This window comes from Salmo salar, chromosome ssa13 (genome assembly GCF_905237065.1).
Source record: "Salmo salar chromosome ssa13, Ssal_v3.1, whole genome shotgun sequence".
NCBI lineage: Eukaryota > Metazoa > Chordata > Actinopteri > Salmoniformes > Salmonidae > Salmo > Salmo salar.
The window spans coordinates 9,052,539-9,124,627 of record NC_059454.1 but is presented as its reverse complement, the minus strand read 5'-3'; the positions used below and the strand labels follow the sequence as shown (position 1 = coordinate 9,124,627).

The 72,089-nt window shown below is 44.0% G+C and overlaps 3 protein-coding genes across 5 annotated transcripts in view; 2 read left to right on the top strand and 1 right to left on the bottom strand.

Moving 5' to 3' along the window:
* The window catches only part of ngrn (neugrin, neurite outgrowth associated), a 2,913-nt gene extending 930 nt beyond the window's left edge, over positions 1 to 1,983 (top strand). For 2 of the 3 annotated variants that reach the window (XM_014134311.2, XM_014134312.2), the window contains exons 2-4: positions 1 to 239; positions 520 to 630; positions 1,015 to 1,983. The exon at positions 1 to 239 is cut by the window's left edge. In XM_014134311.2, the coding sequence (XP_013989786.1) occupies positions 4 to 239; positions 520 to 630; positions 1,015 to 1,756 (1,089 nt within the window). In that variant the 5' untranslated portion in view covers positions 1 to 3 and the 3' untranslated portion in view covers positions 1,757 to 1,983. The remainder of the gene's footprint in view (positions 240 to 519; positions 631 to 1,014) is intronic. The other variant, XM_014134313.2, reaches the window with a different exon arrangement.
* A 120-nt stretch (positions 1,984 to 2,103) lies between these two features.
* Positions 2,104 to 34,030, bottom strand: LOC106566365 (sortilin). The gene is made up of 19 exons (XM_014134309.2): positions 33,373 to 34,030; positions 25,271 to 25,330; positions 24,742 to 24,815; positions 24,473 to 24,575; positions 24,104 to 24,265; positions 22,069 to 22,142; positions 19,911 to 19,960; positions 19,381 to 19,508; positions 18,933 to 19,077; positions 15,022 to 15,177; positions 14,491 to 14,700; positions 10,534 to 10,702; positions 10,134 to 10,324; positions 9,100 to 9,289; positions 6,821 to 6,937; positions 6,279 to 6,390; positions 5,070 to 5,182; positions 4,704 to 4,830; positions 2,104 to 4,508 (listed from the first exon to the last, which is right to left on the bottom strand). The coding sequence occupies exons 1-19, from the start codon at positions 33,622 to 33,624 to the stop codon at positions 4,494 to 4,496; spliced, it is 2,448 nt and encodes an 815-aa protein (XP_013989784.1). The 5' UTR covers positions 33,625 to 34,030; the 3' UTR covers positions 2,104 to 4,493.
* A 17,977-nt stretch (positions 34,031 to 52,007) lies between these two features.
* On the top strand, positions 52,008 to 64,112 carry LOC106566367 (synaptophysin-like protein 1). Its single transcript, XM_014134314.2, has 6 exons — positions 52,008 to 52,199; positions 52,370 to 52,447; positions 54,557 to 54,675; positions 57,557 to 57,758; positions 62,360 to 62,551; positions 62,818 to 64,112. The coding sequence occupies exons 1-6, from the start codon at positions 52,182 to 52,184 to the stop codon at positions 62,947 to 62,949; spliced, it is 741 nt and encodes a 246-aa protein (XP_013989789.1). The 5' UTR covers positions 52,008 to 52,181; the 3' UTR covers positions 62,950 to 64,112.
* Positions 64,113 to 72,089: the final 7,977 nt, after the last annotated feature.

Sequence of the window (72,089 nt, the reverse complement as noted above, 5' to 3'; positions counted from 1 at the left end):
GCCATGATGTCTTTCAGGATGGTCTCCTTGATAGCCTCCAGGCTTGTCAAACTGTCAGTGATGCCCACATGGAGCTGTAGTCGACATGTCAGCAGCGATGCCAGCAAGGCCTGGATGGATCAGAGGCAGACACACGGGACCTCGGCCCACAGACACAGAGGGAAGGAGGAGAGGTTTGAAGATGAAGATCCAGATCCAGATATGGACGATGTAGACGACAAGGTCCAGGCTGTGTTCAGGTGAGAAACATTTATCCTAAACTGAACCCTAGGCTTAGTCTGGTCCCAGATCTGTTTGAGCGGTCTTTCTGACAAGAACTGTTGGCGATGCATACAGCACAAACAGACCTGGGACCACCAGGCCTATTGAAGGGTGCCTGTCTACATACTTGCCACTTTCACCAAATCAGTGATAGGCCTACATAGTATCTTAAGATAATATCATATATTTATCAAGTCATCACTCCACACTCGTGATGCAGCAAGGCCTAATGCCGGCAGTCTCACCTTCCCTGTCTAGTGAAGAGAGAAGACGACAGAGGACGGTGAAGTACCATATAGTCAAGAGACAGCTGACAGAGTCTGGAGCTCCAGAGAGGAGGCTGAGCTGGGACGCCATGGAACAGATCAGGTGAGGAAGGCTGCAATGTTACTAAATATTCAGAAATATATTATATATACACAGGATATGTCTAAAGTTTGGACACACCTACTCATTCCAGGGTTTGTCTTTATTTTTACTATTTTATACATTATAGAATAATAGTGAAGACAAACTATGAAATAACACATATGGAATCATGTAGTAAGCAAAAAAGTGTTAAATCAAAATATATTTTAGATGAGATTCATCAAAGTAGCCACCCGTTGCCTGACAGCTTTGCTGTACTGTATGAATGACATGTTTTGATTGTCTGTCAGGTAGACTAGGGAGTCGTGTCAGCTTTATCTGCAACATTGTCAACGTTTTTCCTCAATGACTAAACCAATGACTCAATTACTGACTACACCCCAGGTATCTGAAGCAGGAGCTACCAGAGGAATGGACCATTGACCGTCTGGCAGAGGGATTCTCTGTCCATCGTGACGTCATCCTACGAGTCCTGAGGAGCAAGTTCGCCCCCACCCCAGAGAGGAAAGCTAAACAGGACGCCAGCGTGTGGGCCAGGCTGAGACAGCAGGCCTTACCTGGGGGTGGAGCAGGGGGACAGGGCAGGCAGCAAGCCCTACCTGGGGGTGGAGCAGGGGGACAGGATAGGCAGGTGGCCCTACCTGGTGGTGGAGGGGCAGTGGGACCACAGCTGCCTGCCTCTGGACATAGAAGTAGCAAACCAGCCATGCTGCCCACAGGAAGTGACACTGGTGCCATGGTCACCCTGGCTAGCCACAGTAGCCAGAGGCTGATAGCCAGGGACTTGGAGGATGGCCCAGGCCCAAGAGCCATGATGACTACTGCTAATAGTCCTGCTGCTCCTCTCACCTCACTACCCACCCAGCTCTCATCCTCCCCAACCCTGCACAGCAGGCACACCTCAGGACAAGATTACTCTAGAGAGGAGTGGGAGGAAGAGGAGAATGTTCCAGAGGACAATGTGTTGAAGGTTGAGGAGAAAGGCGACCTTGAGGAGAGATGGGATGGAAGGGTGTTTTCAGAGGAAGAACTGGAGGAACTAATGCTGTCGTCAAAGCATTCGCCAGTGGTACAGAATGGGATAGAGTTCTTTGACCGCGAAGGAAACTTCCTGTACAGAATCTGAGATAGCAAAATTGCACCCTATTCCCTACATAGCCCTGGTCAAAAGTAGTGCACTAATGGCACCCTATTCCCTATATAGTGCACTACTTTTGACCAGGGCCCCATGGGTGCCATTTTAGAAGTAGCCTGAGATGTTAATGTGTTGGTTTCCTAAATGCAATAGACTTCTGTTGGAAGATGCCAGAGACTGATTATGCTGCAAACCAATAAAGCACTATTTCAAATGTATGGGTTAGTCACAAGTTGATTGTAATTCTATAATTGAATTGGTTTTCTTGAATGTTGCACATATTGACATTGGAATGAAATGTAATTTTACATGCAATGTTAGTCCAGAGGAGACAAAACTTTCAAAGGGACGAGTTAATTTATTGGTTGTCAACCCAAAGCAAAATTGTCTCAAATATACAGAACAAGAGATACACAGCCAACACCAAGATTCAACAATTATTTCTTTATACAGCCATTTTAAAATGTCTCACCTCTCAAATCAAAGACATAAAACCAGCATGATTAAATAGGTATGAATAATTCAGAACACGTGTCTTTCCAGTGTTAACTACAGTACAGGTGTTGGCTCTAATGCCAATCTACATTTATTTTAGTCCTGTGCCAGTGCAGAGATGTTTTTGTACAAACCAAACACCAAGTATAGGTTGGATTATAAATCAGATGAAACATTGCATTTGTCTATTTCACAGTGGACAAATCAAGTTGTATTGCATGACAAGGGAATCAAATTGGTTCATGTTTCCATTTCCTATTGCTTTATAGATGGGAGAGTATTCAGAGAACAGTTGTACTGAACAGAAGGGTAGTCGGTATTGAAGGGAGTTTCATTTCAGGTGAAATCCTTATTCACATAAATTACAGTAAGTCCAATCTACGGGGTGTCAATGACAAAGTGGATGCAACTGTGGTTACACAGACATCTGATATCTAGGGTGCATCCTATGGGCCCTGGTCAATAGTAGTCCCCTATATAGAGAATAAGGTGCTATTTGGGATGCACACTTTGAAGCTATTATAGACAGTACGTACACTTACCACTCATTGGGAAGGCACAGACCCCCCATACTAGACAGACATTTCCCCCAAATGGGCTTCCGAGGCTAGAATGATCCTGTCTCTGTGAAACTAAGTCAATGACCTTCTCGGGTAATGTGGTGACCATAATAAAATGTGATTCAGTAGAATTAGCTCATGTCATATGAGCTACAGTACATAGGAGGTCGGTTCTACACATACTGAAAACAGGCACGCCAGTGTAAAACTGCTACACATCCATACAACATTGTTATGCAAACTGCTCCATCAAAAAATGTCCAGATCCATGTACTTACATTTACAAATGTGCTCTTAGTTCCTGTGTTTACGTTGTTGCCCTGTGTAGTCCAGTGATTAATTCCTACTGTCCTTCCTTCACTTTTGGATCTACTTTCACGTGTGTAAAAACAGCTTAACATATTAAAACAGAAGTATCATTTTTATTGAGAAATGAGGAGGCGTAAGGCCAATAGCTATTTGTACACTAGATTTTCTCCCAAGTACTAACTAAAACAGTTTTCAGATACAAAAAGGACATTGTTCAAATACAGCCAAATCATAATTTGAGATACATGCACGCAACACATTTCTATTACCCCATTGATATCAATGCATGATTTAGGAGGTGAAAATTCGAGTCAGGTAGACATTTCTCGGGTTAGGATACATCGCTTTAGTTCAGTCTAGTTTAGAGGACGTTCACGCCTGCTATGAAAGCTTAGTGTTGATACAGTGGATCTAAACATGTTATTGCTATCCAACTTTAAATGCTTATAAATATTTCCACTTGCATCTTATTAGTTAGGCAAAAATACTTACAAATAATATTTCCAAGCCACAGTACCCAACAGCAACCTATTTACCATGTTCCCGACTCTGTCACATCAATGAAAAAGGAAAGCTCTTTATGTACAGTGCAGGGGAGGGGAGGGGAGGGAGAAACAGGAAAAGTCTTCATTAGAAGTGTATACGTAATATTCCCAAGAGCCCCAGTCCCAAGCATGTATAACCTGTAATGTCATGTTGTTTATGTTCACTTGGTCGAAAAAGATAGCTTTATGTTGTTAAGAGAAGATGATGCTGATAAAACAGCTTCTACACAGCAATTCCAGAGGTCCATTATTTAAATGTTCACCAGCGGTCCAGAACCACCACATTCCATCACTCAATTGTTCCCAACGGAAAAGGAACATGGAGAAGAAATTCTAAATCAACCACAACACTACTAGCCCCCTTTGCTCTCCTGCTGAACTCTATGTGTGTCTCACTCAGAACAGAAAGCCTCATTGGATACCTCACTGATGAGAGCTGCATTACAAGGACTCTCCACCAGGCAATGTAAGGTCAGGGGTTAGAGTTAAAAGGGTCATGGTGGAGGGGAGAAGGAGGAAGTAACAGGAAGCGAAGGAGAGAGAGCAGCAGCGAGCCTCGTTGTACACATAGGACAAACTTGTTCTTCAATATAGAGCAGTGAGCCTAAGGACAGACAGGAGACTAGATTCCCCTGGTAGCTGCAGGAGCTTCTGGTTTGTGAAGGATAGACTGGTAGTTCCTCCTGGTAGCTGCAGGAGCTTCTGGTTTGTGAAGGATAGACAGGAGACTAGATTCCCCTGGCAGCTGCAGGAGCTTCTAGGTTGTAAAGGATAGACAGGAGGCTAGTAGGTCCTCCTGGTAGCTGAAAATGCCACCTGTTACTCCAGAAGATCCTAGAGACACACAGAGAACAAACAACATTCCTATGTAAGCGGACTTTTAAAAGAAAGGACTAGAGAAAACACTGAGGCGAAGAAAAGTCACAACCAATCCTTCACCAAGGGATTGAGGTAAATTGTATATTTATAATAAGTGCGGAGGCCATACAAAAACTAAAAAATGTGATGTTTGTGTGTTTGTACCATTACCTCGTCTGAATCGTGTAAGCCGTTCTTGTTGCTTGCCCGAGTGTGGTTGCTGTCTAATGGCTCATCTACTCCGTCTCCCTGGGCCTCAGCATGCTGCTGTAGGACAGAGTACCTGTGTACCAGGAACCTGGAGGAGCCAACCAAAACACACCGAGCCACTTATAACCTTTTCACACATCATTGTGCCAACCAGAACCAAATGGTACTGGCTCAGATATTTAAAATGTTTCACTGTGCTTGAGTAACCAGCTCTGATCTTAAAACAACAGCAGTATAGCTCGGTTTGCTATGTACTGATCTTAAAACAACAGCAGTATAGCTCGGTTTGCTATGTACTGATCTTAAAACAACAGTTGCTGTACTGACCTTCCACCGCAGACGTACTTCTTGACAAAGAGGACCCCAGCTACGATACTGAGCAGGATAATGATTAGAACCGTCACTACGATGGGTGCTGAGCTGGACAGATGGCCGTCCGTCTTTAGGAGGGGAGAGATACAGAGAGAGAGTATAAGGACAACTCTTCCATCGTTGTCATGCAGTATACATAGAGAGAGAGACTTCCAGAAACGAGAAAGCATGTGCTACCATGACTACTGACAGTTGTGCAGCACGATTAAGGTCATGTAACCAATGGTTACTGAGGTTTACACTGTTTTGAAGATGAAATCCCTATCAATCTTTCTGTCAGTCTCTTGGGTTAAAATGTTTACGTGATTCCACGTTCAAACTGCCCATGTTATACGCAAGTTGTCAAATTCAATAAATGTTACGCAAGGATTCCTTCCATTGTTTTTTGACATTCTGGACCAGTGAGAACCAGTGAAAACCAGTGAGAACCAGTGAGAACCACTGAAGACCAGTGAGAACCACTGAGAACCAGTGTGGACCACTGAGAACCAGTGTGGACCACTGAAGACCACTGAGAACCAGTGAGAACCACTGAAGACCAGTGAGAACCACTGAAGACCAGTGAGAACCACTGAAGACCAGTGAGAACCAGTGTGGACCACTGAAGACCAGTGAGAACCAGTGTGGACCACTGAAGACCAGTGAGAACCAGTGTGGACCACTGAAGACCAGTGAGAACCAGTGTGGACCACTGAAGACCAGTGAGAACCAGTGTGGACCACTGAAGACCAGTGAGAACCAGTGTGGACCAGTGAGAACCAGTGTGGACCAGTGAGAACCACTGAGGACCAGTGAGAACCACTGAGGACCAGTGAGAACCACTGAGGACCAGTGAGAACCACTGAAGACCAGTGAGAACCACTGAAGACCAGTGAGAACCACTGAAGACCAGTGAGAACCACTGAAGACCAGTGAGAACCACTGAAGACCAGTGAGAACCAGTGTGGACCACTGAAGACCAGTGAGAACCAGTGTGGAACACTGAAGACCAGTGAGAACCAGTGTGGACCAGTGAGAACCACTGAGGACCAGTGAGAACCACTGAAGACCAGTGAGAACCACTGAAGACCAGTGAGAACCACTGAAGACCAGTGAGAACCACTGAAGACCAGTGAGAACCACTGAAGACCAGTGAGAACCAGTGGCGTAGTCATCTCTACTCACCAGTAGTTCCTGAGGTCCCAGTAGGTCATTGACACACCTCTTACTGAGGTCTATCTCTTTTCTCTCTGGCTGTGTTCCTCCCTCACACTTATCCCCAGGGATCTTTCTATAGCTGTGGACCAAGAGGACATGGTTAGTGGTCAGTCATGGTTATAAAGAAAGTAACTTAATCAAATCAAATTTTATTGGTCACATACACATAGTTAGCAGATGTTATTGCGAGTGTAGCGAAATGCTTGTGCTTAAATATATATATTTTTTTTAAATATGGAAAAAATAAACTCTTCCATCGTTGTCATGCCATATACACAGAGAGAAACTTCCAGAAATAGGAACCTATGTGCTACCATGACTACTGACAGTTGTACAGCACGATCAGGTGGTTCGGTGATCCACACTCTGATAAGTTACCTTGTCTGAGACCTGTAGACTTGTGTTACCTCCTCAAGCTAATTCCTAGACTTTAGCACAGTGGGCTAACATGGTCTTGTGATACACAGCGCAGGAGATCCAGGTTGGAACACAGATGACTAAAGCCTTACCCTCTGGTCTGCAGCAGCTCCTTCTTGCCTTGCAGACAGAACTCCAGAACGTGGCCCTTCAGGTCCGGCTGTTCCACACACTCTGAGCTGTTCTCTTTACGATAGTACCCAAAGTCACTGCAGGAGGGCAGCGTGGAGCAGGTTAGACAGGGACAGCAGGTAGTGGTGTTGAGAACAATTACTATTCTTCTGCCACTGGTAAACTGTCTGGAGCTAGGGTGACCACCACAGTGTACTAGAGCTAGGGTGACCACCACAGTGTGCTGGAGCTAGGGTGACCACCACCGTGTACTGTAGCTAGGGTAATCCACCACCGTGTACTGTAGCTAGGGTAATCCACCACCGTGTACTGGAGCTAGGTTAACCACCACATTATAATGGAGCTAGGGTAATCCACCACAGTGTACTGTAGCTAGGGTGACCACCACCGTGTACTGGAGCTAGGGTGACCACCACAGTGTACTGGAGCTAGGGTGACCACCACAGTGTACTGGAGCTAGGGTGACCACCACAATGTACTGTAGCTAGGGTAACCACCACAGTGTACTGGAGCTAGGGTGACCACCACAATGTACTGTAGCTAGGGTAACCACCACAGTGTACTGGAGCTAGGGTGACCACCACAGTGTACTGTAGCTAGGGTAATCCACCACAGTGTACTGTAGCTAGGGTAATCCACCACAGTGTACTGTAGCTAGGGTGACTACCACAGTGTACTAGAGCTAGGGTGACTACCACAGTGTACTGGAGCTAGGGTGACCACCACAATGTACTGTAGCTAGGGTGACCACCACAGTGTACTGGAGCTAGGGTGACCACCACATTATAATGTAGCTAGGGTAATCCACCACAGTGTATTGTAGCTAGGGTGACCACCACCGTGTACTGGAGCTAGGGTAACCACCACAGTGTACTGGAGCTAGGGTGACCACCACAGTGTACTGGAGCTAGGGTGACCACCACAGTGTACTGGAGCTAGGGTGACCACCACAGTGTACTGGAGCTAGGGTGACCACCACAGTGTACTGGAGCTAGGGTAACCACCACAGTGTACTGGAGCTAGGGTAACCACCACAGTGTGCTGGAGCTAGGGTGACCACCACAGTGTACTGGAGCTAGGGTGACCACCACAGTGTACTGGAGCTAGGGTGACCACCACAGTGTACTGGAGCTAGGTTAACCACCACATTATAATGTAGCTAGGGTAATCCACCACAGTGTACTGGAGCTAGGGTGACCACCACCGTGTACTGGAGCTAGGGTGACCACCACAATGTACTGGAGCTAGGGTAACCACCACAGTGTACTGGAGCTAGGGTAACCACCACAGTGTACTGGAGCTAGGGTGACCACCACATTATAATGTAGCTAGGGTAATCCACCACCGTGTACTGTAGCTAGGGTGACCACCACCGTGTACTGTAGCTAGGGTGACTACCACAGTGTACTGGAGCTAGGGTGACCACCACAGTGTACTGGAGCTAGGGTGACCACCACAGTGTACTGGAGCTAGGGTGACCACCACAGTGTACTGGAGCTAGGGTGACCACCACAGTGTACTGGAGCTAGGGTGACCACCACATTATAATGTAGCTAGGGTAATCCACCACAGTGTACTGGAGCTAGGGTGACCACCACCGTGTACTGGAGCTAGGGTGACCACCACAATGTACTGGAGCTAGGGTAACCACCACAGTGTACTGGAGCTAGGGTGACCACCACATTATAATGTAGCTAGGGTAATCCACCACAGTGTACTGTAGCTAGGGTGACCACCACCGTGTACTGTAGCTAGGGTGACTACCACAGTGTACTGGAGCTAGGGTGACCACCACAGTGTACTGGAGCTAGGGTGACCACCACAGTGTACTGGAGCTAGGGTGACCACCACAGTGTACTGGAGCTAGGGTGACCACCACAGTGTACTGGAGCTAGGGTGACCACCACAGTGTACTGGAGCTAGGGTGACCACCACAGTGTACTGGAGCTAGGGTGACCACCACAGTGTACTGGAGCTAGGGTGACCACCACAGTGTACTGGAGCTAGGGTGACCACCACATTATAATGTAGCTAGGGTAATCCACCACAGTGTACTGTAGCTAGGGTGACCACCACCGTGTACTGTAGCTAGGGTGACCACCACCGTGTACTGGAGCTGACTGAAACATATGCAGCAAACATAAGGGCATACCAGAATGCATGCCCAATACAAGGCTTTATCTTAGGTAGTATACTAGTGTGGATATTGGAACAGATTCATGATGACTAGACTTCTCACCATTGGAAGTCATCCAGGGTGCAGGGGCAAGGGGTGGGTTGCTTGTTGACCTCATAGTCCCGTCCTTTCAAGCAGACAGAGGCCTTCCTCAGACGCAGGAACTTCTCCTTATAACCCAACATACAGCCGTCGTTAGGGTCGCTGATGTCATCAGAGTGCGCCAGCCACTGCACGTAGTCTTGGTCCTCACCTGAGAAACAGACATGAGTTTGAAAGAGGCTTTAGTTCAGTGGGCTAACACAGACCTGTGATGTGCTGGAGACCCAGGAGCCATCTAATACAGCAGCTTTATTCCCTGGTAGTAGGTACTCAGTGTTATAACTCATGTCTAGGTACTGGGTACTCAGTGTTGTAACGCATGTCTAGGTACTGGGTACTCAGTGTTGTAACGCATGTCTAGGTACTCAGTGTTGTAACGCATGTCTAGGTACTCAGTGTTGTAACGCATGTCTAGGTACTCAGTGTTGTAACGCATGTCTAGGTACTCAGTGTTGTAACGCATGTCTAGGTACTCAGTGTTGTAACGCATGTCTAGGTACTCAGTGTTGTAACGCATGTCTAGGTACTGGGTACTCTGTTGTAACGCATATCTAGGTACTGGGTACTCTGTTGTAACACATGTCTAGGTACTGGGTACTCAGTGTTGTAACACATGTCTAGGTACTCAGTGTTGTAACACATGTCTAGGTACTCAGTGTTGTAACGCATGTCTAGGTACTGGGTATTCAGTGTTGTAACGCATGTCTAGGTACTGGGTACTCAGTGTTATAACGCATGTCTAGGTACTCAGTGTTATAACACATGTCTAGGTACTCAGTGTTATAACGCATGTCTAGGTACTCAGTGTTATAACGCATGTCTAGGTACTCAGTGTTGTAACACATGTCTAGGTACTCAGTGTTGTAACACATGTCTAGGTACTGGGTACTCAGTGTTATAACTCATGTCTAGGTACTGGGTACTCAGTGTTATAATGCATGTCTGTATCACATCAGCCTACAGTAGCTGTATCCCATGGTATTACTAGTACTCACAGTCTCTAGTGAGCAGCTCTCTGAAGTCGATGGTGACTGATACCCAGTACTGACTGAGCAGAGAGTCTCTGTAGCCCCAGACACTGACGTTCATAGACCTCGCCCCCGGCTCTGACGCTAGCCCTGTGAAGTGGATTGGATCGCTAGTGAACTGGTGAACGTGCCAGCACTGGCCCTCGTCTGTGGAAAACCTGACAGGAAAGAACACATTACTGTACATCAGCACAATTGCCATGACGTGTTTTATTGTACGTTTAAGTGGTTTCTTTATTTCTTGGCCTCTGCATTCTAGCCTGGGTACCAGGCTTCCTGCGTCGCCTGTCTGAAACGACACCCTGATCTATTCCCTATACAGTACACAACTTTTGACCAGAGCCCTTCTTTTGACACACAGACGTACTTGATGTCTTTGATGGGCTGAGCAGAGTGCTCCACGGCCACCAGCAGTCCACCAGAGTCCAGGATGGCATAGTGGTGAGGTCCCTCCAGGGCCTGCAGCCAGGTGTAACCCCCATCATCTGACACGAATACGTCAGGCTTCATCACAGAGATGGCATCGCCCACACTCCCTGAGGGGTTAAGGGGGTCAGAGGGGAGAGGTTAAAGGTCAAAATTAAATAGACAGCGAGGTGTAGCCTCTGTCATCTGATAGTTTAACTGTTTATTAAGTTACTGTATATTCTTCAAGAATCCATTTTCTATTCAGTATATCATTCATTTAAAAAAAGTTTAAAAAAAATAAAATGAATGTACCAATCCGTTTAGATAACAGATGGTATACCTTCTGAATCATTTGACCTGTCAGGAAAAAAGCCCTATCCATAACACACTGCACAGCATATCCTCTTCAATCATAATCACAGTCACTTAGTGCGATATTGATTACATTTTGCACGTCACCATTTGCATGCCAGCCAGGTGTGGTCCATCAAGGTGATGGAGTGACACAGGTGTGTGTGTGTGTGTGTGTGTATGTATATATGTGTGTTTGCAGCACACAATCAGCTTCAACTTGTCAACGTAACATCAGCTCTACACTTTCCAGACCAGCAGGAGATCTCCGTTCATTCAGGTGTGTTCCTTTTATCTCAGAATGTGTCTAATGCAGACCTGGGTTCAAATACTATTAAAGGGTATTTCAATTACTTTCCAAGACATTTGTTAGTAAATAATTGGAAGAATATATTTTTTTAAACACAATTAGTTGAATATTTGATATGTTTGGAATTACACTTGGAAAGTATTGGCATGTATTTGAAAATACAAAAATATACAGTATTTATACATACTGTGCTGCATTTAAAATGATGTATATGGACATATTTTGAAAAAGTTGGTTATTTATAGGACATTATTTGAAAATACTTTCAAATAGTTCCAGAGGTAGGTGATTCAGTCCAAATTAATTTAAAATACTCAAATATTTATATTACTATCAAACAAACACACGTGTATTTAAACCCAGTTCTAATCTAATGTATGAAACAAATGGGGGAAATGCTAGTTTTGCAGAACTTTCATAATTTCATCAGATGTGTTGAATAAGACATTAAGTGTCATATCATTTTCTGATATTGAGTCCATAAATTGACTGAGTAGAAACGGAATTCACCCCAAAATCTTGATTCCTTTGATTGATACATGCTTTACCGTACCATTTCAACAGGTATAAACTCTTTATCATTGTCAAAGCATACTAAAGCCCACACACCAATCTAGAAGGTGAAGACATGAACATCTCAGAGACAAACAGAATCTCAGTAGCTGGCCCCCATGCACAAGGCACATCCATCAACACGGCTTCCTGCGCACTCAATCTCATTCTGAGTTTCCCCACCAATGGCTACGTCCTGTGGCTGATCATGACTGGAGCGGGAGGGAACAATGGCCTCAAGAGTTATTCTCTCTCAACCCAGCCATGTCTGAGGTCCTCTTCTGCCTGAATTCTGTCTTCTTTGGTTGTCAGCATACACATCAAATCAACTTCCGTCTCAAGTCTTGCAGCATTTGGTATGGGTCTCTTGTACACTGGTCGACCCTTGTTTCAAAGCTGGACCTGTGTGGAGCGCTACCTGGCGGTGGTCGCAGCCTGTAACCTTCCTGAAGTACAAACCCCTGAGATACAGGGGAACATGGTCCTCTGTAGTTCAGTTGGTAGAGCGTGGTCCTCTGTAGCTCAGTTGGTAGAGCGTGGTCCTCTGTAGTTGGTAGAGCGTGGTCCTCTGTAGCTCAGTTGGTAGAGCGTGGTCCTCTGTAGCTCAGTTGGTAGAGCGTGGTCCTCTGTAGCTCAGTTGGTAGAGCGTGGTCCTCTGTAGCTCAGTTGGTAGAGCGTGGTCCTCTGTAGCTCAGTTGGTAGAGCGTGGTCCTCTGTAGCTCAGTTGGTAGAGCGTGGTCCTCTGTAGCTCAGTTGGTAGAGCGTGGTCCTCTGTAGCTCAGTTGGTAGAGCGTGGTCCTCTGTAGCTCAGTTGGTAGAGCGTGGTCCTCTGTAGCTCAGTTGGTAGAGCGTGGTCCTCTGTAGCTCAGTTGGTAGAGCGTGGTCCTCTGTAGCTCAGTTGGTAGAGCGTGGTCCTCTGTAGCTCAGTTGGTAGAGCGTGGTCCTCTGTAGCTCAGTTGGTAGAGCGTGGTCCTCTGTAGCTCAGTTGGTAGAGCGCGGTCCTCTGTAGCTCAGTTGGTAGAGCGTGGTCCTCTGTAGCTCAGTTGGTAGAGCGTGGTCCTCTGTAGCTCAGTTGGTAGAGCGTGGTCCTCTGTAGCTCAGCTGGTAGAACGTGGTCCTCTGTAGCTCAGCTGGTAGAACGCGGTCCTCTGTAGTTCAGTTGGTAGAACGCGGTCCTCTGTAATTCAGTTGGTAGAACACGGTCCAGGATAGTTGGTTTGATACCCGGGACCACCAGTAAATGTATGCAGCATGAATAAGCTGCTTTGGATAAAACTGTCTGCTAAAAAGCATATATTATTACAGTGGTGTCACTAATTTATTAATAATAATATACAGTGCCTTCGGAAAGTATTCAGACCCCTTGACTTTTTCCACATTTTGTTAGTTTAGGTTCTAAAATGGATAAAATTGTCCCCCCCATCATTTCTACACACAATACCCCATAATGACAAAGCAAAAACAGTTTTTTAGAAACTGAAATATAGCATTAGCATAAGTATTCGAACCCTTTACTCAGTTCTTTGTTGAAGCACCTTTGGCAGCGATTACAACATTGAGTCTTCTTGGGTATGGCGCTACAAGCTTTGCACACCTGTATTTGGGGAGTTTCTCCCATTCTTCTCTGCAGATCCTCTCAAGCTCTGTCATTTTGAATGGGGATTGTTGCTGCACAGCTATTTTTCAGGTTTCTCCAGAGATGGTCGATTGGGTTTAAGTCCGGGCTCTGGCTGGGCCACAAGAACATTCAGAGACTTGTCCCGAAGCCACTTCTAAGTTGTCTTGGCTGTGTGCTTTGGGTCGTTGTCCTGTTGGAAGGTGAACCTTCACCCCAGTCTGAGGTCCTGAGCAGGTTTTCATCAAGGATCTCTTTGCTCCGTTCATTTTTGCCTCGATGCTGACTAGTCTCCCAGTTCTTGCCGCTGAAAAACATCCCCGCAGCATGATGCTGCCACCACCATGCTTCACCGTAGGGATAGTGCCAGGTTTCCTCCAGACGTGACACTTGGCATTCAGGCCAAAGAGTTCAATCTTGGTTTCATCAGACCACAGAATCTTGTTTCTCATGGTCTGAGAATCCTTTAGGTGCCTTCTGGCAAACTCCAAGCAGGCTGTCATGTGCCTTTTTACTGAGGAGTGGCTTCCGTCTCGCCACTCTACCATAATGACCTGATTGGTGGAGTGCTGCAGACATGGTTATCCTTCTTCGAAGGTTCTCCCATCTTCACAGAGAAACTCTAGAGCTCTGTTAGAGTGACCATTGGGGTCTTTTTTATTTGTAATAAATTTGCAAACATGTCTAAAAACCTGTTTTCGCTTTGTCATTATGGGGTATTGTGATGTCATTATGGGGTATTGTGTGTAGATTGCTGAGGATTTGTATTCATTTAATCAATTTTAGAATACGGCTGTAACCTAACAAAATGTGGAAAAAGTCAAGGGGTCTGAATACTTTCCGAAGGCACTGTATGTCTTTTAGATTACGGGAGAAGGCCACAGATCAGTGGCTGAGTCTAGACTTGAACCACAAGTGTTAACGCTGGACCAGACTCCGGCACAACACAACGGCCTGGCCTTTTTACTTAGTCAAATTGAAAACAGTCATGGACAGGTTAATGATGATGAGATGTGTGTGTGTGTGTGTGTGTGTGTGTGTGTGTGTGTGTGTGTGTGTGTGCATGCATGCCTGCATGTGTGATTTACCGTGAGCCATGATGAGTCCTACAGCGTTTGGTTCACTGAGAGGCAGCATGGGGACGTTCAGCTTCATAGCCGTGCTGTAGGCTGCGTGGATGTGGAGACTGCACTTGTCGGGGTCTTTGGCTGTGGAGTCACACTTGGTGTTGGCAGGCTTCTGCAGCGGTACCCATTCCCCTCCTTGGTCGAAGGACACCACAGACTGCACCGAGCCATCTGGAAAAACAATCCAACAACGAGACAGAGGTTATTCTAAGAGACATATAGATATAATCCAGCGTTTCTCCATCTATGGCTCTGCTGTAGACACGCAGCTGAATTCACACTGAACAGCTAATGAAAGTCATTCATCCTAGGCCTCATAACTGTTATGGTGGAACACACCGTAGTCTGACAAACAGGGGTCTGGGACACAGTCACGTGGCCTTTTTCCTGCCACACACCATGCCTTTGGAACTCCCTTTCTTTACCATCTCAGGCCTGCTCTAACTGTTGGGGGATTTAAAGCAGGTGTGTGTGTGTGTGTGTAGTCCCTACCCTCTGCCAGTATACTGGTGATGAAGACCCCTCGTAGAGAGGTAACGTTGGTGAAGTCAGTGTCTCCCCCTGTGGTGGTGTAGAGGTGACGATCCAGAGACTTAGAGTACACTGTACCCCTGTCGTCTGACACGTAGATGCTGCCATAGCCTGTGTCTGGGGACATATAGGAGAAGAACTGTATTTGGGTACTGTAGATAAGAAATGGAGAAAAGTGAAGGAGAGTATAAGAGGAGGGGAGGAGGAGAGAAGAGTATGAGAGGAGGGGAGGAGGAGAGGAACAGGGGAGGAAGAAAGGAACAGGGGAGGGGTGTATGAGAGGAGGGGAGGAGGAGAGGAACAGGGGAGGAGAGTATGAGAGGAGGGGAGGAGGAGAGGAACAGGGGAGGAGAGTATGAGAGGAGGGGAGGAGTGTATGAGAGGAGGGGGGAGTGTATGAGAGGAGGGGGAGTGTAGGAGAGGAGGGGGAGAGTATGAGAGGAGGGGAGGAGGAGAGGAACAGGGGAGGAGAGATGAGAGGAAGAAAGGAACAGGGGAGGAGAGTATGAGAGGAGGGGAGGAGTGTATGAGAGGAGGGGGAGTGTATGAGAGGAAGGGGGGAGTGTATGAGAGGAGGGGAGGAGGAGAGGAACAGGGGAGGAGAGTATGAGAGGAAGAAAGGAACAGGGGAGGAGAGTATGAGAGGAAGAAAGGAACAGGGGAGGAGAGTATGAGAGGAGAGAAAGGGGAGGAGAGTATGAGAGGAAGAAGGAAAGGGGAGGAGAGTATGAGAGGAGAGGAACAGGGGAGGAGAGATGAGAGGAAGAAAGGAACAGGGGAGGAGAGTATGAGAGGAAGAAAGGAACAGGGGAGGAGAGTATGAGAGGAGAGGAACAGGGGAGGAGTGTATGAGAGGAGGGGAGGAAGAAAGGAACAGGGGAGGAGAGTATGAGAGGAGAGGAACAGGGGAGGAGTGTATGAGAGGAGGGGAGGAAGAAAGGAATAGGGGAGGAGAGTATGAGAGGAGGGGAGGAGAGAGAGAGGAGGAGAGAGGAACAGGGGAGGAGTGTATGAGAGGAGGGGAGGAGAGAATGAGAGGAGGGGAGGAGTGTATGAGAGGAGGGGAGGAGTGTATGAGAGGAGGGGAGGAGGAGAGGAACAGGGGAGGAGAGTATGAGAGGAGAGGAACAGGGGAGGAGAGTATGAGAGGAGGGGAGGAAGGAACAGGGGAGGAGAGTATGAGAGGGGAGGAGAGAATGAGAGGAGGAGGAGAGGAACAGGGGAGGAGAGAATGAGAGGAGGGGAGGAGTGTATGAGAGGAGGGGAGGAGGAGAGGAACAGGGGAGGAGAGATGAGAGGAGGGGAGGAGTGTATGAGAGGAGGGGAGGAGGAGAGGAATAGGGGAGGAGAGTATGAGAGGAGGGGAGGAGGAGAGGAAGAAAGGAACAGGGGAGGAGTGTATGAGAGGGGAGGAGAGAATGAGAGGAGGAGGAGAGGAACAGGGGAGGAGAGAATGAGAGGAGGGGAGGAGAGAATGAGAGGAGGAGGAGAGGAACAGGGGAGGAGAGAATGAGAGGAGGGGAGGAGAGAATGAGAGGAGGGGAGGAAGAAAGGAACAGGGGAGGAGTGTATGAGAGGGGAGGAGAGAATGAGAGGAGGAGGAGAGAATGAGAGGAGGGGAGGAGAGAATGAGAGGAGGGGAGGAGAGAATGAGAGGAGGGGAGGAGTGTAGGAGAGGAGGGGAGGAGTGTATGAGAGGAGGGGAGGAGTGTATGAGAGGAGGGGAGGAGTGTATGAGAGGAGGGGAGGAGGAGAGGAACAGGGGAGGAGAGAATGAGAGGAGAGGAGGGGAAGAGAGTATGAGAGGAGGGGAGGAGAGTATGAGAGGAGGGGAGGAGAGAGAGGAGGGGAGGAGAGAATGAGAGGAGGGGAGGAGTGTATGAGAGGAGGGGAGGAGGAGAGGAACAGGGGAGGAGAGTATGAGAGGAGGGGAGGAGAGTATGAGAGGAGGGGAGGAGAGTATGAGAGGAGGGGAGGAGGAGAGGAACAGGGGAGGAGTGTATGAGAGGAGGGGAGGAGGAGAGGAACCGGGGAGGAGAGGAACGGAACGGAGACTTAAACAGTGGCTCTGTCATCTGACACATAGATGGTGCCAAAGCCAGTGTCATAAAGGATTAGGTCACTGTATTCGGTCACTGCGACAACTGTATTAGAATAGATAAACAATGGAGAAAAGTGAAGAAGAGGAAGAGAGGAGACATGGCAAGTGTCTGGAGACAATGAAACCAAGTTATGATACATTTAGAAACTAAAGGAGAACTTTTTAAGAGAAAGTTGTTCCATGTAGTGAATCTGTTATTCAATGCATTTGTATGGGCTAATGGCAATAAGGCCCTCCAACATTTTGTTTATGAATAAATATACACAGTACCAGTCAAAAGTTTGAACACACCTACTCATTAAAGGGTTTTCCTTAATTTGTACTATTTTCCACATTGTAGAATAATAGTGAAGACATCAAAACTATGAATTAACACATATAGAATCACGTAGTAATTAAAAAAAGTGTTAAATCAATATATATTTTATATTTGAGATTCTTCAAAGTAGCCACCCATTGCCTTGACAGCTTTGCACACTCTTGGCATTCTCTCAACCAGCTTCATGAGGTATTCACCTGGAATGCATTTCAATTAACAGGTGTGCCTTGTTAAAAGTTAATTTGTGGAATTTCTTTCCTTCTTAATACATTTGAGCCAATCAGTTGTGTTCTGACAAGGTAGGGGGGTATACAAAAGATAGGCCTATTTGGTAAAAAACAAGTCCATATTATGGCAAGAACAGCTCAAATAAGCAAAGAGGTCAGTCAATGTGGAAAATGTCTTGAACTTTAAAAGTTTCTTCAAGTGCAGTCGCAAAAACCATCAAGCACTATGATGAAACTGGCTCTCATGAGAACCACCACAGGAAAGGAAGACACAGAGTTACCTCTGATGCAGAGGATAAATTCATTAGTTACCAGCCTCAGAAATTGCAAGGGTTTTTCTTTATTTTTACTATTTTCTACATTGTAGAATAATAGTGAAGACATCAACTATGAAATAACACATATGGAATCATGCAGTAACAAAAAAAAGTTAAACAAATCAAAATATATTTTATAGAAACACAAGCAATGGACATTAGACCAGTGGAAATTTGTCCTTTGGTCTGATGAGTCCAGATTTTTGGTTCCAACCGCCGTGTCTTTGTGAGACGCAGAGTAGGTGAATAGATGATCTCCGCATGTGTGGATCCCACCGTGAAGCATGGAGGAGTAGGTTTGATGGTGTTGGGGTGCTTTGCTGGTGACACGGTCTGTGATTTATTTAGAATTCAAGGCATACTTAACCAGCATGGCTACCACAGCATTCTGCAGTGATACACCATCCCATCTGGTTTGCACTTAGTGGGACTATCATTTGTTTTTCAACTGGACAATGACCCAAAACACACCTCCAGGCTGTATAAGAGCTATTTGACCAAAAAGGAGAGTGATGGAGTGCTGCATCAGATGACCTGGCCTCCACAATCACCCGACCTCAACCCAATTGAGATTGTTTGGGATGAGAAAATAGCAAAAAAATATTAAAAAAATTAAAACGAGTAGGTGTGTCCAAACTTTTGACTGGTACTGTATATATGTATATATTTTTTAATAGACTTCAAGGGGTCTTAAAATTCAAATTCAAATAGCTAAATGATCCTTGCTATGACCTTCTTCTAACAAGTAGAGGAAGACCAGAATAGAGAAGGAGAGGAGAAGAGAAGGGAGGTCAAGAGGACATGAAAGGAGGAGAGAACATTGATCCCGTGAGGGTCCTCTCCAACATGGTTAACTAGAGTGACATTCTGTGGGGGAAAAAAGAACACAATATAGGATATTGACTGACCTCCTGGTTCATCCACGTGCATGAACACCATGTCGTCATTGGCTGACAAGATAGAATAGAACTCCTCGTGGCCAACCGGAGGCAGCTGAGCCATGTTCCACTCCTCCCCCTGGTTAGTCGACACATGGATCATCCTCAGAGTGCCCTGGAGGAGGGAGGCAGAGAGAGAGAGAGAGAGAGAGACAGAGAGAGAGAGAGAGAGAGAAAGAGAAAGAAAGAGAAAGAGAGAGAGAAAGAAAGAGAGAGAGAAAGAGGGAGAACGAGAGAGAGAGACAGAGACAGAGAGACAGACAGAGAGATGCAAAGATAGAGTTCGAGGGAATGAGAAAGAAAGTGAGATGGTATCAGCTAGGCCTTAGGCTTAAAGAACAAGCACACATACAAAACGTGTGCAAACTAACACACGCACACACAAATAAACAAGTACACCACACACACTCATACTTACAGTTCCAGTCATAACAGAAGCAAACAGGAACTTTCCGCCCAGGCCGAAGGAGAAGATTTTAATGGCAACAGTCTTGATGGTCTTCCCGTAGTCAGCCGTCTTTCTCAAGTCCAGCATCCCCCTTTCATCTGAGAGAGGGATAAAGAGAGAGAGAGACAAAGAGGAAGAGACAACGAAAGAGAGAGAGGGATTGATGGAAAGAGAGAGTGATTGATCGAAAGAGAGAAAGATTGATGGAAACAGATAGAGGTATTGAGAGAGAGATGGAAACAGATAGAGGTATTGAGAGAGAGATGGAAACAGAGAGAGGGATTGAGAGAGAGAGAGAGGGATTGAGAGAGAGAGAGAGAGAGAGAGAGAGAGAGATTGATAGAGAAAGATGTTTACTTTTATCTATTCTTACAGTTAGAAACTGTATCAAGTCATTTACCTCGGCATCCATGTCAACTATTTATGTCAGTCTGTCATGAGAGACTATGAAATCATTTTCAAGTTTATTAGCTATTTGAATGGATGTTAGTGTCACTCACTGCAGGATCCATTGAGGTTGGTGGTAAAGAATATGTTACTGTCCATCCCCCTGGAAACAGAAGACAAGCTGTCACCCACACATTACAGTACAGAATATAGCCTTTATAAACATTTACAAGCTGTCACCTCACATTACAGTACAGAATATAGCCTTTAAACATTTACAAGCGGTCACCCACACATTACTGTACAGAATATAGCCTTTATAAACATTTACAAGCCGTCACCCACACATTACTGTACAGAATATAGCCTTTGGAAACATTTACCAAATAGCCAAACATGTTTTGTTGTAAGTACAGCACTATGGTCACTGTTTTCAAACTATAGTGGAATGAAATATGACCTTGTTGAGGATATACTTTGGGACACACTGGTAACAGTTGAAAATACACTGCTCCTGCTGTACTAAAAAAGACCCCAGTGACGTGTTTCATCATCTTAGCGCTAATTGTCATGGTGCCACATGCCCATGGTTAGTTTACCACACGTCCCGTCCCGCAGACTGTTAGAGCCGTGCCCTTCGCAAATAGGTGCTTTGCTCCAACGGTTCCATTGTGTCGAGCTTCAGAATCTCGTCATGTCCTAGTTAGTTGAGCTTGACCTATATTCCTATCAAGGTTAGGTTTCAAGGGACTGGGAAGAGAGGCTGGGTGGCGTGATGTCGCTGTATGTGTGTCTGCCTGCCTGCCTCCGTGTGTGTGTGTGTGTGTGTGTGTGTGTGTGTGTGTGTGTACACTCAACACTATTGGTGCTGCAGCATTATAAAGTGAACCAGCGAAGGTAAACAAACACTCAGAGCTAGTACCGACGCTCTTTCATCACAACAGCTAGTACCGACGCTCTTTCATCACAACAGCTAGTACCGACGCTCTTTCATCACAACAGCTAGTACCGACGCCCTTTCATCACAACAGCTAGTACCGACGCCCTTTCATCACAACAGCTAGTACCGACGCCCTTTCATCACAACAGCTAGTACCGACGCCCTTTCATCACAACAGCTAGTACCGACGCCCTTTCATCACAACAGCTAGTACCGACGCTCTTTCATCACAGCTAGTACCGACGCTCTTTCATCACACAGCTAGTACCGACGCTCTTTCATCACAGCTAGTACCGACGCTCTTTCATCACAGCTAGTACTGACTTGGCCCATAGAACACCTAGTCAAACACTAACTAACAAAGGGCTTGGCCCAGAGAACACCTAGTCAAACATTAAACTAAAATAACTGCAATTCCAGTTTCCTGCCTGCTTTTTCTGTTTGCATAGTGCCCTGACAACATTGGGGGAAGTATTGGATGTTTATTCTACATACTCAGAGGTGAAAGTAGATGTCATTTCTTTCTGGTACGGGACAAATCTATGTGTGTATGAGCTCTCTTTTGGCCTAGTCTGTGGACTGGGCCTAGTCTGTGGACTGGGCCTAGTCTGTGGACTGGGCCTAGTCTGTGGACTGGGCCTAGTCGTGAAGATTTGTCATTTAACGTTTAAACTGTATTACCTTTTATTGTGGCATAAACACAACCGGTCCACGTGTCTCGGTGTCGGCCACTCATCTCTGCCTTGACAAAATGTCAGTGTTCTCATCTAAACACGTCACATTTTGGAGCGTAGGCTATACCACACGTTTTCAAGTCCATTCGCTCATTGTTCATGCCTCTGAGATGCAGTAACGATATAGAGTAACGATATAGAGTAACGATATAGAGTAATAATAAATAATTGTGTAAAAGCCAACAGTTTTCTTGACATTGTGTTGTAGTTATTGTGATCAGCTCATGTTTCACCTGTGTAGCGTACCCCACTATCTCTTTTCCTGGGACGCCGTACCGGACCGTAACACCTTACTTTGACCCTTGAACTAAATCTAAATCGGCTAGCTGCCAGAGGGAGAAGAGGTCAAGCAAATAGAATTCCACCAAATCAACCTCAGGGACTCTGAGCTGCAGTTAGAGAGGGAATGAACATTCACTACAGTCTACATAACAATAGTGGTCATTAATAGAAATCAAAACAGACCATGAACAATGGTATAACTGGCTGCTAATAGATCATATATATAAATATAACTCTTGCCCTGTGGCAGCCATGTAAGGATGGGTTCTTCTGCTAACTCTATTTATAATAATATTTACCTAAGTTGTCCCTTACCATTTGGCCAGACACACCATGTCGTGGATCTTCCTCCAGTTCTCTCCAAAGTCCTCAGACAGCCAGAGTTCATTCTGTAAAAAGGGTTAAACGGTTAACAAGGGTATTTAAAATATATAGGTCGAATGAATTGTCCGTAGAGTTCCGAGACAGGACTGTGTCGAGGCACAGATCTGGGGAGGGTACCAAAACATTTCTGCAGCATTGAAGGTCCCCAAGAACACAGTGACCTCCATCATTCTTAAATGGAAAAAGTTTGGAACCACCAAGACTCTTCCTAGAGCTGGCCGTCTGGCCAAACTGAACAATAGGGGGAGAAGGGGCTCCCGAGTGGCGCAGCGTTCTAAGGCACTGCATCTCAGTGCAAGAGGCATCACTACAGTCCCTGGTTCAAATCCAGGCTGCATCACATCCGGCCGTAATTGGGAGTCCCATAGGGAGGCGCACGATTGGCCCAGTGTCGTCCGGGTTTGGCCGGGGTAGGCCATCATTGTAAATAAGAATTTGTTCTTAACTGACTTGCCTAGTTAAATTACGGTTGCATTTTTTTATTATTTATTTTTAAATAGGGCCTTGGTCAGGGAGGTGACCAAGAACCCGATGGTCACTCTGACAGAGCTCCAGAGTTCCTCTGTGGAGATGGGAGAATCTTCCTGAAGGACAACCATTTCTGCAGCACTCCACCAATCAGGCCTTTATGGTAGAGTGGCCAGACGGAAGCCACTCCTCAGTAAAAGGCACATGATAGTCGGCTTGAAGTTTGCCAGAAGGCATCTAAAGGACTCTCAGACCATGAGAAACAAGATTCTCTGATCTGATGAAACCAAGATTGAACTCTTTGGCCTGAATGCCAAGCGTCATGTCTAGAGGAAACCTGGCACCATCCCTATGGTGGTGGCAGACTCATGCTGTGGGGATGTTTCTCAGCAGCAGGGACTGGGAGACTAGTCAGGATCGAGGCAAAGATGAACAGAGCAAAGTATAGAGAGATTCTTTATGAAAACCTGCTCCAGAGCGCTCAGGACCTCAAACGGATTAAATTGAAGACAGACGGAAGCTCTGAACACCTGTGTGGAATGGAAGAAGGCCGGCAGAAATGTGATGTCACTGAAAAAAATACTGTCTTCTGCAACTGTGATAAAGCAGGTTAAAACAGTGGATATTTTGCATTTTTCAAATTATTTTGATGTGATATGAAAGTAAAGGGCTTTATGTTTCCAGAATCGTATCACAATTGAGAATCGATTCACGTTTAGACGTTTAGTATTTAGCTGTTTTGGCTGCCAGAGCCAGGTTACCTCTGAACCATATTTCACTACTGAATAATGTAACCAAACCATATTACACTCTTGAATAATGCAACAATTCACAAGTATGTGCAGACAATTAAAGGGTTTATTTTCTTGTCCGCACACATTAAATTAGCTGACAATAAAAATGTATATATATTTTTTTAATTCTTATAACAATTTGCTGACAATACACAGCTAACTCCTGCTAGATAGCTACAGTGCCTTCAGAAAGTATTCATACCCCTTGCCTTATTCCACATGGATTAAATTGAGATGATATATTAATAATATATATTATTATTATATATTTTTTGGGGGGTTGGGGGCCCCCAGAGCAAGGCGGGGGGGCCCACGGGCTTGGATTGTTAAATAGTTTGTGCTTACTGGCTCGTGGCTACTGTGATATTTACGGTAAATTTGAGCTGCGACCCAAGAATGTCACGTTTCCAGGCAAAACAAAAGGGTAAGGCAAGGATGTAATATGAATTGGCCACTCCTCAGACTCTCCTTTATCTCTTGTAGTGGGAATAAGGCCTTAGATAAAGAAGGTCTGAATGGCTCTTGTCAATCCTGAGTGCTACATCACGTGAGGCTGGCCAGACGACAGGTGTGTAAAAGTACTGATAACTTGTGTGTGCTGATGGGTCTGGGTATTAGGAGAAGTAAGAATATTTTCTATTACTCCTCAGCTTCCATACGCAAGCAAGCAAGCACACACACACACACCCTGACCCCCCACTCACAGTGTTGCTGATGACCAGGAGAACGTTGGCGTCTCTGGGGTTGTATGTGATCTGCATCAGGGGGTTGAAGGGAAGATCCTGCTGCTCAAAGCTGTTCCCAAAGTCTCTGGAGATAAAGATACGAGAGCCCAGGCTGCCAGACACATCACCTGTCAGGATCACCTGGGAGGAGCAGGACAAGCAAACCAAATTAACTCCTAGAACTATTAGGAAAATTGAACAGCCTTTTGCTACATATGGAGACATCCCATATTATAAGCTAAGAAAAGTAACTAAGCTTTTCAGTAAAAGTGTTGCCATTATTTTCAGAAAAACGTTTCTTATAGGACATGCCAGTTCACAGGTTTTAAAACACAAAACTCGTCTTACCTTCCCAGAGTTCTCCGGTCCGATGGCGATGCCAAACTCTGTCCGGATGAAAGTGTTGTTGATGAGGTTTGTGACATCCTGGAACGACTTCCCATAGTTCTCACTGAGGAGGCAGAGAAGGAGGTGAGGCGGTCAAATAGGACACTTTCTTGTTCAAATACACACACTTTTAATATTTAACCAGTTGTCAGCTCAAATAATAGCTGTATTCTTACACGAACATTTTTCCGACATAACTGGTGGTGAATCGCAACATGAAAAACCCTTACCTTCGATAGAGTTTAGACTGACCGAATCTCAACATGAAGAACGGCACCTGGAATGTTGTCAGAGCCAGGATGACCTGTCGAGAACAAGTCCAGCTTAAGGACTAGTATAAAAACTGTGTGGTTCAAGCCCTGAATGCTGATTGGCTGAAAGCCGTAGTACGTGAGACCGTATTCCAAGGGTATGACAAAACATGTATTTCTACTACTCTAATTACGTTGGTAACCAGTTTATAATAGCAACAAGGTAACTCGGGGGATGGTGGTCTATGGTCAATATACCACAGCAAAGAGCTGTATTGGCCATATATAACTCCCCCGAGTTACCTTGTTGCTATTATAAACATACATATATACATACATACATACATACACACACACACACACACACACACACATCACCACACACCTCTTGGGCCATACTGCTTAAGTAAAGAACACCTGTATTCCATCAATGAGTTTGAGACCCTGGTTTGACGTAATGATCATTTAAAATCAGCACATAATTAGGACAGGACATGGTAAAACTCACCCCGGTGGCGTCTCCAACCCAGGCCAGTGACACGGACCCACTCAGGTCATTGAAGGAATACTGAGAAGAACAAAAAGTGAGATAGTCAGAATATTTGCATTCTGTTTATTGATGACAGACTGATATGCATCACATACATACAGTTGAAGTCGGAAGTTTACATACACCTTAGCCAAATACATTTAAAACTCAGTTTTTTCACAATTCCTGACATTTAATCCAAGTAAAAATTCCCTGTCTTAGGTCAGTTAGGATCACCACTTTATTTTAAGAATGTGAAATGTCTGAAAAATAGTAGAGATTTATTTCAGCTTTTATTTCTTTCGTCACATTCCCAGTGGGTCAGAAGTTTCCATACACTCAATTAGTATTTGGTAGCATTGCCTTTAAATTGTTTAACTTGGGTCAAATGTTTCATGTAGCCTTTCACAAGCTTCCCACAACAAGTTGGGTGAATTTTGGCCCGTTCCTCCTGACAGAGCTGGTGTAACTGGGTCAGGTTTGTAGGCCTCCTTGCTCGCACACACTTTTTCAGTTCTGCCCACAAATGTTCTATACGATTGAGGTCAGGGATTGTGATGGCCTCTCCAATACCTTGACTTTGTTGTCCTTAAGCCATTTTGCCACAACTTTGGAAGTATGCTTGGGGTCATTATCCACTTGGAAGACCCATTTCCGACCAAGCTTTAACTTCCTGACTGATGTCTTGAAATGTTGCTTCAATTTATCCACATAATTTTCCTTCCTCATGATACCATCTATTTTGTGATACCATCTAAGTGCACCAGTCCCTCCTGCAGCAAAGCACCCCCACAACAGGATGTTGCCATTCCAGCGCTTCACGGTTGGGATGGTGTTCTTTGGCTTGCAAGCCTCCCCCTTTTTCCTCCAAACATAACAATGGTCATAATGGCCAAACAGTTCTAATTTTGTTTCATCAGACCAGAGAACATTTCTCCAAAAAGTACGATCTTTGTGCAGTTGCAAACCGTAGTCTGGATTTTTTTTATGGCTAGTTTTGGAGCAGTGGCTTCTTCCTTGCTGAGCAGCCATTCAGGTTATGTCGATATAGGACTCGTCTAACTGTGGACATAGATATTTTTGTACCATTTTCCTCCAGCATCTTCACAAGGTCCTTTGCTGTTGTTCTGGGATTGATTTGCACTTTTTCGCACCAAAGTACGTTCATCTCTAGGAGACAGAACACGTCTCCTTCCTGAGCGTTATGAAGGCTGCGTGATCCCATGGTGTTTATACTTGCGTACTATTGTTTGTACAGATGAATGTGGTACCTTCAGGCGTTTGGAAATTGCTCCCAAGGATGAATCAGACTTGTGGAGGTCTACCATTCAAGCAAATGGGCACTGAGTTTGAAGGTAGGCCTTGAAATACATCCACAGGTACACCTCCAATTGACTCAAATGATGTCAATTAGCCTATCAGAAGCTTCTAAAGCCATGACATCATTTTCTGGAATTTTCAAAGCTGTTTAAAAGGCACAGTCAACTTAGTGTATGTAAACTTCTGACACACTGGAATTGTGATACAGTGAATTATAAGTGAAATAATCTGTCTGTAAACAATTGTTGGACAAATGACTTGTGTCATGCACAAAGTAGATGTCCTAACCGACTTTCCAGAAATTTCTTGTTAACAAACTAGAGTTTTGGCGTGGTTGAAAAATGAGTTTTAATGACTCCAACCTAAGTGTATGTAAACTTCTGACTTCAACTGTAACTAAAAAGGAAGAAATCCATCACATTAGTCATGGGGTGTGTAATAAAACAGGAGCGGTTTTTAGGCATATGTGATCTTGAAAATTAACTGCAGAAGATCTAATAACGTAATAAGGATATACACCACATTACCAAAATATCTTGTTCTGACTGGAATATACACCACATGACCAAAATATCTTGTTCTGACTGGCAGCACGTTGTCTAACTGGAATTTACACTACATGACCAAAAGTATGTGGACACCTTCTCGTCAAACATCTCATTCCAAAATCATGGGCATTAATATGGAGTTGATCCCCCCCTTTGCTGCCATAACAGCCTCTACTCTTCTGGGAAAGCTTTCCACTTGATGTTGGAACATTGCTGAGGGGATTTGCTTCCGTTCAGCTGGAAGATCATTAGTGAGGTCGGGCACTGATGTTGGACGATTAGGCCTGGCAGTCGGCGTTCCAATTTATCCCAAAGGTGTTCGATGGGGTTGAGGGCAGGGCTCTGTGCAGGCCAGTCAAGTGCTTCCACACCGATCTCAACAATACATTTCTGTATGGACCTCGCTTTGTGCACAGGGGCATTGTCATGCTGAAACAGTTGCCACAAGTTGGAAGCACAGAATCATGTAGAATATCATTGTATGCCGTAGCGTTAAGATTTCCCTTCACTGGAACTAAGGGGCCCGAACCATGAAAAACAGCACCAGACCATTATTCCTCCTCCACCAAACTTTACAGTTGGCACTATTCATTCGGGCAGGTAGCGTTCTCCTGGCATCCACCAAACACAGATTCGTCTGTCGGACTGCCAGATAGTGAAGCGTGATTCATCACTCCAGAGAACGCATTTCCACTGCTCCAGAGTCCAATGGCGGCAAGCTTTACACCACTCCAGTCGACACTTGGCATTGCGCATGGTGATCTTAGGCTTGTGTGCGGCTGCTCGGCCATGGAAATCCATTTCATGAAGCTCCTGACGAACAGTTCTTGTGCTGACTTTTACTTCCAGAGGCAGTTTGGAACTCGGTTGTGAGTGTTGCAACCAAGGATCCATTTTTACGTGTTACGTGCTTCAGCAGTTCTGTGAGCTTGTGTGGCCTACCACTTAGCGGCTGAGCCATTGTTGCTCCTAGACGTTTCCACTTCACAAAAACAGCACTTAGAGCTAACCGGGGCAGTTCTAGCAGGGCAGAAATTTGACGAAAAAGGTGGCATCTTTTGACAGTGCCACGTCTAAAGTCACTGAGCTCTTCAGTGAGGCCATTGTAATGCCAATGTTTGTCTATGGAGATTGCATGGTGGTGTGCTCGATTTTATCCACCTGTCAGCAACGGGTGTGGCTGCAACGGGTGTGGCTGAAATAGCCGAATCCACTAATTTGAAGGGGTGTCCACATACTTTTGTATATATACACTGGATATCATATGGTGAATGCACCAATTTGTAAGTCGCTCTGGATAAGAGCGTCTGCTAAATGACGTAAATGTAAATACACACACACCAGTTATATGCCTAATCAAAATTGTATAAAGTGCCCAAATAGCTATGTAATATAAGTATTATGTATGTTTGCGTGCGTGCACAAGTGAGCCTAACGCCCTTTCCCTCCTTACTGCTGTACCATGCGTCTGCCTCTCACTCTCCAGACACCCAAGTGTTACAAAGCATCACATGTAGACACTAGAGTGTTACAAAGCCAAGCACCGCTAATCCTTAGCGTGCAGAACCAGACCAGTAGGCCTTGGACCAAATGTCCTCACAGTAGGAGGCTGCACTATAGTACAACTAGTCCCAACTGTCAATCAACTGCCAAATCCTCTTTAGAAGAAGAGTCAAACATACACGTACTTAACCCAAATTACAAAAATGACATGTTTCCCTTATGACAGCAATCCATGCTTTGGTTTAGTTTACCTGGCACTGTATCTACATGCTTATGGTTTTAGCAGTTGTGGCAAACATCCAATCAAATCCTGGCTGGTACCGATATTAGCATTTTTGTCCAAATCCTCCAAAAGGATCTAAAATTGATTGTGAAACTCAACAAAGTCACTTATAGATGATTTGAAAATGATGCGCGGGAAAAAAATGCTAATATGACTTGAAATAGGATTTGTGCCACAACTGCTAAAACGTTAGCATGTGGAAACCAGTGCCAGGGAAATTAAACCAAAAACATGGATTTCTGACCGGAGCTGTTGGTTCTGCTAGCTAGCTAGAATAAGATACTTAAACTCTTAATCTCATCAAGCGGTTACTGTACTCTACTCTTTCACTATGTGGACATTCATAGGATTAGGCCCACGCCACATCCGGTCAGCACTATCTACAAACCAGACCTGGGTTCCAATCCTATTTGAAATCATTTCAAATACTTCATCTGTACTTGATTGAGATTGCCTGCTGCAATGGAACCAATTGGCCCGGTCCCAAAAGTGCGCCTGGCACTCCAGGCAAACTCTCAAAGTATTTAATAGATTTTAAATATTTCAAATAGTATGTAAACCCAGGTCTGCTATAAACTGCAGTGGGAACTATGCTGTACGGTACCCAAACAGGAGTATGTTGGACCTATGGAGGACATTTAGGTTGAGCCTCTTGGAATTCTGCCTTCAGTCTTTAGGGTTCTTCCAAAATAGGACCCTATTCACTATAAAGTTCACTACTTTTGACCAGGGCTCATAGGAGAAGGTGTGGCATTTGGGACACACATTTAGTCTCTAGATTACCCATAATCCTGCCTTTGGCTTCAAGGTCTGGCTGGGACAGAGAAACTATGCAAAGTATATCGCTTTAGAATGGCTGGACGAATGGCGTTAGTTTCAGATCTATGTCAATCATTATCAGTGCATGACTCTAAGAAGATCTGTGACAACATGATACTGTATGTACCGGAATTAATCAATTTATTGTGTTTTGGGAAACCCATAATTACTAAGTGGTCATTATTTGTCCTATTCACGGTTGGTTCAGAGATCTACAAGTTGTTTCCAAGGACTGACTATAAAGCTGATTGTTCATTGTCAGAGGTTAACTAGGGTGCAGGAGGTGGTGTCCCTACTCTTTCCCCTCAGGGCCTGGTGCTTCATCAGAGGTTAACTAGGGTGCAGGAGGTGGTGTCCCTACTCTTTCCCCTCAGGGCCTGATGCTTCAGAGGTTAACTAAGGTAGAGGAGGTGGTGTCCCTACTCTTTCCCCTCAGGGCCTGATGCTTCATCAGAGGTTAACTAAGGTAGAGGAGGTGGTGTCCCTACTCTTTCCCCTCAGGGCCTGGTGCTTCATCAGAGGTTAACTAAGGTAGAGGAGGTGGTGTCCCTACTCTTTCCCCTCAGGGCCTGATGTTACCACTTCTGAATCATGTCAAGCTTCCTTATGTGTGATGTAGCCAACGTGCAATAACACATTCATACGTAGGAGGAAGGTATTATTTAGAAGAAAGTGCATCATATAAGTTCCTACTAAAATGTTTATACTAAATGCAATTTGTTGTTACTTGCTAGAAGGTAATGAAAGACGGCGGTAAGGACAATCAAGAACAGGACATACACACATTCTTATCAGGAACTACCAACTAAATCAACGAGGTGTCTGTGGGTAAGATGTTTGTTATCCGAATAGACCACAGATGTATTGGGTAAGATGTTAAAATCGGTTTACTCTATCCTGTGTTAACACAGCCAGATAAGAATATAGCCCTGTTTCAAGGACATCTGGTGATCTGAAATTAGACTGCGCTTTAAGGAAGAGCTAGCTACAGGGTGTTTGAGGACAACATCATTAAGAAAGGCAGTCAGCAGCATGTTCATGATATACAGTGCATTTCGGAAAGTATTCAGACCCCTTGACTTTCCCCACAGTTTGTTAGGTTACAGCCTGATTCTAAAATGTATTACAATTGTATTTTTCCCCTCATCAATCTACACACAATACCCCATAATGACAAAGCAAAAACTGGCTTTTAGACATTTGAAAACTGAAGTATCACATTTACATAAGTATTCAGACCGTTTACTCAGTACTTTGTTGAAGCACCTAAGACATTGAGTCTTCTTGGGAATGACGTTACAAGCTTGGCACACCTGTATTTGGGAAGTGTCTCCCATTCTTCTCTGCAGATCCTCTCAAACTCTGTCAGCTTGGATAGGGGAGCGTTGCTGCACAGCTATTTTTCAGGTTTCTCCAGAGATGGTCGATTGGGTTCAAGTCCGGGCTCTGGCTGGGCCACTGAAGGACATTCAGAGGCTTGTCCCGAAGCCACTCCTAAGTTGTCTTGGCTGTGTGCTTAGGGTCGTTGTCCTGTTGGAAGGTGAACCTTCGCCCCAGTCTGAGGTCCTAAGCGCTCTGGAGCAGGTTTTCGTCAAGGATCTCTCTGTACTTGGTTTAGTTTAGCTTTGCCTTCATCGTGACTAGTCTCCCAGTCCCTGCCGCTGAAAAATATCCCCACAGCATGATGCTGCCACCACCATGCTTCACCATAGGGATGGTGCCAGGTTTCCTCCAGATGTGATGCTTGGCATTCAGGTCAAAGAGTTCAATCTTGCTGTCATCAGACCAGAGAATCTTGTTTCTCATGGTCTGAGAGTCTTTAGGTGCCTTTTGGCAAACTCTAAGTGGGCTGTCATGTGCCTTTTACTGAGTGGCTTCTGTCTGGCCACTCTATCATAAAGGCCTGATTGGTGGAGTGCTACAGAGATGGTTGTCCTTCTGGAATGTTCTCCCATCTCCACAGAGGAACTCTAGAGCTTTGTCAAGAGTGACCATCGGATCCTTCTCCCCCGGTGGCTCAGTTTGGCCCGGCGGCCAGCTCTAGGAAGAGTCTTGGTGGTTCCAAACTTCTTCCACATTTTTTGGTACCCTTCCCCAGATCTGTGCCTTTCCAAATCATGTCCAATCAATTGAATTTACCACAGATGGACTCCAATCAAGTTGTAGAAACATCTCAAGGATGATCAATGAATAGTCAAAAACCTATGAATATGGGCCTACTCCCAATTCTCATCAGTTCTGCCAAGTAGCCTAGTGTAAATGTCAGATGTGCTTTCAGAAGCAGAAACAGTTGCTTGGGAACATATATAACAACTACACACACCCTTTCCCTATATGCCTAGCATGAAAAACATGTTTGCCTATTTTACCATCCAGACACACTGAGCCAGAACATGAAAACAAGGTAGCCTGAACTACAATATGAACTACAGGTTTTGCATGTGTGAATTTGATAACCAAAATGCCTAACAACTAAACTTACACCTGGTGATACCAGTACTTTCTTGAAAATACCCTCCATAGACTACACAGGATCTGAAATACCCTCCATAGACTACACAGGGTATTTTACTATCTATTCTAGAGTTAGGCAGAAAATGAAAACAAGCTAGCAGGCCATATCACTTATAGTATTATGTACACCACCATCATTCCATGAATTACCTAACTATCAAATGTACACTAGGTTACAACTATTGTCTATAGCTTTACATAGATAAAGAATATCTCCTTATTGAAAAATAATGTCAATTTAAGCAATGTGGAAAAACAAGGTAGCTAGGCCAGGCCTAGTATGAAGTACAGCAGCATCATTCCTATGGGGAAATATAGGTCAGACTCATAACCATTAGAGAGGGAACAGTTGAGAGACAGGACTAACTGGAGACGCATAGTAGTATATTGTAGCGACCCAATTGTTCCTTTATGATTTAGTCAGGTCATTACAATATGTTTACACTAGACTAGAGAATGTCCTCCATCCAGTACTGCACTGGGCGGGATAAAACATGTAAATGAATTGCTCTTTGTATTTCACTACTGTATTAGAGCTGTATAGCAGAAAACAAACTGTATGCTAAACTTACATAAGATTAAACGTGACATGATTTACAGGTACCCTTAAACAATTAGCTACAGAGATGCTAAATTGAAGATTATAACCCACAGTCCTGCACTGTACGGAGTTGAAGTCATCTTTAACTCCAGTAGCCTACTTGTGTCAATCATGTACTGTTGGAAAAAGATCCGCAAGTAAATAAATATTGCAGTCAGAGTGCAGTATAACAGCAGTATGCAGCAAATGCGTCCAAAATACAACATTCGATAAAGTTTCAAAACGGCAATATTTTTTTGTTGTTGTAAGGGCTGGCTTGACGATAGTTTAGTGAATCAAACATGAAAACATTGATTTCGTTCAAGAAGTGTTGAAAACAACTGGAGAATAGATGATATTTGGTTAGTTGCACTGTTAAAACCCACGTCATTTGAGAAGAGAGTAGTCATGTTCTTATGAGGATAATTATTGTCGAGGTAAAGTGTCACCTGCAGAGCATTAACCTATTATATCGGTGAAGTGTAACCTAACCGGATCTGCGGGGTTAACTTACGGTTTGGGTGTTGTTAGTCAACTCGGTGTCGAATCCCTGGAGACGGTTACAGTCTCCTTGATCCGCACTTCTTCTGCTCCTAATGTGGTCGGATGATTCAGAATCTAAATCTGGTGATCTCTTTTCGATATTCAAACTGGGATCTTTCACAAATTCATACTGACCGCTGTTATATAGTCCTTCTTTAAAATCATAAGATAACGTTAAATGGTGGAATATTAAAAAAAGAACACAGTGCGCCAGAACTCCCATTTTCACTGTTGGCCAAAAACACGACTATTATTATACGCTATATATTTGTTATTCTAGTAATCCTGACTATAAATTGTGGGTCGCTCCGGTTCGGAACACGGCCGCCGATGACATCAACACAAACAGTAGTCCTGACAGCGAGTGGTAGCCTACTTCGGGCTTTGTATGCTCTGCATGGGTCATAGACTCCTATTTGAGGCGGTGCGCTCCAGTCTCCAGAGCGCTTAGTTTTACGTCCTGATGCGCGGAAAAAAAGGTCGGAAGTCCCCAGCTAAAAACAAATCAGACGCACTAATTTTCCGAGATGCATTAGGTCCAATTGTCCACCGTGCAACTCCTTGTCCAAAAATTATACAATGTAACGGTGCATGAAATTGTGTCTATGGGATGGATATTACACACCTTTGCAGATAGCCCGCTGTGATTGGATTTTTACTGTGTTTGACACTGAAAGTGAGTCTTCTGATTGGTTAAGACCCCATTCGTACATCCTATCACACAATTTGCTGATAGCTGGCAAAGCCTTGTCAAGCTTGGTTGAGGGCACTACAACTATTCTATAGAGACAAAGATAAAGGATATACCGATAGAAAGCAATAATAATGGCGTCTTTTTATAGGCACTAACTTCACCATGGTTCGTTAGACAAAGCCTATGGGGAATTTTTTGTAAAAATAATGTATTTCACCATTATTTAACCAGGTAGGCAAGTTGAGAACAAGTTCTCATTTAGAATTGCGACCTGGCCAAGATAAAGCAAAGCAGTTCGACAAAAACAACACAGAGTTACAAATGAAATGAATGGAGTTTTCATAGGGTTTTGGATAAACGCCAAAAATACGGTCATGTTATCTGACTAATATCTCATAGAACAAAACATATAAGAGCTGTGTTAACCTCAGACCTTATTATCGTGGTCTATCCAAAAACCATTTTCTTTCCCCTTTCATTTTCCACATGACTAAACGAACCAGGGGTAACTAATTTCCGGTTTTAAGGACTACTCGCCAGCTTGTTGGCCTGTCACCAGTTGGCACAGCCACAAAGTCATAAACATAAACAATGATTAATACAATTTATCATTTTAAAATGTGATTTTAAACCTAACATGAACCCTAACCACACTTCTAACCTTAAGTCTAACCAAAAAGCAAATTTTTGTTTTCATATTTATTTTAACGATATAGCCACTTTTATGTTGTGGATGTGCTATCTCGTCGAAACCACCTTGTAGCCCCCATTTCCCTATGGGGAAATGAATGGGGAAAGAATAGGGTTTTTGGGATAGACGAAGATAATAAGGTCTGAGGTAAACACAGGCTTAGGAGATCTGATACGTTTTGTTCTTTGTCAAAATAAGGGTTAGTTAACATGACCTTTATAAGTTATGAAGCCTTCATGTTTTGTTCAATGAGTGACTATTAGTCAGTTAAGCTGACCTTTATGAATAATAAAGCCTTAATGTGATTTATGTGCTTTTTTTTCTTACATAAATGCTTCAAAATTCACAAAAAGTCACATTAGCTGATAGAACAAAACGTATCAGATCTCCTAAACCTGTGTTTACCACAGACCTTATTTCCGGGCGTTTATCCAAAAACAGCAATAATTTCCCAATAGGTTTTGTCCAACCAGCCATGGAGGAGTGCCTACAAAAAGATGCCATTACTAGCCTATTTCTCTCTATTATGGAAGTATTTGTCCCTTCAGTGAGCTTCATCAATTTGTTAATATTTATGATTCAGAATATGTACGATTATCAAAGGAAATATACAGTACCAGTCAAAAGTTTGGACAGACCTACTCATTTCAGGGTTTTTCTTTATTTTTACTATTTTCTACATTGTAGAATAATAGTGAAAACATCAAAACTATAAAATAACAGATATGGAATCATGTAGTAACAAAAAAAGTGTTAAACAAATCAAAATATATTTTATATTCTTCAAAGTAGCCACCCTTTGCCTTGATGACAGCTTTGTACATTCTTGGCATTCTCTCAACCAGCTTCACCTGGAATGCTTATCCAACAGTCTTTAAGGAGTTCCCACATATGCTGAGCACTTGTTCGCTGCTTTTCCTTCAATCTGTGGTCCAACTCATCCCAAACCATCTCAATAAGGTTGAGGTCAGGTGATTGGGGAGGCCAGGTCATCTGATGCAGCACTCCATCACTCTCCTTGTTGGTCAAATAGCCCTTACACAGCCTGGACGTGTGTTGGGTCATTGTCCAGTTGAAAAACAAATGATAGTCCCAGTAAGCGCAAACCAGATGAGATGGCGTATCGCTGCATAATGCTGTTTTAGCCATGCTGGTTAAGGGTGCCTTGAATTCTAAATAAATCACAGACCGTGTCACCAGCAAAGCACCCCAACACCATCAAACCTACTCCTTCATGCTTCACGGTGGGATCCACACATGCGGAGATCATCCGTTCATTTTCTCTGCATCTCACAAAGACACGGCAGTTCGAACCAAAAATCTGGACTCATCAGACCAAAGGACAAATTTCCACTGGTCTAATGTACATTGCTTGTGTTTCTATAAAATATATTTCGATTTGTTGAACTTTTTTTTGTTACTGCATGATTCCATATGTGTTATTTCATAGTTGTTGTCTTCACTAATATTTTACAATGTAGAAAATAGTAAAAATAAAGAAAAACCCTTGAATGAGTAGGTGTGTCCAAACTTTTGACTGGTACTGTACATGAATAGGAATACATGTTTATAAGCATGCAAAACATGTATAGGCCTACCTACTGTAGAAAATGTTAGAAAATCCATTGTCCAAAATACAAGTTTATTAAATGGTAGTTAGTTAGCGTAGTTGTGGCAGCCTCTTATCATGTTTCAGGTAAGACTCAGATGCAGATAACGTCGAAGTAACAACAGTTTAGTAATCCAACCGGGGCAGGCAAAAGACAGGTCAAGGGCAGGCAGGGGTCAGTAATCCAGATAGGTGGGGCAAAGGTAGAGGACGGCAGGCAAACTCAGGGTAGGCAGAATGGTCAACACCGGGAAAACAAGAACAATCGAGAGACAGGAGCAGAGGGAAAAACGCTGGTAGGCTTGACAAAAAAAACAACCTGGCAACAGACAGAGAGCACAGGTATAAATACATAAGGGATAATGGGGTAGATGGGCGACACCTGGAGGGGTGTGGAGACAATCACAAAGACAGATGAGACAGATCAGGGTGTGACATTACACCCAACCCCCCCCCCCCCCAGGGGCACCCCCTGGCGTCCTACCTGGGAACATACCTGGTTGACCGGGATGTTGGTGTTGGAAATCTGTGATGAGGCCTGGGTCAAGGATGTCTCTGACGGGAACCCAGCACCTCTCCTCCGAGCCATAACCCTCCCAGTCAACCAGGTACTGGAACCCACTGCCACGAGGTCGAACCTTCAGGAGACGCCTCACCGTGTTAGCCGGTTGGTCGTCAATGAGATGGGGGAGAGGGTTGGGCCTGGAAACAGGAGACAAAGGGCTGTGAGACATGGGTTTAACTCTGGACACATGAAAGGTAGGATGTATAAGAAGGGTTCGGGGCAATAGAAGACGAACAGCAGAGGGGCTAATGATTTTGGAGATGGAAAACCGTCCGATAAGCTGGGGGGAGAGTTTGCGGGATTCCACCCAGAGGGGCGGATCCCTGGTGGAAAGCCATACCTTCTGCCCGAGACGATACCGGGGAGCTGGGGTCTGGTGGCGATCCGCTTGTCGTCAATACCTGGAGGTGGTCTAGAGGAGGGCCAACCGGGCTCTCCTCCAGGTACGACGACAGCGGTGGACAAACATGAGGCAGAAGGTATGCCGACCTCCTCTTCCTGCTCATGGAAGAGCGGGGGCTGATACCCCAGGTAACACGCAAAAGGAGATAGGCCCGTGGCAGAGCAGAGAAGGGTGTTGCGGGCGTATTCGACCCACACCAGCTGCTGGCTCCAGGTGGTGGGGTTGGCGGAGACCAGGCAGCACAGAGTAGTCTCTAGGTCCTGTTTGGCTTGCTCCAACTGGCCGTTGGACTGGGGGTGGAACCCGGAGGACAGGCTGGCCCATGACCAAATGAGGGTACAGAACGCCTTCCAGAATTGGGATGAGAACTGAGGGCCCCGGTCAGAGGCCATGTCGACTGGTATTCCATGGATTACGAAGACGTGCTGCACCATGAGCTGGGCCGTATCTTTGGCAGAGGGTAGTTTGGGAAGAGGAATGAAGTGGTCTGCTTTGGAAAACCGATCCACCACCGTCAAGATGGCGGTGTTGCCATCAGATGGGGGAAGACCCGTGACAAAGTCCAGGGAGATGTGAGGCCAGGGACGGTGAGGGACAGGCAGTAGTTGGAGAAGACCAGCCTGAGCTTGTCGAGGAGTCTTGTTTTGTGAACAAACCATGCAAGTGGCGACGAATGCGGAGACGTCAGGGACGAAAAGCATTGTCGCACAAAAGCCAGGGTCCGACGGGAGCCCAGGTGGCAGGCCAGGCTGGAGGAGTGGGCTCACTCCAAGACCGCGGAGCGGACTGCATCAGGCACAAACATCTGGTTATCTGGACCCCCCTGGAGTTCAGCTGGGAACGCTGCGCCTCCCGGACCTGCTTCCCTATACCCCAGCTGAGTGCCATCGCCAGGCACGAGGTGGGAAGGATGGTCTCGGGCTCTGGGGTAATAGCGTAGGGCTATAGTGGCAAGACAGTGCATCCGGCTTGACATTCTTGGATCCTGGCCAATATCGCCCACCAGAGAACTCACTCCTACCTGTGAACCTGGTCTTTAAAAGGACAAGAGGACACAAAATGACTAAGAGTCCCCAATACAGACAACTCTTCTGTATTGCTGTTCTGCTGGCGACAGCCCAGCTCTGCCTAGTTGCATAGGCTCGGGAAGCGGTGACTCAGCCGTCTTCGGCGACTCTCGGGGAATGTCGGAAAGCCTTGGGTTCTCTCGGCAATGGAACCGTCGGGGACTTCCGGGATGACTCGGAGGCAAGGTGGAATCTCTGGACGTGCGAGCAAAATCGAATTTCCTCTCCCTCCGTCGTTCCCGTAATCGCCCATTGAGTCAGATGGTCAAAGCGATGAGGGAATCGAGATCTGTACGTAACTCCCGAGCAGCAAGCTTGTCCTTGACCTCCACCGAGACGCCGTGCAGGAACATATCGAACAGCGCTTCCTGATTCCAAGCACTCTTCTCTGCCAACGTGCGGAAATCCACCGCATAGTCTGCCATACTGCGGGAGTCCTGCCGAAGCTGGATTAGCTTCCAGGCAGCTTCTCTCCCGGGGGAACGGGGTATCAAAAACCTTCACCTCTCCCACGAACCCCTCCAAGCTAACGCATATGGCCGGCTGTTGTTCCCATACAGCAGTAGCCCAGGCGAGAGCCCTCCCGGACATGAGCGTGATGAGGTAGGCTATCTTTGAGCAATCTGAGGAGAAGGAGGAGGGATGAAGCTCGAAGATGAGGGCACACTGAGCTAGAAATGCCCGACAGGTGCTCGGTTCTCCATTCAAGTGTTCCCGGGGGAGGTAAGCGGGGCTCCCAAGAAGGTGGAGTGACGATGAGATGTTGCTGCTAACAGCTGAGTTACTGAGGGGCTGTGGGGTTACCACCGTGGTAGGCTGCCATCCAGACAACCCGTGGAATTGCTCCAGCAGCAAAATGTCCAACGCCGGTCATGGTATTCAGCCAACGTTTGGACCCCCTCCATAAGGCCACGAAGCAATTCCTCGTGCCTACCGATGGTGGCTCCTTGGGAGAAGATGGCGTTGCGCAGCTGGCCCGGTTCTGCTAGGTCAGTCATGACCAGTTCGTATGATCACGTTTCAGGTAAGACCCAGATGCAGACAACATCGAAGTAACAACAGTTTATTAATCCAACCGGGGCAGGCAAAAGACAGGTCAAGGGCAGGCAGCGGTCAGTAATCCAGATAGGTGGGGCAAAGGTAGAGGACAGCAGGCAGGCTCAGGGTAGGCAGAGGTCAGTAATCCAGATAGGTGGGGTAAAGGCACAGGACGGTAGGCAGAATGGTCAACACCGGTAAACCAAGAACAATCGAGAGACTTTAGCAGAGGGGAAACTGCTGCTAGGCTTGACAAAACAAAATGAACTGGCAACAGACAAACAGAGAACACAGGTATAAATACATAGGGGATAATGGGGAAGATGGGCGACACCTGGAGGGGGGTGGAGACAATCACAAAGACAGGTTTATTAAAAAAATTAAAAATATTTCACCTTTATTTAACCAGGTAGGCCAGTTGAGAACAAGTTCTCATTTACAACTGCGACCTGGCCAAGATAAAGCAAAGCAGTGCGGCAAAAACAACACAGAGTTACACATGGGATAAACAATCGTATAGTCAATAACACATTAGAAAAATCTGTATACAGTGTGTGCAAATGAAGTAAGGAGGGAAGGCAATAAATAGGCCAATAGTGGCGAAGTAATTACAATTTAGCAATTTACACTGGAGTGATATATGTGCAGATGAGGATGTACAGGTAGAAATACTGGTGTACAAATGAGCAGAAAAACAAAAACAAATATGGGGATGAGGTAGGTACTTGGTTGGATGGGCTATTTACAGATGGGCTGTGTACAGCTGCAGCGATCGGTAAGTTGCTCTGACAGCTGAAGCTTAAAGTTAAGTTAGTGAGGGAGATATAAGTCTCCAACTTCAGTGATTTTTGCAATTCGTTCCAGTCATTGGCAGCGGAGAACTGGAAGGAAAGGCGGCCAAAGGATGTGTTGGCTCTGGGGATGATCAGTGAAATATACCTGCTGGAGCGCGTGCTAAGGGTGGGTGTTGCTATGGTGGACAGTGAGCTGAGATAAGGCGGAGCTTTACCTAGCAAAGACTTATAGATGACCTGGAGCCAGTGGGTTTGGCAACGAATATGTAGCGAGGATCAGCCAATGAGAGCATACAGGTCGCAGTGGTGGGTAGGCTTTGGTGATAAAATGGATGGCACTGTGATAGACTGCATCCAATTTGCTGAGTAGAGTGTTGGAGGCTATTTTGTAAATGACATCGCCGAAGTCAAGGATCGGTAGGATAGTCAGTTTTACGAGGGTATGTTTGGCAGCATGAGTGAATGGAGGCTTTGTTGCAAAATAGGAGCCAATTCTAGATTTACCTTTGGATTGGAGATGCTTAATGTGAGTCTGGAAGGAGAGTTTACAGTCTAGCCAGAAACCTAGGTATTTATAGTTGTCCACATATTCTGAGTCAGAACCGTCCAGAGTAGTGATGCTAGTCGGGTGGCGGGTGTGGGCAGCGATCGGTTGAAGAGCATGCATTTTGTTTTACTAGCATTGAAGAGCAGTTGGAGGCCACTGAAGGAGTGTTGTATGGCGTTGAAGCTCGTTTGGAGGTTTGTTAACACAGTGTCCAAAGAAGGGCCAGATGTGTACAGAATGGTGTCGTCTGCGTAGAGGTGGATCAAAGAATCACCCGCAGAAAGAGCGACATCATTGATATGTACAGAGAAAAGAGTCGGCCCGAAAATTAAACCCTGTGGCACCCCTATAGAGACTGCCAGAGGTCCGTAGAACAGGCCCTCCGATTAGACACACTGAACTCTATCTGAGAAGTAGTTAGTGAACCAGTCGAGGCAGTCATTTGAGAAACCAAGGCTGTTGAGTCTGCCGATAAGAATAAGGTGATTGACAGAGTCGAAAGCCTTGTCCAGGTTGATGAAGACAGCTGCACAGTACTGTCTTTTATCGATAGCGGTTACGATATCGTTTAGGACCTTGAGCGTGGCTGAGGTGCACCCGTGACCAGCTCGGAAACCAGATTGCATAGCGGAGAAGGTATGGTGGGATTCGAAATGGTCAGTGATCTGTTTGTTCACTTGGCTTTCGAAGACTAGAAAGGCAGGGCAGGATGGATATAGGTCTGTAACAGTTTGGGTCTAGAGTGTCTCCCCCTTTGAAGAGGGGATGACCGCGGCCGCTTTCCAATCTTTGGGAATCTCAGACGATACGAAAGAGAGGTTGAACAGACTAGTAATAGGGGTTGCAACAATGGCGGCGGATAATTTTAACAAGAGAGGGTCCAGATTGTCTAGCCCGGCTGATTTGTAGGGATCCAGATCAGGATGTGACACCTCTTTAGAAATCAGGTGTAGTTTGTTTGATGGCATAGTCTAGTTGTGGCAGCCTCTTTAGATACCAGGTGTAGTTCATGTTGGATCAGTAGGTAGTTATAATCATAATCAAAATCTATCGAATAAAATAGAAGGTTAAAAAAGGCAAGTACATTTTTTTTCAAATCTAAAGATCATGTAAATATCCCTGCCTTTGACGTTGCCAAACCAAACCAAGTGAAGGTAGTCACATTGCCTACATGAAGGTTCTCAACAACAACCAAGAAAAAGCGTTGTATCATATCCCCTCATCAAACTCGTAATAGGTTGGTGTATTAAACCATTTTTTTTGCCTTCCACAAATCAAAAAAATGCATAGCATTTTCCATAGAGCCCATGGTATGATGAGTGACAGTGTGAGAGAGAATGAACATTTGGACAAAGTGTTGAGAGGCTGCAGCTATCAGACATACACTACCGTTCAAAAGTTTGGGGTCACTTAGAAATGTCCTTGTTTTTGAAAGAAAAGCAAAAAAAAGAAATGTGTCCATTAAAATAACATCAAATTGATCGGAAATAGTGTAGACATTGTTAATGTTGTAAATGACTATTGTAGCTGGAAAAAGCTGATTTTTAATGGAATATCTACATAGGCACACAGAGGTGTCACGCTCGTCGGAAAGGACAGACCAAGGCGCAGCATGAGTTGAGTTCCACATCTTTAATATACAGTGAAACTAAGAAAACAACAAACATGCAACGAACGTGACGTCGTAGTGCTCAACACACTAACACAAAACACAGAGACGCCTTAAGTATGATCCCCAATTAGAGACAACTATAATCATCTTCCTCTAATTGGGAACCATACCAAACCCAAACATATAAATATAATTGACTAGAACACCCCCTAGTCACGCCCTGACCTACAACACCATAGAGAACCAAGGGCTCTCTATGGTCAGGGTGTTTATCAGCAACCATCACTCCTGTGTTCCAATGAGGCCCATTATCAGCAACCATCACTCCTGTGTTCCAATGGCACGTTGTGCTAGCTAATCCAAGTTTATCATTTTAAAAGGCTAATTGATCATTAGAAAACCCTTTTGCAATTATGTTAGCACAGCCTAAAACTGTTGTTCTGATTAAAGAAGCAATAAAACTGTCATTCTTTAGACTAGTTGAGTGTCTGGAGCATCAGCATTTGTGGGTTCGATTACAGGCTCAAAATGGCCAGAAACAAAGACTGGATTAGCTGACACAACGTGCCTTTGGAACACAGGAGTGATGGTTGCTATGTAGATATTCCATAAAATACGCCTATGTAGATATTCCATAAAAAATGTGCCGTTTCCAGGTACTATAGTCATTTACAACATTAACAATGTCTACACTGTATTTCTGATCAATTTTATGTTATTTTAATGGACAATTTTTTTTGCTTTTCTTTCAAAAACAAGGACATTTCTAAGTGACCCCAAACTTTTGAACGGTAGTGTATATACTAGCTTGAATAAACCCTCAGTAAACAGGCCTGCCCTGAATGTCTGTCTGTCCGCCCACCCTTTGGTCCGCCCACCCATCCGCCTGTTACTTACATAATTCCATAGGCTAAATTGATGGAGGTGCTGACAGGGGTGGGTCATTCAGGTCAAAAATTCAACCCTGGCCTAATTGACCGTACTATGCTCTCCTTTCTGTTCCTGAATTAACTCACATAATGTGTTATTTATTCGCCATACACAACCTCAGATTAGATTTAATTCATTTTACGAGGAGTGAGTCAGAAACCGATTTTGTTTCCCGATAAGATGTTAAATGTGTCCATGTGATGGGAGAGCCCTAGTGCCAGGGGGATGGGGGAACCCATGACTGGAGATCATGTGGTGTTGGAGAAAAAGGACTGCCTGGAGAGAGTCTCTTGCCAGCCAGACGGTTTTAAAACTCAGTGACCATCACGACCACAGGACCTTCAACGACACCTAGCCTACTTCCCTGGCGGTGGAACATTGAAAATGATGAAAGACATTCTAGCACCTTCGAGAGTTCCAGAATTCCACTGCTGGAATATTTCCACAACAATAAGTCACTGCACTGATAGGATGGGAGTAGGAAAGGAGGAGAAGATAACTCTAGCCAGCTGATCTACACATTATTTGAGACTGTTGATTTTGATACCATACTATCACGCCCACAAATCTGATGATGACCTGACTGTGATCTGTTGCCACATCTGAGCCACTTTTTCTCTTTTCTCTTTTCCAATCCATAACACCATGCAACACAATGCCATCCACGGTGGTCAGAGAGGATCCACACAACCCACACCCATAGATTCAGTGTCATTTCCCACATTATTTTGGACTCTTGATACCATATTCAAGCCCACTATTTAACATTTGGTGGTGAAAATAGTTTCAGAACAAGAAACAGAAGAACAGTAACATGGTAAACAAACAATATGAGCCAGCTTTACTGAAACAGTTTGAAAATCTTTAGACGAGATGTAAGATGCCTTGCTAACCGTGACTGTTTGCAACAGCCTGACTGTGTGTGACCTGTTGTCAAAACATTGGCCTACGTCAATCCAAACAGTGTGGTGAGTTGTTGTACAGACTTACTTTTCTCTTCCTAGACCACAACACCAGCCACGCCCCAGTGGTTACTAGTTACATATACACCAGCCACGCCCCAGTGGTTACCTGTTACATATACACCAGCCACGCCCCAGTGGTTACCTGTTACATATACACCAGCCACGCCCCAGTGGTTACTAGTTACATATACACCAGCCACGCCCCAGTGGTTACTAGTTACATATACACCAGCCACGCCACAGTGGTTACTAGTTACATATATACCAGCCACGCCCCAGTGGTTACCTGTTACATATACACCAGCCACGCCCCAGTGGTTACTAGTTACATATACACCAGCCACACCCCAGTGGTTACAAGTTACATATATACCAGCCACGCCCCAGTGGTTACTAGTTACATATACACCAGCCACGCCCCAGTGGTTACTAGTTACATATACACGAGCCACGCCCCAGTGGTTACTAGTTACATATATACCAGCCACGCCCCAGTGGTTACCTGTTACATATACACCAGCCACGTCCCAGTGGTTACTAGTTACAAATACACCAGCCACGCCCCAGTGGTTACTAGTTACATATACACCAGCCACGCCCCAGTGGTTACTAGTTACATATACACCAGCCACGCCCCAGTGGTTACTAGTTACATATACACCAGCCACGCCCCAGTGGTTACTAGTTACATATACACCAGCCACGCCCCAGTGGTTACTAGTTACATATACACCAGCCACGCCCCAGTGGTTACTAGTTACATATACACCAGCCACGTCCCAGTGGTTACTAGTTACATATACACCAGCCACGCCCCAGTGGTTACTAGTTACATATACACCAGCCACGCCCCAGTGGTTACTAGTTACATATATACCAGCCACGCCCCAATGGTTACTAGTTACATATACACCAGCCACGCCCCAGTGGTTACTAGTTACATATACACCAGCCACGCCCCAGTGGTTACTAGTTACATATATACCAGCCACGCCCCAGTGGTTACCTGTTACATATACACCAGCCACGTCCCAGTGGTTACTAGTTACAAATACACCAGCCACGCCCCAGTGGTTACTAGTTACATATACACCAGCCACGCCCCAGTGGTTACTAGTTACATATACACCAGCCACGCCCCAGTGGTTACTAGTTACAAATACACCAGCCACGCCCCAGTGGTTACTAGTTACATATACACCAGCCACGCCCCAGTGGTTACTAGTTACATATACACCAGCCACGCCCCAGTGGTTACTAGTTACATATACACCAGCCACGCCCCAGTGGTTACTAGTTACATATATACCAGCCACGCCCCAGTGGTTACTAGTTACATATACACCAGCCACGCCCCAGTGGTTACTAGTTACATATACACCAGCCACGCCCCAGTGGTTACCAGTTACATATACACCAGCCACGCTCCAGTGGTTACCTGTTACATATATACCAGCCACGCCCCAGTGGTTACTAGTTACATATACACCAGCCACGCCCCAGTGGTTACTAGTTACATATACACCAGCCACGCCCCAGTGGTTACTAGTTACATATACACCAGCCACGCCCCAGGGGTTACTAGTTACATATATACCAGCCACGCCCCAGTGGTTACTAGTTACATATACACCAGCCACGCCCCAGTGGTTACTAGTTACATATACACCAGCCACGCCCCAGTGGTTACTAGTTACACATACACCAGCCACGCCCCAGTGGTTACTAGTTACATATACACCAGCCACGCCCCAGTGGTTACTAGTTACATATACACCAGCCACGCCCCAGTGGTTACTAGTTACATATACACCAGCCACGCCCCAGTGGTTACTAGTTACATATACACCAGCCACGCCCCAGTGGTTACTAGTTACATATACACCAGCCACGCCCCAGTGGTTACTAGTTACATATACACCAGCCACGCCCCAGTGGTTACTAGTTACATATACACCAGCCACGCCCCAGTGGTTACTAGTTACATATACACCAGCCACGCCCCAGTGGTTACTAGTTACATATACACCAGCCACGCCCCAGTGGTTACTAGTTACATATATACCAGCCACGCCCCAGTGGTTACTAGTTACATATATACCAGCCACACCCCAGTGGTTACTAGTTACATATACACCAGCCACGCCCCAGTGGTTACTAGTTACATATACACCAGCCACGCCCCAGTGGTTACTAGTTACATATATACCAGCCACGCCCCAGTGGTTACTAGTTACATATACACCAGCCACGCCCCAGTGTTTACTAGTTACATATACACCAGCCACGCCCCAGTGGTTACTAGTTACATATACACCAGCCACGCCCCAGTGGTTACTAGTTACATATATACCAGCCACGCCCCAGTGGTTACTAGTTACATATACACCAGCCACGCCCCACTGGTTACTAGTTACATATACACCAGCCACGCCCCAGTGGTTACTAGTTATATTTACACCAGTGGTTACTGGTTACATTTACATTTAAGTCATTTGGCAGACGCTCTTATCCAGAGCGACTTACAAATTGGTGCATTCACCTTATAATATCCAGTGGAACAACCACTTTACAATAGTGCATCTAAATCTTTTAAGGGGGGGGGTTAGAAGGATTACTTTATCCTATCCTAGGTACTCCTTAAAGAGGTGGGGTTTCAGGTGTCTCCAGAAGGTGGTGATTGACTCCGCTGTCCTGGCGTCGTGAGGGTTACATATACAGTACCTCTCTCACAGATTCAGTGCCAACCGATCTGGCGAGGCCGGCGACTGAGGCTAGCTGCACGACGATCTGCAGAGTGAACCAAAACTCCACTATGTAGAGAGTAGGGTTCCATTTACAATGCACAAGCAACCAATCCCCCATGGCTCCAGCATAGACGCCCAGTCCACTATCAAATGGTGGGGAACAAACAAAGTCTTATTCCTTCTTGGAGATGTGCCCAACGATAGGGAGAAAACTGTGCTTAGAGCCTTTCTAACAGCAAAGGCTGGTGTTTCCAGGTCTGGCCGCTTGGTGGGCAACAGGGCTAGGCTTCTGTGTTCAGAGAGAAACCAGGGAATTCATTGACAGAGATTAGAGAAAGGAAGGGCATCAACTTGTTCAACAGAGGACATACAAATCAATGTTATGAACCTTTAAATAAAGCTATGTCATGCATTTTTCTTTAACATACACTCCCATACGTATTTATTCGGATAGGGAAGCTAAAACTTTTCATTTGGCTCTATACTCCAGAATTTTGGATTTGAGATTTAAAAATGAAAATAATAATAATGAAGCGACAGTACAGAATATCCCCATTTATTTGAGGGTTTTGCCATTTTACTGTTTAGAAATAAATGCACTTTGTGTATCTACACTGCGTGCACAATTATTAGTCAAGTGAGTATTCTGATCTTATCATTGTTTCTATTCACATTTTCGAACTCCAAACCATATAAACTTGAATGCTTATTGGATGTAATCATTTTCAGGTGATATGTATTTGTGTAATGAGGGAGGGTGTGCCGAAAGTGAACAACACCTTATATCCCATGTGGCTCAGTTGGTAGAGCATGGTGTTTGCAACATTAGGGTTGTGGGTTTGATTCCCATGGGGGACCAGTACGGGGAAAAAAATGTTTTTATGAAATGTATGCATTCACTACTGTAAGTCGCTCTGGATAAGAGTGTCTGCTAAATGACTAAAATGTAAATGTAAAAATATCAAGGTGTGCATAATTATTAGGCAGCCTCATTACCTCAGGTAAAATGGGCCAAAAAAGAAATTTAACTGACACTGAAAAGCCAAAAAGGTGAAATGCCTTTCAGACGGATGCGACACTCTTTAAATAGCTAAACTATTGAGGTGTGACCACCGGACATTCAAACGTTTTGTTGCGAATAGTCAACTGGGGCGCAAAAAACGCATGGGGAAGAAAAGGCGCAAATTAACTGCAAAAGATTTGAGAAGAATTAAACGTCAAACTACCAGGAACCCATTATCCTCCAATGCCACCATATTCCAGAACTGCAACCTACCTGGAGTGTTCAGATGTACAAGGTGTCAAGTGCTCAGAGACATGGCCAAGGTCAAGAAGACTGAAACAAGACCACCACTGAATAAGATTCACAAGTTGAAGCGTCAAGATTGGGCAAAGAAATACTTGAAGACAGATTTTACAAAGGTTTTATGGACAGATGAAGTGAAAGTGACTCTTGATGGACCAAATGGATGGGCCCGTGGCTGGATCAGTAATGGACACAGGGCACCACTTTGAGTCAGGTGCCAGCAAGGTGAAGGAGGGGTACTGGTATGGGCTGCTATCCTTGAGGATGAGGTAGTTGGACCTATTCGGGTTGAAGATGGACTGAAACTCAACTCCCAAACCTACTGCCAGTTTCTGGAAGATTCTTTCGTCAAACAGTGGTACAGGAAGAAGTCCTCAGCATTCTAGAAGGCCATGATCTTTATGCAGGACAATGCTCCATCATATGCATCCAAGTACTCTACTGCTTGGCTAGCCAGCAAGGGCCTCAAAGATGCCTGAATAATGACCTGGCCCCCTTCCTCACCTGACTTAAATCCTATTGAGAACTTGTGGGCCCTTCTCAAACGTGAGATTTACAGTGAGGGAAGACAATACACCTTTTTGAACAGCATTTGGGAGGCTGTGGTTGCTGCTTCAGCGAAAATTGATCGTGAACAGATCAAGAAACTGACAGACTCCATGGATGGAAGGCTCATGGCAGTTATTGAAAATAAGGGTGGCTATATTGGTCATTGAATATTTTTGAAAGGCCAAAAATGTTATATAATTGTCATTTTGTGTTACTTATCTGTTACACTTACTCTAAAAATTGAGAATAAACAAGTGAGTTGAGGGAAATTATTTTTGTAATTTAGTTGCCTAATAATTCTGCACACTAATAGTTGCCTAATAATTGTGCACACTTACATATTTCCCTGAGAAAGACAAAACTCACTTTTCCTTTGTTGAACATTCAGGTTTGAGGTTCAATAACATTTTGGATTGACTGAGAGCATTGTGTTTGTTCAACAATAAAATTAATCCCGAGGAATACAATTTGTCTAATAATTGTGCACGCAGTGTAGTCTACAACATTTTAAGGTGTCATAAGTATTTGGACAAATTCACTTATAGCGTATTACATTTAGTCAAATGTTTCAATTGGATTGCCTATTTGGTCCCATATTTCTAGCATGCAATGACTACATCAAGTTTGTGACTCTAGAAACTTGTTGGATGCATTTGCTGTTTGTTTTGGTTGTGTTTCGGATTATGTTGTGCCCTGTAGAAAAGAATGGTAAATAATGTATTGTGTCATTTTGCAGTCACTTTTATTGTAAATAAGAATATAGTATGTTTATGAACACTTCTATGTGTATGCTACCATTATTTTTTTACCTTTATTTAACCAGGCAAGTCAGTTAAGAACAAATTCCTATTTTTAATGATGGCCTAGGAACAGTGCCTTGTTCAGGGGCAGAACGACAGATTTGTTTTACCTTGTCAGCTCGGGGGGTTCGATTTTGCAACCTTTCGGTTACTAGTCCAACGCTCTAACCACTAGGCTACCTGCCGCCCCACAACGGATAACGATTACGGATAATCATGAATGAACAATGAGTGAGAACGTTACAGATGCACAAAGATCATGTCCCCAAAACATGCAGACTTCTCACCATTACAAATAACAGGAGAGGTTAGCATTTTTGAGGGGTATGCCTCTGTAACTTTGTCACTCATCATTATTCACGATTCATTCGGAATTATATGTAATATATATCTTATTACTTTTATTTTTTACAATGATTGTTACATTGATTGTTTACAGAAGGTGATGAAAAGATACCGTCTTTTCTTTAACAGTTAGGAGGAGATGAAGCAAGAGGGATAAACTACACAGACATAGAAAGGTGACTTAGAATGGTGACTTAGAATGGTGACTTAGAACGGTGACTTAGAACGGTGACTTAGAACGGTGGTCGGGGGTGGGCTGCGGCGAGGATGGAAGGCCAGCATTGTCCCGTGGGAGGTCGAGTTGTGTACTTTATTTTCATGAGGCTCCTTGATTGGTGAAGCGTGTAGAGTTGATTCATAGTTCAGAGAATGGGAAATGGCGGCGAGTAGTGCGGACAAAATGGAGGAAATTGAGAAAAAGTTGGTAAAGCAACAGCTGTGCTGGAAGAAGAGAGATCATGATACAGAAAGACACAGGAAGAAGGGAGATCATGATAATGAAAGACACAGGAAGAAGAGAGATCATGATACAGAAAGACACAGGAAGAAGAGAGATCATGATACAGAAAGACACAGGAAGAAGAGAGATCATGATAATGAAAGACACAGGAAGAAGAGAGATCATGATACTGAAAGACACAGGAAGAAGAGAGATCATGATACTGAAAGACACAGGAAGAAGAGAGATCATGATACAGAAAGACACAGGAAGAAGAGAGATCATGATACAGAAAGACACAGGAAGAAGAGAGATCATGATACAGAAAGACACAGGAAGAAGAGAGATCATGATACAGAAAGACACAGGAAGAAGAGAGATCATGATACAGAAAGACACAGGAAGAAGAGAGATCATGATACAGAAAGACACAGGAAGAAGAGAGATCATGATACAGAAAGACACAGGAAGAAGAGAGATCATGATACAGAAAGACACAGGAAGAAGAGAGATCATGATACAGAAAGCAGTGGAGCGTCTAGTAAAGAAAGCATAAAGAGGACCAAGGTAGGAAGCAAGAGTAGTGATGTGTTGGAGTGGAAAGTGGTGATAATGTTTGATGAGACCACAGGGCCTCACTTACACCCTATCAGACTAACTAATGCCATAGAGAAAGAGGTAGGTGAAGTGAAATTAGCTTGGTTCATTGGAAATGGTAGATTGTTAATATTGTGTGGTAGCCAGGATCAGCAAGAGAAGATTTTTAAAATGGAAAAGCTTATTGGGAAGAAGATTAAAAGCCATGTACCTGGTGCTTATGGTAGATTGAGGGGAGTCATCACTGGTGTCCCAATATTTATGTCCACAGATGATATTAAAAAAAAATGTGAAATTTTGTAATTGTGGGGGAGAACACAGTGCAGCATTTGGTGGATGCCAGGTACAGAGAGAGGCTAGAGAGGCTCAAAGATATAGGATCAGTCATGATGTATCGTATGCAGAGGCCATAAAACAGATTGGTAGAACTACAGTGCAGACTGATGGATCTTACATGGATGTACCTATCGTAAGTGGACCTGCTGTCAGGCTGATGGATCTGATGGTCCTGTCATGGTTTGGTGTCAAAAGACACTTTGATAATGAATAAAGTTGACTTCATAGCTTTCATTAGTAAGGTTATCAATACGACTTGGTTTGTGGAAAGCAGAATCGCCAGTTTGAAGGTTATTGTGGAGATGGCAAAACAGATATTGGGGGGTAACAGATGTTACTGTTGAAATGGTTGTTGACGTGCTGGGTGGAGTGTTTCGGCATGATATAGATACAGTTTAATGGGGTTTGGGAGAGGGGTGTGGCAGAAGTTAGGGATTTATTTGGTTTAGAATTGTATTTTCATGGTAGTACAGAATCGGGCAGATCACAATTGATCGAACATTCCACACAGTAGGTGGCGGTAAGGCACGTAAACGATTGTTTGCGGACCGCCATGATACCATAGAAGAAGCCGAAATAGAAGACGGAAATGTGGACTATCCATTCACGACGTGTCACTTTAAGAACATCGGTGATCACGTGTGCAGCGCTTTTCACACACACACACAAAAAAAGTTTGACATAAATTTCGAAAATTATTTTGCAATTGTCTAAGTGTCCGAGAAATACATTTGGATAGTGGTACGATGGACGGGATATCCCAGGTAACAACAGCGGGCCAAATACGTTTTTATGTGTTTGCTAAATATAATTTTCAACCTACTTCTATTGCGTGGTAATCAATTTGTGTTGTGGTTGAATACGGATGCTCTAACGAAAACCTTGTTTTAGCTAATAACAAAATGTTTATCCCTCCCTCCCTGAATATCAAAAGAAAATTCTGACTTCAGGATTTGCTCTTAACCTGGGACCCTTGAAAGAGCCCTTGGCATTTATTAGAGCGCTCGAATGGGTAAGTTCGTTTTTTTTGTTCTTATTTCCTTATTAGGCTATTATGTGGCTAACCAAGTTAAACTCAACCCGGAGATGTACGGAGTTGAGCGGCGATAAGTGTGGGCGGACTTGCGCTCCTACGTCACATCAAATGAAGTTTTTATTTAAAAAAATAAAAATAAATAAATACGGCTTTCGATCAAACTAAATAATAGTCTCAACGCTGTTGATGTGAAGTAACGTTACATCGAGGAGTTGAATTTCGCTTAGTTATTATGTAGCCTTGCATGGGGAGGAATTCAATGTATCAAAGATATGTTTTTATTTAACAATCATTTAGGCCTATGGAACCAGTGACCTTTTAAACCGTGCTGCTGTTATTGTGCGGGAAATTCCCCCCCCGCCTGACCTCCTCTCCCCCCGCCTGAACTCCTTTCACTGATCTTAATATGACAAAATGGGTTTCTAATTGATTGAACCTACCTTGTCATTGTACAGAACATGCCCATAGTGGCGGTATGGGGAGACCACCATAGTGGTGCAGTTCACTTTTTAATTATCTAGCAAAGGTACATTTATACCAGTCGGATGAGAGCTGACATTCCCGTGTGGCTCAGTTGGTAGAGCATGGTGTTTGCAACACCAGGGTTGTGGGTTCGATTCCCACGGGGGACCAGTAGGGAGAAGAAAAAAAATGTATGAAATGTATACATTCACTACTGTAAGTCGCTCTGGATAAGAGCCTCTGCTAAATGACTAAAAATGTTTAAGATTTTTTTTAACTTCGTTGTAGCAAACTGAACATTTAAACATTGTAACAATGTATTTTGCAAAGCATGTTATGACTGCCTGCCTGAGCTGTGACACAACACATTGTGCAGTTACAAAAGACTATAGACCATACCTCTTTATATTCTTGTTTTCATCTTGCTGGTAATGTTGATAAAAGACAACCAGTATATTACTAAAAGACAACCAGTATATTACTAAAAGACAACCAGTATATTACTAAAAGACGGTTATAGTGTTATATATTGTGTTGAATATTATCAGCCGTCTTTCATTGCAGAAGATCTGTCAGCACCAAGGCATTCACAACGTCTACACACCTGTCTGTAGGTGGTGCTTCTTGAGATTTGAGAAGTGTTTAGACATTTTTATTTTACATTTATTTAACCAGGCAAGTCAGTTAAGAACAAATTCTTATTTTCAGTGATGGCCTAGGAACAGTGGGTTAACAACAGATTTATTTTTACCTTGTCAGCTCGGGGATTCGATCTGAGTCCAACGCTCTAACCACATGGCTACCTGCCGCCCCATGCATCCTGTACTGTATGTATAAAAGGCGTGTTTGTTACAGCGAATAAAACAACTTCTAGAGCAAGGCTGTTTATAGTAGGCTAGTGGCCAGTCCTTTTGTCAGGCAGGACCATACAGAACACATTTTGGGGGCATTGCCACTAGCCTATAAACTGAAATGAAAAACAAATAATCCCCAAAAATGTAAAAATAAATAAAATTAACATCCGTTTGGAAAAACAAACTATACTGAAACTATGTTTGACTCCAAAACAAATTAAAATAACTTTTAAACTGAACATAAATCATGATTGTTTTTTTTTGGGTGCGGGCAAAAATAATGTTTAAATAAACGTCAATCAAACCACCATATTTAACCCTTGTATCAAACCCAGACCGTCACTACAGTTCTACAACCACAGTTGATTTCTAAGGCTGTTTTTTTTCATTCTATATTCAAGTGATAAAAATCACTTCCTGTGAGGAAGGATGTCATTCTGGTATGTGTGAGACACTCATCCACGATGACTCGAAGGCCAATGATCCAGTCTTGCTCCACATTCTGTCAGTAGTTTTATCTGATCCGTTACCTAACCTATCAACTCCTGTCACAAGGCCTTCAGACTGCTTTCAACCTGTAAAGCAAACTGGTGTTATAGTTACCACAGGGTGACATAATTATCACAGGGTGACACAGTCATATGTTCTGTAGTTTTTGCACTGAACGTAATTTAAAAAAGTTATTTCCAGTTATATCCTGTCGTGTGTCAACTGCTTCTTTCATTTTGATTGCGTCCTGTCCTTATTTGAGTTGTCTGTCTGTCTGCAGGTCTTCTCCATATTTGCCTTCGCTACAACGTCGGGTTATGCCGGCTCTACGAGCATCAACGTGCAGTGCCAGGGAAGCAGCAGCCAAGAAATCACTGCTCACTTTAACTACCCGTTCAGGTAAGCAGAACATAAGCAAAAACATGCATTTATCTACGACTATGACTGACCTGAGAAGTGTGTGTGTGTTTGTCCCTTGTGAACACAACTGTTACGGATACAGGTATTCTGTGTGTATTTCTTTCCTCTCCTTCTCCCCTACTCACAGGTGGCAATCATCATTCCCTAATCAGTCGCCAATCAGAAGACACACCTGCTCCTTTTCCCTTACCCAATCACATCCCCTTTCCCTTGGTTTAAAAGGATCCCAATCAGTTCTCTCTGGAGATCTCTCTTTTTTGTTTTTGCACCTACATGTCACTTTGTCTGTTATCCTAAGAGTATAGTATTGTTATGGTGTATGATTGTTTGTTGGTGGGAAAAGGGGACAACCAGCCAAGTCGTCCATGGGCCTACATTCCCCGCAGGAAACAGTGTCTAAATACCCTAGTTAGAACTGGGCGGACCACCCACTGTATTATTGGTTAATTAGCTAGCTGTTCTTAAAGCAGGCTAGACTAGCTTAGGGGTTTGTTTGGATATTTATTATTTCTTTCCTTGGGTCCAGCTCAGCCCCTTTTTCCCCACACCCCCTTACCGTGTGTTTATAATACACCTGAAGTGTTTGACGGTAGATTTAAGTTGTCTGTGGTTTTCAGTTCTCACTGTTACTTTTTCACTGGGGTGATTTGCATGAGATATGTTACGGGTCTTGTTTCCTCCCCCCCCCCCCTAGACTGCAGGGCAAAAGGGGTTCGTAACATAAGTGGGGGCTCATCCAGGATCTGTCTTTACTGACACCCATGCCGCTCGTGCAAATTATCGTGGTGGTCTAGTTCAGTGTTGAGCGTCACCGCTGGGAATAGCTGATGTAGCATTAGAGTTTGCTATTTGTTGGCTCTTGTGTATTAGTGGTAGTTCAAAATGGCTACTTTTGAGTTGAAATCCTTTTTGGATAACCCTACGTGGGAGCTTTTTGACAAATGTCGTAGAATTGATTTACTGACCTTGGCTGACCATTATTCTGTATCTATTCCGCAGTTTATTTAAAGTGGAGGTTAAACAGCTGGTGTTAAATGTTTTGTTGGAAGAACAAGTGCTTGTGTTACCGCTGCCTGAACCTACTACCCCTGTAGGGGATGTTGCTGCTCCTGTAAGCCTGTCTCAGGGCGAGGCTAAAGCTCCAGCCACATTGCCCCGTTTTGATCCACTCTCCTCACTGTCAAACGGTGATGCCAGGAGGGATGTCCGTTCGACACAGCTCCAACTGAGAGAGCCCAAATTAGGTGAGAAAATCTCCAGTTGGAGATGTGTAAAGTTGAGGCAGAACGAGAACAGCGGCAGTTGGAGTTCAAAATGCGCCAGATTGAACTGGAGACAGCGAGGCTAGCCTTCGTTCCTGCTGTGCCTGTTAGTGAGACGTCCTCATCAGCTGGAGCTTCCAACACTTTTGACATTAATAGGCAGATTGACTCTCTGAACAAAGGTATTAAGGCAGAGGTTGACTCGTATTTTTATGTTTTTGAACATGTAGCATTGAAATGGCCTGAAGAGGTATGGTGCCTATTACTTCAGTGTAAATTAACTGGTAAAGACCAAGAGGTTTTTTGTCAGCGCTACCACTTGAAGACAGTTTGAATTATGAAGTGGTCAAAGCTACTGTTCTTTGCGCCTATGAGCTTGTTCCTGAGGCATACCGACAGAGATGTAGGTCTCATAGAAAGTCTTCTAGTAAGACTTATGTGAAATCTGTTTGATAAATGGCCTGCTGCTACCAAGGTAACTGATTTCAACTCTCTCCGGGAGTTAATTTTGTTGGAAGAGTTTAAAAATTGCTTACCCGAACGCATTGTAGTTTACCTAAACAAACAGAAAGTATCCTCCCTGTCAGAAGCGTCTGTGTTGGCAGACCAGTTTGTTGACGCACGAGCGTGTTTTCGGCTCATACTGAGAGTAGAGCCACTGAGTTGCCTACTTTTAGTCTTAGTCGGCCAGCAGAACATCAAGCACGCCAGAAAAACGTGCGTCCCTGTTTCTATTGTCATAAGATGGGACATATGATTAATGATTGCTTCCTGCTAAAACGCAAACAAGGGATTCCTCTTTGTGCCAAGCTGCCAACAGGTGTTGGTCTAATTCGTACGGTTGTGGGGTCTGAAACTAAACGGATGCCTCAGGGTAAATGTAGTTTGAAAGTCCCAGTCCCCGACCGCAGTTATGAACCGTTTGTTTACCTAACCAATGACGAAGCATCTCAGCGTCCGGTTAAAATCCTTAGAGATACTGGTGCGGTGCAGTCGTTTATATTGTCTGTGTTGCCCTTATCCGACAATGCATACTGTGGTTCCAGTGTGTTAGTTCAGGGTATTGAAATGGGTTTTGTGCCATTGCACTTTGTGAATGTACACTCTTGAGTTAATCAGTGGAATATTCAGAGTGGGGTACGTCCTATGTTGCCAGTAAAAGGTGTGACCTTTATAATGGGTAACGATATTGCCAGAGGAAAGGTAGTACCCGTATTGATAAAAGTGACCACTCTCTCTCTAATGAGCTGGCACAGAGTTATCCACATGTGGTTCCCCGCTTGTGCTGTCACTCGTGCTCAGGCACGACAAGTGGTGACGTGATAGATTTGTCGAACACTGTTCTGTTCAAAGAAGTTGATCAAGAGGATGGGTTGTGTGCTACTTCTGAGAAGCTGATCACCTCTGACAAACAGCCCAGGGAAGATTCGAAGTATATTGAACTTATTGCTGATGCAATACAGTTACCAGTCACTCGTGAGCAGCTGATTGCTAACCAAAAGGTTGACAACAGGCTTGCTAAATGGTCTCGTCCCCCCCCCAGACTGCAGGGCAAAAGGGGTTCTTAACAACAACCTTGTCTTACTCTACTCCTACAGACTCATGGCTCACCCGTTCACTGTCCCCTCCTGTAAGAACGACTCCAGCGCTATCCAGAACTATCTGACTGGCGACTACTCCTCTTCAGCTGAGTTCTACGTCTGTATCGGGGTGTTTGCCTTCATCTACAGCACCGCCAGCCTGGTGATCTACCTGGGCTACCAGCACGTCTACAGGCAGACCAGCCGCGGCCCCATTGTGGTGAGTTAACTGGAAATTGTTCTGTTCATGCTCTTTTCTTTTTTTTGTACTGGTGAGTTGAAGGTGGTAGGTGTTGAGTCCGTCTATAGAATGACTTGAACACTAAAAAGCTTGAGAGATTTTGTTGTGTGTCGCTAAAAACATTTGAAATCTGCGTGAGACTTTGGAACAAGCAAACATTCTGTAAACCTGGTCTCATTGAGGTGAGTTAACTGGAATGGTGAACTTTATGTTCTCTGTGGTAGTGGTGAGATGATGGTGTTGATGAGTGTTTATGCTCTCTGTAGTGGTGAGATGATGGTGTTGTGCAAAATCCCCCTAGAACTATTTTCACTCAACTGTTTTTGTTAAGAGTGGCATGAAACACACTAAACGGGTCGAGTGTAATTAAAGACACCTGATATCTGCACTTTTTTAAAACGTTCTGCAAACAATCTGGATCACACAATGGATTCTTATCCAATTTAAAAACTCAGGCTCTTGGTTCAACCGTTGTTTCACTACGAGGAAGTCTAATGCCACACCTCGACCAACACCACCTCCGTGGAGTCTAAAACGAGGTCCGAGAAAGCGCACTTAATGGGTGTGTCAATGAAGACCTGGGGAGGGTGAGGGGGGTCCTCTGGACCTGGGGAGGGTGGGGACCTCATGGAGTCAGCAGCTCTGGAAAAAAAAACCAAAAAAAGAACTACCATCGTGTCAATAGTGGAGCCACTTTAAATTAATATTCCAAGAAACTGTCATTGAAAGTTTTGGTTGCTTGTGGATCAACCGATCTGGGGCAAGTACATACGTAAATGAGAGGGCTGTGTTCCTCATGGTGAGGGCTGGAGGAGATGGCTGCCGTTTTACAGGCTCTTAACCAATTGTGCTATTTTGTGTTTTTTATTATTTAACTTATTTTTTACATAATGTTACTGCTACTGTCTCTTATGACCGAAAAGAGCTTCTAGATATCAGAACAGCGACTACTCACATCGAACTGGACAAATATTTTTTTATTTTGCTGACGCAAAGGAAATACTGTTTCTCCCGGACCAGGCCCAAATCCCTGTCATTTGCATGAAGAGAAGACTGAGATACAGGGGGCGCAGATCCAGGTCCCTTGTGAGAATTCGTCCTTGAGTAGGTAACCCACCTCTACCATCTGTTCTATTGGCAAACGTGCAATCACTGGAGAATAAACTGGATGAGCTCCATTCGAGACGATTCTACCAACGGGACATTTAAACTGTAGTATCTTATGTTTCACCGAGTCGTGGCTGAACGACGACATGGATAATAATACAGTTGGCTGGGTTTTCCATGCATCGGTAGGACTGAACAGCTACGTCCGATAAGATGTGGTGTGTGTCTATTTGTCAATAACAGCTGGTGCGCAATGTCTAAGGAGTTCTCGAGGTATTGCTTGCCTGAGGTAGAGTACCTCATGATAAGCTGTAGACCAAACTATCTACCAAGAGAGTTTATCTACATTTTTCGTAGCCGTCTATTTACCACCACAAATCGATGCTGGCACTAAGACCGCACACAACGAGCTGTATAAGGCCATAAGAAAACAAGAAAATGCTTATCCAGAAGTGGCACTCCTAGTGGCCGGGGACTTTAATGCAGGCATACTAAAATCCATTTTACCTAATTTCTACCAGCATGTCACGTGCAACCAGAGGGGAAAAAAACTCTAGACCACCTTTACTCCACACACAGAGATGCATACAAAGCTCTTCCTCACCTGCCATTTGGCAAATCTGACCATAATTCTATCCTCCTGCTTACAAGCAAAAACTAAACAACGAGACAGCCTATAGGGAGGAGGTCAGATACCTGGCAGTGTGGTGCCAGGACAACAACCGCTCCCTCAACGTGAGCAAGATGGAGCTGATCGTGGACTACAGGAAAAGGAGGGCTGAACATGCCCCTATTCATATTGACAGGGCTGTAGTGGAGCGAGTCGAGTTTCAAGTTCCTTGGTGTCCACATCACCAACAAACTATCATGGTCCAAACACACCAAGAAGGTTGTGATGAGGGCACAACAATGCCTATTCGCCCTCAGGAGACTGAAAAGATTTGGCATGGACCCTCAAAGTTCTACAACTGCACCATCAAGAGCATCCTGACCGGTTGCATCACCGCCTGGTATGGCAACTGCTCGGCATCCGACCGGAAAGCTCTACAGAGGGTAGTGCGTATGGCCCTGTACATCACCGGGGCCAAGCTTCCTGCCATCCAGGACCTGTATACCAGGCGGTGTCAGAGGAAGGCCCAAACATTTTTCAAAGATTCCTTTCACCCAAGTCATAGACTGTTCTCTCTGCTACCGCACAGCAAGTGGTACCAGAGCACCACGTCTAGGTACAAAAGGCTCGTTAACAGCTTCTACCCCAAGCCAAAAGACTGATGAACAATTAATCAAACGACTACCCGACTATTTGCTTTGACCCCCCCTTTGTTTTTACACTGCTGCTGCTAATCATTGTTATTTTATTGTTACTTTTTAAAATTATTTTTTTACTTTAGTTTATTTAGTAAATAATTTCTTAACCAACAATGCAGTTAAGAAAATAGTCACGGGCTTGTGAGTGAGCATTTCACGGTGAGGTCTACACCTGTTGCATGTGACAAATAAAATATGATTTTAAAATAATTGTCAAACACTTATTTTAGTTTGCCAGGCACAATGGAACCAATAGAATGTTTCCAAAAGTGCTAAATCAAGCGCACATCAAATACTTTCAAGTCTTTGACGTTGTGTATTTAACCCAGGTCTCCTTCACTAGTTTAAGTCCAAACAATCAGATGTATTGTTACGAACCGGCTCAGAGTTCGCAACAAAAGGGAGACAACGTGGAGACAAGGAGTATCAAAATATATATTTATTAAATAAAGTAACTAAGTAATTAACAATGGTGTGTGTAATCAGTAGTGTGAGTGTTTGCACACCTGAATGTAATAATGCAGGGTGTTGAAGGGTGCCAAAGCAGACAACCAAAAAACCACAACTACTACAACCAAAAACAACAAGGTGTCTGCATGGAGAGAGTCTCCCCAATGACTGTGGAAGAGGTCTATTTATCCTGGGACACCGCCGGGCCCAGGTGCTTCCCATCTAGCTGACGACCCTTCCAACTCCGCCCACCGGCATCCTAATAAGGAACAAGAGCAGAGAGAGAATGCGGCAGACAGAGTGGGAGGGTCGTCACAATATTAAAATGGAAATCATAAGCCTGAACACATTTGTGGAATGCAGTAATAACCTGGTACAAAGTGAGGTTGTTATATGGTCTGTTTACATACACTGCCTTCAAAAAGTAGTCACACCTCTTTTACGTTTTGCACATTTTGTGAAAGCATGAATTGAAAATTGCTCAAGTTCTGATTTTGTCCTAAACACAATACCCCATAATGTCAAAGTGGAATTATGTTTACAAATTAATAAAACATATTTAAATCTGAAATGTTAAGTGAATAAGTATTCAACCCCTTTGTTATGGCCTAAATAAGTTCAGGAGTAAAAATGTCCTTAAGTCACATGCAGTGCATTCGGGAAAGTATTCAACCACTTTTACTTTTTCTACATTAAGTTTTTACAGCCTGATTCTAAAATGGATTAAATCGTTTTTTTTCTCATCATCAATCATAATGACAAATCCCAAAAAGTTTTTTAGACATTTTAGCAAATGTATTAAAAATGTAAAATATGCATGGTAGAACGGGTTTCGAATTGATTTGAAACACATTGTGCAGTTAAAGAAGAGACGGTAGCCCATTGTACTCTTTATATTCTCGTTTTCATCTTGCTGGCAATGTTGATAAAATACAACCAGTATATTACTAAAAGACAACCAGTATATTACTAAAAGACGGTTATAGTGTTATATATTGTGTTGAATATTATCAGCCATCTTTCATTGCAGAAGATCTGTCAGCACCAAGGCATTCACAACGTCTACACACCTGTCTGTAGGTGGTGCTTCTTGAGATTTGAGAAGTGTTTAGACATTTTTATTTTACATTTATTTAACCAGGCAAGTCAGTTAAGAACAAATTCTTATTTTCAGTGATGGCCTAGGAACAGTGGGTTAACAACAGATTTATTTTTACCTTGTCAGCTCGGGGATTCGATCTGAGTCCAACGCTCTAACCACATGGCTACCTGCCGCCCCATGCATCCTGTACTGTATGTATAAAAGGCGTGTTTGTTACAGCGAATAAAACAACTTCTAGAGCAAGGCTGTTTATAGTAGGCTAGTGGCCAGTCCTTTTGTCAGGCAGGACCATACAGAACACATTTTGGGGGCATTGCCACGAGCCTATAAACTGAAATGAAAAACAAACAAGTTAGTAAACTGAAATTAAAATAATGACTTATGTAAATGAGATTTTGATTTTTTTTTTTCACGTTTCTAAACATGTTTTCACTTTGTCATTCTGGGGTATTGTGAGATCCATTTGAATTTAGGTTGTAACACAACATTTGGAATAAGTCAAGGGGTGTGAATACTTTCTGAAGGTACTGTGTAGGTGGGTTTCTTAACGTTCATCCTGAACCTGAATTTATTGTACAGTTTTTATTTACCATGTCTCCCATCCTTCCAACAGGACCTGCTGGTGACAGCAGCCTTCACCTTCCTGTGGCTAGTGTCTTCCTCTGCCTGGGGTAAAGGCCTAACTGACATCAAGTGGGCTACCAGCCCCTCTAACCTGGTAGGCTTAATCTCCACTTGCAAGGACGTCAGAAACAAGTGCACATCAGGAGCAGTGCCTCACATGGGGCGACTCAACTCCTCTGTGGTAGGCTATATACGCATCATTCATGTTGGTTATAATCTGCACCTTCAATTCAAGGAAACTGCTTTAAAAAAAAATGTTTTACTTCCTCAATTGATTGGATTGAAATGGGGAAGAACCCTGCTTCACCTTACAGTCCTCTTTTGTAATATCTTTTCTCAATCTCAGAACGGGAAGGTTCATAATGAGGCAAAGTAGCAACATCTCAATTAAAAAAATGTAACTCTTCCTGACTAAGAAACATGATTTTTGTCGCCCCCTTATGGCAGATCTTTGGATTCCTCAATCTGATATTGTGGGGTGGTAACTGCTGGTTCATCTTCAAGGAGACCTCTTTCCACAAGTCAGCCAACCCCCCTGCGGACATGGAGGGTTCAGGGGTCAGGTCCCTGCCGTCCTAACTGGGCAGTTCTCTACTGTCAACGGCTGTGTTCCAGACTGCCTACAATGCAGTCACACTGCATAAATGAACCAGTCTTTGGAGCGACTCTTAACTTCCACTCAAATTCTCACGTAGTCACGCATCGATGCCATTTGGAGACAATGTGACTTTGTGGAAGTTAATATTTTTTCCCCTCTGTGATTTCTGACTTGTTAAACACTTATCCAGGCGTTTTGAGATGTGTGACTGATTTGCAGATGACCTGGAACAGAGCTGAAGTTTCCTCCACCCGAGTAGTTCCTATACCTTTTTCAAATGATTTGTAAATTGGTTCGAATGCTGCTTAGAAATGTCTTCTGTAAACTTAACCACAGTTTCTTTCATGCATTGCCAACATTGCCACATTTTATTATTCAAAAGCTTTCGAAGTGGTGAGTTTTAGGTTCTTTAAATAGGTACAAAACTGAATCCAGCAAATATAAAAAGGAGACATTTTGGGCAGGGTGTGAATTTAAGTCGTAACTAGTTTTGTTTCATTTAGTTAACTCTTTACTTCACGGTATAACTAACCCAATGCAACAATCAAATCAGTTTATTAAAAACGTTGCTGTGTGATTATTTCTTTCTGTTACTCTGTGGGTAGTTTAGTATTTTTTTTTATACACATTAAACAAAGTGCTTATTACAACAAGGGCTTTGCTTGTTATTTGCCACTTATAAGAAACTAAGCAGAAATGATTACGGACATCTGTGTGATGCTATGATCAATTCTACAGTACTTTCATGTCATGTTCAAAATGTGCCTTTCTTTCTTTGTGCCAGAAGGTTTGTAATATTTCATGCGTTTTTAAATGAACACGTTTTTTTTTTAATATAAATGGGAAAATAAAGCCAGCAAAGTCCTGTTTTCACTTTGTCACAAGTAGTGATGAATTTCATACCTTTTGGTCACAACCATTTTTCAACTCTGTTGTTCAAATACATTTTAAATGATGTTCTGTAATTCCTTGGGTCTCTTCTACCTCAGTTTTGTGAAGTTTTCACTCTTCAAATAATAATGTTATCTTTCAAATGGTCGGTCTCATTCAGTATTGTTTATATATATACATTTCAATTTAAGGTATCATTATTGTGACACACCATTTAAACAAAGCTGTAAATTAAAGGAAAATAGCTGGTAAATGTGTCCTGTGTCTTCTATAATTTAGATTTGTCTTCATGTCTGCACTGATTTTACTACCAGGAATGTGTACCTTGAAAAATAGTGTACAAAACATTAAATTGACAGGAAACTCAGCCCCAGGACAGTAAACCCACCACAGCACTGCTTCAGATACAGCCCCACGACAGTAAACCCACCACAGCACTGCTTCAGATACAGCCCCAGGACAGTAAACCCTCCACAGCACTGCTTCAGATACAGCCCCAGGACAGTAAACCCACCACAGCACTGCTGGGGTAGGAAGTCCAGAGGCGGCCCAGGGGGAGCAGGTAGCTGACTAATGATCTGAGAGTAGAAACTATTGGCCAGTCTTCCAGTTCTTGCCATGATGCTCCTGTACTGCACACGTCTGAGTGATGGAAGTGGGGAAAACAGGATATGACTCGGGCGGCTGGGGATCCTGATGATCTTCTTGGCCTTCCTGCAACACCTGGTGTTGTAGGTGTCCTGGAGGGCAGGCAGTGTGCACCCAATGGTTTGTTTGGCTGAGTGTACTAAACATGTTTTTTTTTGTTTGTTAAATGTAACTTTTATTTAACTGGGCAAGTCAGTTAAGAACAAATTCATATTTACAATGACGGCCTACACCAAACCTGGGCGACGTTGGGCCAATTGTGCGCCGCCCTATGGCACTCCCAATCATGGTCGGTTGTGATACAGACTAGAATCGAACCAGGGTGTCTGTAGTGACGCCTCAAACACTGAGATGCAGTGGCTTAGACCGCTGCGCCACTCGGTAGTGTCTTGCAGTCAGCGGCGGAGTTCCCGAATTTCTTCGGCCTCCTGAGGTTAAAAAGTTGCTGTCATGCCTTCTTCACCATTGTGTCCGTGTGGTTTGACCATTTCAGCTCCTTTGAGATGTGTATACCGAGTTACTGGACGTTTTTGACCTTCTCCACGGTGGCCCCGTTGATCAGGATGGGGGCGTGCCAGGCCTGGTTCCTCCTGAAGTCCACAATCAGCTCCTTTGTTTTGCTGACATTTTTTTTTTTTGTGTGTGTGTGTGTGTGTGTGTGTGTGTGTGTGTGTGTGTGTGTGTGTGTGTGTGTGTGTGTGTGTGTGTGTGTGTGTGTGTGTGTGTGTGTGTGTGTGTGTGTGTGTGTGTGTGTGTGTGTGTGTGTGTGTGTGTGTGTGTGTAAAAATATTTGCTATGTTGGTTTTGTATGTGACTGTGGTGTAGTATATGAACATAGAAATACACTTTATATACAGCAGTATGTGGACACCCCTTCAAATGAATGGATTAAGCTATTTGAGTCACATCCGTTGCTGACAGGTGTATAAAATCGAGCACACAGCTATGCAATCTCCATAGACAAAAATTGGCATTAGAATGGCCTGTACTGAAGAGCTCAGTGACTTTCAACGTGGCACCGTCATAGGATGCCACCTTTCCAACAAGACAGTTCGTCAAATTTCTGCCCTGCTTGAGCTGCCCCGGTTAACTGTAAGTGCTGTTATTGTGAAGTGGAAATGTCTTAGAGTAACAACGGGACTGCCAAGTGCTCATGCGCGTAGCACGTAAAAATCGTCTGTCCTCGGTTGCAACACTCACTACCGTGTTCCAAACTGCCTCTGGAAGCAACGTCAGTACAATAACTGTTTGTCGGTTTCCATGGCCGAGCAGCCGCACACAAGCCTAAGATCACCATACGCAATGCCAAGCGTCGACTGGTTTGATGAATCACGCTTCATCATCTGGCAGTCCGACAGACAAATCTGGGTTTGGCGGATGCCAGGAAAACGCTTCCTGCTCCAATACATAGTGCCAACTGTAAAGTTTGGTGGAGGAGGAATAACGGTCTGGGTCTGTTTATTTCATGGTTCGGGCTAGGCCCCTTAGTTCCAGTGAAGGGGAATCTTAAGGCTATAGCATACAACAACATTCTAGACGATTCTGTGCTTCCAACTGTGTTGCAACAGTTTGGGGAAGGCCCTTTCCTGTTTCACCATGACAGTGCTCCCTTGCACAAAGCAAGGTCCATACAGAAATGTTTTGTCGAGATCAATGTGGAACTTGACTGGCCTGCGCAGAGCCCTGACCTTAACCCCATCGAACACTTTTGGGATGAATTGGAACACCGACTGCGAGCCAGGCCTAATTTCCTAACATCAGTGCCCGACCTCAGTAATGCGCTTGTGGCAGAATGGAAGCAAGTCCCTGCAGCAATGTTCCAACATCTAGTGGAAAGCCTTCCCAGAACAGTGGAGGCTGTTATAGCAGCAAAGGTTGGACCAACACCATATTAATGCCTGTGATTTTTCGAGTGAGATGTTCGACAAGCAGGTGTCCACATACTTTTGCCATGTAGTCAAGATAAGACTTACCTTATGCTGCTATAATAAAATTGTAATTTATGGAAAACTATATATAAAAAATACTTGAACAGCTTTTATATTGAATTACAGGCAACATGTAGAAATAAATTATGAAATCGTTTTAACTTAGCTGTTTGGAGTGCCATCTAGTGTAGCAAAAGCATAAACTTCAGGTTGCTCATTTTGGACTGCAGTAACATCATGACAACACCAGATGGCAGTAAACCCTTAGCTTTATACAGAGTAACTGGTCTTTTTTTGTTGTTGTTGAATTGAATTAATTGTAATGTTACTGGGCTAGATCTAGAAATTCTCATAAAATTAATTGTTCTAATTAAAAATGAAATCAATCAAATGTGTTATACACAATACATTCTGTAATGTTCTGCCCTCCTGATCAGACCACTGATTGGCTTAATTGCTGGATGGATCGTAATGTCCTTCACGAGACAGAGGAGAGCCTAGTTCATATATTGCTATCTAATGATATCCACCTGCTATACTTGGTCATATTCATTAGTGCACACTGTAGCAAAACATTTTGCAATGGAAAACAAAAACTCCCCGTTTCAGACCATTTTCTTCCATTTGGTTCCTAGTGATAACATCTAATGTCCCAGCATGCACCTCACCAGACACAGGAGGTCATCAAATTCATATTGGTGTTCCAAAAGCAAAATAGGCCTGAAGTGTGAGTTGCTAGCCCCTCAAATCTCAGTGGCCGGCTATTATCATAACTAGTATTGATATTCAAATCAGTATAGCTGCAAGGAGTTGGAAAAGAGCAGAAGCTTAAAATAGATCTCTCTGAGGAGGTAGAAGCCAGGCTGAAGCTCACAGCCTTCTTACTCACAGAGAGAGAGAGAGAGAGAGAGAGAGAGAGAGAGACAGAGACAGAGAGAGAGGAAGAAAGAGAGAGGGAGAGAGAGAGAGGAAGGGAGAGCGAGAGAGGACGGGAGGGAGCGAGGAAGGGAGGAAGGGAAAGAGAGAGAGGAAGGGAGAGAGAGGAAGGGAAAGAAAGAGAGGAAGGGAGAGAGAGAGGGAGAGAGAGAGGAAGGGAGAGAGAGAGGAAGAAAGGGAGAGAGAGAGGAAAGAAGGAAGGGAGAGAGGGAGAGGAAGCGAGAGAGAGAGAGGAGGAAGGAAAATATAGAGGAAGGAAGGAAGGAAGGAAGAGAGAGAGGAAATGAGAGAGAGAGAGAGGAAGGGAGAGAGGAAGGGAAAGAGAGAGAGGAAGGGAGGGAGAGAGGAAGGGAGGGAGGGAGAGAGGAATGGATGGAGTGAGAGAGGAAGAGAGGAATGGAGGGAGAGAGAAAGAGAGAGAGGGAGGGAGAGAGGAATGGAGGGAGAGAGAGAGAGAAAGAGAGGAAGAGAGGGAGGGAGAGAGGAATGGAGGGAGGGAGAGAGAGAGAGAGGAAGGGAGGGAAAGAGAGAGTAAGGGAGGGAGAGAGGAAGGGAGGGAGAGAGGAAGGAAGGAAGGAAGGAAGGAAGGAAGGAAGGAAGGAAGGAAGGAAGGAAGGAAGGAAGGAAGGAAGGAAGGAAGGAAGGAAGGAAGGAAGGAAGGAAGGAAGGAAGAGAGAAAGAGAGGGAGAGAGGGAGAGGGAGAGAGGAATGGAGGGAGGGAGAGAGAAATGGAGGGAGGGAGTGTCCATTGAGAGAAGAGCTTCAGGCAGTCATTGAACGTTGAGGTAAATGTACAGCATGATCTCTTGAGAGAAAACATTTCCAGAGAAAACATAAAGACTTTTATCTATCCTCCAGGGTGCTTAAGATTCTGCCATTGAAAAAAGGCATGCCGTACTCCAACAATGGGCAAAATATATGAACTATGCTAGATTCCAGTCTGTGTAGATATTGCAATGGGGATTTATTTCAGTCTATGAATCAGTTTCAAGATAACGTTTTTTAATATAATCCTAATTTCATTGTCTGAACATCATCACCCCCCCGTAGATCCATTTCTTTGTAATAGCAGAGTGGAGCGCAGTCTTCCATTAGTGAAATTAAATCGAGAAAAAATCTCTCCTGTGACATCCCATATTGAGTGTTTCCTCCTTGTTATAGAAATGGACTGATTGGTGTCTCTTGGGATCTCTATTGCTCTCTGCTGGTTTAGAACTATCAGAGGTTTGTTGGCACAATCTGACTCTGTTCTGAGTGTGAGTGATAAACACTGGACTGGCCCTTATAACCAAAGGTTGAAGTTGGCTGTCATTGTCTTTGAGCTGTAGCTAGGGGTACGGTTGATGAGCGTAGTGAGGTGACCTTGACTAAGTTAGTCCCAGGGGCCCATGTGGGACCCACATCGCACTGCGGCATGACACGACCTTAACAGACAGAGAGAGAGTCCTCCAACACAGGAATTATACTGGTCATGAGGAAGTACCTGGTCAGTAGGACTATATGTACTGGAGGGAGTGGGACCAAAACAACAACAACTATCACATCTACCACAACAACAACTACCACCAAAACAACAACTACCACATCTACCACAACAACTACCACCAAAACAACAACTACCACATCTACCACAACAACTACCACCAAAACAACAACAACAACAACAACAACAACAACAATAACAACTACCAAAACAACAACTACCAAAACAACAACAACAACAATAACAACTACCACATCTACCACAACAACTACCACATCTACCACAACAACTACCACCAACACAACAACAACAATAACAACTACCAAAACAACAACTACCAAAACAACAACAACCAAAACAACAACAACAATAACAACTACCACAACAACCAAAACAACAACAACAACAACAACTACCAAAACAACAACAACCACCAAAACAACATCAACCGAAACAACAACTACCACAACAACCAAAACAACAACAACTACCACAACAACAACTACCACAACAACCAAAACAACAACAACTACCACAACAACCAAAACAACTACAACTACCACAACAACAACTACCACAACAACCAAAACAACAACAACTACCACAACAACAACTACAACAACCAAAACATACAACAACTACCACAACAACAACAACAACTACAACAATAACAACCAAAACAACAACAACTACAACAACTAGCACAACAACAACTACCCCAAACAACAACAACAGCAACTACCACAACATCCAAACAACAAAAACAACAACAACTACAACAACAGCTTAGTACACAGCATAGAGGAGTGGAAATGTAGAGACTTCATTAACATTTTAGATGTTGGGAACATGATGTCTTAGCATATGCTCTGTGCAGTGGGGCGTTACCAGGGGTGGAAATTAAGTCAGCCCGAGGCTAGTACGTTTCAGTGCAAAACTGGCCCGTCAAACCAGTAAAATGTTGTCTTTTCAAATATCGCATGGCACAGATTTTGGACCTGAATGCTACCCAGGCTAGTATGAATTCTGGCCTACTAACCCGGCTGGACAGAACCCCAAATCCTTGAGTTCTATCCCTGGGTGTTACTAATTACTATCTAAATCACTTTAATATAAAAACACCCTGTAAGAGGTCATTTAGAGGTTATTGACATCAACACAATTAAGAAGAGAAGTGATAAAATGGTGGTAAAATCTCCAGCTGGACTGACCTATCATCACTCAGACACCTCAATGTACAGCTGTCAGCTGCTGGGGAGGAGAGACCAGTCAGTTGATTAATGGACCATCACTCAGACACCTCTGGATAGGGCCAGAGAGACAGATAGCAGTAGTAAACCAGGGAATCTATAGATTTACCTTTTTTTAAATACCGTAATACATGAATATGTGCCAATTTAAGGAGGATAACAGATCGATCAACATGATACTAGCTTTCTATTCTGATAATAACATACACCCTGACACCATCTCTCTGTCTATTGGGAACAAACATCCCATTTAGAAGAGCAATGTGTAATATAGTGAAAACAGTGCCATTTCAGATACTTAGCATTTAGAAGAGTTCAAAGTATGCATCCCAATCATCTCACATTTCTCTTGAGGTGTGTACTTGCTCAATTCCCTTCTTGGATTTGAAAGGAAATGATCGGTCTATGGAAACTTCCTCTAGGCCATGCCCACACCAATCCAATGCTTTTAAACTACTGGGGAGTAGTGAACAAGGAGGAAGGACACTTCAGGAGGAAGGAGACTTCAGGAGGAAGGACACTTCCCTGTGTACTGGAGGGAGTGGGACCAAAACAACAACAACTACCACATATACCACAACAACAACTACCACCAAAACAACAACAACAATAACAACTACCACAACAACAACTACCACCAAAACAACAACAACAATAACAACTACCAAAACAACAACTACCACCAAAACAACAACAACAATAACAACTACCAAAACAACAACAACTACCACATATACCACAACAACAACTACCACCAAAACAACAACAACAATAACAACTACCACAACAACAACTACCACCAAAACAACAACAACAATAACAACTACCAAAACAACAACTACCACCAAAACAACAACAACAATAACAACTACCAAAACAACAACAACAACTACCACATATACCACAACAACAACTACCACCAAAACAACAACAACAATAACAACTACCACAACAACAACTACCACCAAAACAACAACAACAATAACAACTACCAAAACAACAACTACCACCAAAACAACAACAACAATAACAACTACCAAAACAACAACAACAACTACCACATCTACCACAACAACAACTACCACCAAAACAACAACAACAATAACAACTACCAAAACAACAACTACCACCAAAACAACAACAACAATAACAACTACCAAAACAACAACTACCACCAAAACAACAACAACAATAACAACTACCAAAACAACAACAACTACCACATATACCACAACAACAACTACCACCAAAACAACAACAACAATAACAACTACCACAACAACAACTACCACCAAAACAACAACAACAATAACATCTACCACAACAACAACTACCACCAAAACAACAACAACAATAACATCTACCACAACAACAACTACCACATCTACCACAACAACAACTACCACCAAAACAACAACAACAACTACCAAAACAACAACTACCAAAACAACAACAATAACAACTACCACAACAACAACTACCACCAAAACAACAACAACAACAATAACAACTACCACAACAACAACTACCACCAAAACAACAACAACAACAATAACAACTACCAAAACAACCAACAACTACCAACTGGCCTTCCCTGTGGCTCAGTTGGTAGAGCATGGTATTTGCAACGCCAGTATGGTGTGTGCAACGCCAGGGTTGTAGGTTCGATTCCCACGGGGGGCCAGTACAAAAAAAGTAAAACATTATTTTTTAAATGCATGAAATGTATGCATTCACTACTCTAAGTCGCTCTGGATAAGAGCGTCTGCTAAATGACTAAAAAAAGTTTAAAAAAACAAAAGAAAGTAAAAAAACTGCAGGAGGAAGGAGAGATTATTGGGAAGCAACCATAGAGAGACAGGTGATGAGGTACCAGGGGATTGGCTGGTGATGAAGGTAGGTTAGGACTGCATCTGTTATCTGTAATATGGAAAAAACTAGCAGGGTTGTGGGGGTCAGTATGTGATAAGTTCCAGCATTGTCTG

Coding starts and splice junctions, on each gene's coding strand:
- LOC106566367 (XM_014134314.2), top strand. Junction 52,448..54,556: donor TTATTAGAGCGCTCGAATGG/GTAAGTTCGTTT, acceptor GTCTGTCTGCAG/GTCTTCTCCATATTTGCCTT. Junction 57,759..62,359: donor CCAGCCGCGGCCCCATTGTG/GTGAGTTAACTG, acceptor TCCTTCCAACAG/GACCTGCTGGTGACAGCAGC.
- LOC106566365 (XM_014134309.2), bottom strand. CDS start 33,624: ATGGGAGTTCTGGCGCACTGTGTTCTTTTTTTAATATTCCACCATTTA. Junction 6,391..6,820: donor GAGCTGCTGCAGACCAGAGG/GTAAGGCTTTAG, acceptor CTTGGTCCACAG/CTATAGAAAGATCCCTGGGG. Junction 4,831..5,069: donor AAGTACGTCTGCGGTGGAAG/GTCAGTACAGCA, acceptor TGGCTCCTCCAG/GTTCCTGGTACACAGGTACT.